The 55,404-nt window shown below is 41.1% G+C and overlaps 2 protein-coding genes and 1 long non-coding RNA gene across 4 annotated transcripts; 1 reads left to right on the top strand and 2 right to left on the bottom strand.

The window, feature by feature from the left end:
• Window positions 1-24,851: 24,851 nt before the first annotated feature.
• LOC138877729 (uncharacterized) lies at window positions 24,852-25,214 on the bottom strand. The gene has a single exon (XM_070157360.1). It carries the CDS (start codon window positions 25,212-25,214, stop codon window positions 24,852-24,854), a length of 363 nt encoding a protein of 120 aa, XP_070013461.1.
• A 1,092-nt stretch (window positions 25,215-26,306) lies between these two features.
• On the top strand, window positions 26,307-29,575 carry LOC104247582 (uncharacterized). Of its 2 annotated transcripts, XR_716255.2 has the most exons (4): window positions 26,439-26,528; window positions 28,032-28,124; window positions 28,738-28,838; window positions 29,302-29,575. It is a non-coding gene; the product is annotated as an uncharacterized lncRNA (long non-coding RNA). The 2 variants fall into 2 exon arrangements; XR_011402295.1 differs by lacking the exon at window positions 28,738-28,838 and having other exon boundaries at window positions 26,307-26,528.
• A 2,475-nt stretch (window positions 29,576-32,050) lies between these two features.
• Window positions 32,051-32,572, bottom strand: LOC138877728 (uncharacterized). Its single transcript, XM_070157359.1, has 2 exons — window positions 32,341-32,572; window positions 32,051-32,250 (listed from the first exon to the last, which is right to left on the bottom strand). The coding sequence occupies exons 1-2, from the start codon at window positions 32,570-32,572 to the stop codon at window positions 32,051-32,053; spliced, it is 432 nt and encodes a 143-aa protein (XP_070013460.1).
• Window positions 32,573-55,404: the final 22,832 nt, after the last annotated feature.

Genomic DNA, 55,404 nt, shown 5'->3' with positions numbered 1-55,404 from the left:
CTAGGGTCCTGCTCCTCCAGTGTGAGCACTGCTTAGGAGTCTATGAGACTCCTCTGAACTCTGACACACTAGGGCTGGCCATTCCACACTACACAAATCTGTTGCTTTTAAGGAGGATCTTGGTGTGAGCATTGCCCGGGGTCCCTAAGGCCCTTGGGAACTTTGACACATTAGGATACCTTCTCTCGTATACTATGGGATATGGTACTTTGGACTGTTTTAAGGCCTGGTTTTTCCCAGGTTTACTTTGGGCCTATCCAGACTCCCTATAGTATAGTATCATTTATTTCTATAATTCATTTATGATTGGTTTGTAATAGTAATTTCCTTGTAAACAGATATTAGGATATTAGTAAACTGGGAGGGATTCTTATACATATTTTGTTGGCAACGGGTAGGTACCATGCCTATAGGGTTTAATCAGTTCCTACACTTAGAACCCATGCCTATAAGTTATTGTGACGTTTGTCTGATTATGTGCATTTAGATACCATGCCTATAAGGTTCTAAAAATTAGTCCTGCATTTAGATGCCATGCCTATAGGTGCTAAAATCAATCCCGCATTTTTAGATACCATGTCTATAAGTTTTAAATCAATTTCTGCACTTATAATTCATGCTAATAGGATTTCAGCACATTTCAGCACTTAGAAATCATGCCTACAGGGTTTAAGATAAAATCTGGCTCTAAAATCAGCAGTCAGTTCACAATTTAGACATCTAGTCTATAAAATCTTGTCCGTTCATCATTTAGGCAAATCTGGTAGGTTCAAAATGGTTATTTCTTGCTACCTGAAACTGCCCAGATTCAAGAAGTAATAAAATTAGTAGGCAAACTGATTAGGTACTTGTTGCCCTGCTTTAATAAACATTGCATATGTTCTACTTTGTGCTCACCTAGATATCCTGCTTTAGGATCCTTTGAAATATCTGAAATCTTACTATTTGGAGATATGCTATTGTCTGCTTGTGTGAGGAGGTAAAAATGAGCCTTTAATTGCCCCTTTATGTGAATGTCCTATTTGTTTTTGCTTGTCGCTTAAATTTTCTCCTTTTAAGCACTTTAGGAGAGTCTAGAACTGCCTTAATTAGAGGTCCTAAACACCTCCAGGGCCACAAGGAGGGGACGGGTAATGCACGCATAGAGTATGTTTCATTAGCATTGCTTACATAACCACTAAGAGGAGGGAAATTGGGTAGTAAAGGATATGATGACCTGTGCACTAATGCTATGTGTAGCACCCCAACTTGGGGACGATTAACAAGTATTGTACATAATTGATTCTGTAAGCTAAAAAACCTAGGACCCCCCCTTTTACTCCCTGTTTTAAATATAATATCAAGTTGTCTAATTTGCTTTATCTGTTTATAAGACTAATTCACATTATTTGAGTTCGGTCGGGACCCACCGTTGTGGACCGCGAGGGGTGTCTAACACCTTCCCCTCAAGGTTATTTCGAGCCCTTACTCAATCTCTGGTAATACAAACCGATTTTTATGAGTTACTTGCTTTAGGTGCCCTAACGCACCTTAAATATGTTAGGTGGCGACTCTTCAAATCTCATACCCAATTCCCAAAAGGAAATGAGTTGTTCCCAATGAATGTCGAAACCTGGACTCCGCGAGAAAAAAATGGGGCGCGATAGCGATTATGGCCCTCGAGCTAGATTGCCCTCGAACCAATTGAGTATGCTATTGAGCTGTATGAATTGAACAACATAGCTTAAGAGAAAATGTAATGTATTGCTTTGTTATGCGTGAATATAATGATTACAAAATTATTAGGACCCCCTTTATATAGTAGAGGAATTCTACTTATGGTACAATTCTAAATACGAAGGAAAATCCCATGATTGGCTAAATAACCGGTCCTGACTCGATACGTGCCAAGAATTCCGCCACGATCCTTGCCCGATCACAAATTTCTCGGCTTTTTGTTATTCGACTTAGCTGGCTTCCTTCGATCTCGCTCGATCTCTTTTCCGCTTTGGTCTCGATTACGACTGTTTTCGATCTTGATCAGTCATTGATTCACGAGCTTAGCAATCCATCTCCGTACCATGGTTTGATATAATGCGAGGACAGGCCTTGGTCTGCCACCCCAATTTCGGTTAGCCATACAAAATTAGAGAAGCCCGATTTTGACCGTATACAGATATTCCCCTCATTTTTTGGAGTGTAATGACAAGAAACGAATTGAGTCTTCGAACTTCCCCTCGGTTTACCATGATGTAAGAATTATGACGCAAACGGCGAAGGTAATCGAAACGTCTCGTCGGTACAGTTTCCCAGGCATTTAATGCGAGCCAGTTGACGGTCGGCCACTACTGGACTTGAACCGTCATCTTAAATGTATAAGTATATCTTTCTTCATTTTTCAAACTTTACTTACAAATCTTCTTCTCCAAAATCCTTTGCCTTCCTTAGAGTTTTGTGTTTTCAAATATTTGAGTTTCTTTACTTGTTTCATCGCAAGATACTAAACGTTCCTCCTGTATTTCATTCTTCCCCATTTGCAAAAATAGCCAAGACTTTAAAAACCGTCCATCACAAAGAAACTGCTTCTTCATCAAGACCTACCGGCGCCGGAGCCTCCCCTAAAGGACTTCGTTCTGACAAAGTGCCTCACTACTGCCAATTTTAAGGTGGAGAATACACCCTTGACACAGGGTCGATGTGAACCAATATTGAAATACATATGTACTATTACCGATGATCTCCTCAAGAAGGTGAAAGAGGAGTTCAACTGGGTAGGCAAAGATGTAGTAGTTCCTACCCCTGAAGATTCTATCACCACTCATGTGAAGAGGTATATAAGTGTCTATACTTACCCCTTCACGATAGGTCCCTTATACCCAATCATCGTCGCCTTCTACAAGAGGTACGATGTTAATCTTGGCCAAATCCAACCATCATTCTGGAGGATCATGATCCTCCTCCAATTTTTTGAAAATAAGATCGAGGGACATCCTTTTAGCCTCGATCATCTTATGCATCTCTATAGCCCCCGACTTTATCGAGGAGGCTTGATCAAGATTTACCATCGAGCCACCAAACCCCCATTCTCGAGCATAGATGAGACTCGAGACTAAGGTTGGATGGGTCGATTTGTTCGAATAAAGGCTTCGGACCTAATCCTTGCCGAGGACATGCCGTTTCCTGAAAAATGGAACATGAATCGTAAGTGTTGCTTCACCTTGAATACATAATCTTGACGTTTTGCTTCCCATCTTCTTTCCTTTTTTTTGTTGCAGTTGTGGCCTACGTGCTGGAAGTAATTCCCAATCTTAGGCAATGGGTCGAGGGCTTAGTGTCGCAGAAGTCTTACTTCGAGTACGCTTGGATGGAGTTATCAAAGGGTCAATGGGAGGCCCATAAACATGGTAATATTCTTTGCCTAGTACGGTTTCCATTCATGCTTTGCATTGAGCTTACTAGTCTTTTTCCTTTTATAAGTCTCAGAAAGGATGTAGCGATGAGGCCTCCATCTATTGAAGAAGAGGCTCTCCTCTCATCATCTGCCCCGAAGCATACCAAAGAGAATAAAAAAAAAAGAGGCTCCAAGCTCTCCAGGCCCGAAAAATAAAAGACCGGCTAGAAGGACCCGTAAGCCTAAGGGGAACGTCATCCGTGTAACTTTGGAGTTTGTTCAATAGCTAAGGGATGAGGCCGAAGATGATAAAAAAGAAGACTCTGGACTGGTGACTCGTACGCTGGTACCGAGATTCAAGGAACCCCGAACTAGCGGGAGCCGAAACTACTTTGCCCCGACCTGATGAGCCCGAGCCAAAAAAAAACTGAAGATGCTCCACCTCGAGGTGGGAAGGCTACCGAGGAGGCATTCAATGTTGGTGTAGAAATCGGGCTCGAGGCTTTCGAAAATGGAGGCGATGCCTCGAAAGACCCACTTGGGGCAATAGAAATCGGGGACTCCCCTTCGTTCCCTTTAGTTTTCGATTTGATGATACGCGACGCTCAGGCCGCGGAGACTTGTCACGGGGAAGGAGCCTATGGAAAGGAAGATATTTTCGTGGTTATTTACAGAGGTAGAATATGTCACCGGTCTGAGTGACCTAGAGGTTTCGAAGAAAAGCTCGGGCAAGTCTTCCTCGAGTCTTAAACTGACCGATCAATTCTTGGCCCCTAGTGTCAACCTGGGGCATAAGCGGTCAATCATCATTTCGGTCCCGGAGGATGCTAAGGTATTTTCCTCCCCCGCGGGAGTGACTAGCTATCTCTGATGCTTGGTCACCAAGGAATACCAAGCCAAGATGGATGAAGTGGAGGTTGCTTGTTTGTTCAACGAGGCCCAACATGCTCTGAATCGGGTAAGTTCGAGGGCAATCCTATTATCTCTTTAAAACATTGACTTGTAGATAGTCTTTACATTTTCTTTTTCACTTGCAGGCTTTGGTGTTGCATCACGAGGCCTTTCTTTGAGTCCGAGAGGAGCACAAGGCAAAGGTTCAGGGCCTCACTGAGAAATGTGATACCTACAAGCTCCTCAATGAGAAGCTTCAGGCAGATCGAGATGAGCATACCGAGATGAGACCGAGCAGTTATTCTGAGTGCTTCATGATAGCGAAGATGAGTTGGAGATAACAACTAATAATCTGATTGTGTAGGTTCGATAGAGGCTTGAACAGATCAAAGACCTCCAGAGACAAATAGATGCAATAGGAGCCGAGGCCAAGAGGTTCAAATAGTGCATGGACATATTAGCTTCACAAAAGGAGGTCGTCCAAGCAGAGCTGGAGTCAGCCAAGTCTCAGCTTCGGGCTGTAAGGGAGAATGCCTCGGTTCAAGCAAAGAAAATCAAGGAGCTTTAGTCCAACTTAGCCAATTTGGCCAAAGAGCTCGAGGTGGCCAACTCAGAGGCGGCCGCGACTAATAATAAGGCCCAGGCTAGTGTGACTTAATTCAAGTTCGATGTTGAAGCCACCCTAGCGTTGGCCAAAGACATGCTGGATCATGCGAAGTGTCAAGCTCGAAGGGAGGCCCTCGAGGGAGCCCAAGATCAAAGCTTCGATATATCTGCTAAAATCGAGATTGCCAGCAGAGGAAACGAAGGCTCGAGAAGAAGCCTTTTCTTGAGGAGGAATCCGAGAGTTTGAGAAGACTCTGAGGTCGAAGACGCTTCCTCCGACAAGGATCATGCTTCTTAGGCTTAGTGATTATTTTTTTTCCATTGAGGCCGACCGACCTTTGTAAAAAATTCTTGATCGGTCCGTATGGCCCTTGTAAAAAGATTTTGATGAATATATGAAACTTCTTCCCTTCCATGGCTTATGAATCTGTTGTCTTTTTTGTTATTTCATGTAAGGGACAAAATGCCTTAGCATAAAATCATGAATTTATGTTTGAGGGTCCAAGGTTTGGGGATGGTAAGGGCCGATAATAAGCCTTGCCTTCGACCTTTTCTAATCGATGGACCCCGAATGATAGGTCAAACTTGAGTTTATGTAGCCCTTAAGCGTAATGATCGGACATGCTTGAACACGGAATTAGTAGCCCTTAGGCTTTCTAGTCGAGTGAAAAGGATCTCTCGAACTCGAAGTGGAAGTAGCCCTTAGGCCTTTGTATATTTTGTATTTGGCCAATATGGACTTTGTAAAATGAACGTTTAATCTACACACACACACACACACACACACACACACACACATATATATATATATATATATATATATAAGGCTTTTCTACCCTTTTCGACTTTCAAAGTTTTCCCTTTGTTTATCATTTATGTTCACAAAAGTTGTAATGCCTTAGCATGAAGTAAGGAACTGTTCGAGAGTTCAAACAATTTTGTACTCATTAGAGTTTTTGAGGCTTGATATTATCGAAGCTTTTTATGATTTTGCCCGGGGCAGCCCTTTTGACCGGTTTATGAAAGAATTTGAAGGCCTCTTTTGTTACGGAATTCGGACATCTCCGAACTGTGTTAATTTGACCGTAGCCTCCTTAGTTCGGGATTTTCCCCTTGGGCTTATTTTCCCGTTTTACTTCGAGCTTGCCCGAAGTGTCAGTCCCCGAGTGGGGTGGCCATTGCCTATAAAGATAGAGAGTTGCCTAAAAGATCTTATGATCTCAAAGTTTTAATAATTTGATCTCGTTTATTTTTCGGATGATAGTTCCCGAGCGTGAAGTTAATTATCTGAACTCTGGTTATGATGGACCCTTAAGCATGTTTACATAATAGATCGAGAGTGTGAAATTGTAAAGCATAAATTTTTTTCTAAGGTGTGAGATGTTGGCAAGAAAAATACTTCTCTTTATAATTGACTATACACGCGTACATGTTCTGTGCCAGGGATCGAGCAAACTACGCGGGCGCGGTTCGCTTGACCGTTTGGCCGAATTTTCCTATCGAGACCCTAATTCCATGAAGTAATTTCCTCGCAACAAAGTTGACATTCAAGGGTAATGCCCCCAGTATTTGAGGTTGATTGTAAAGAAGCCTCGGATACTATTGAATTGTTCTAAGTTAGCACGATCAATGGTTGCCTCATTAAAAACCTCATCGAAAAACCCATTTGGGACAAAATCGGTCTAAGGGAAAAAAGTGTAATGCGTGATTTCAGACCTAAAGACTTCGTGTTGAGGAGTCAATTGTTATTTCAGATTGAACACCTGCAAGAGTTAGTTTAAAATAACAAAAAAATGGAAGGGGTCGTACCTTAGCAGTAGAACCATTTTAGATGCAATACATTCCAATTTTCCGATAGCTGTTCGCCGTTCATTGTGCCAAGCTTGTAAGATTCTTTTCCGATGATTTCGAGAACCTGGTATGGTCCTTCCCAGTTCAGACCCAATTTCCCTTCATTTAGATTTCGGGTGTTGAGGGTGACTTTTCTTAGCACCAAGTCCTCGATGTTAAAATGTCAAAGATTGGGTCTTCGATTGTAGTACCTTTCGATCCGCTGTTTTTGGGTGGCTAATCGGATGAGGGCATCTTCACGTCTTTCGTCCAACAATTCTAGGCTCGTATTCATGGCCTCGTTATTTGACTCATTTGTTGCATACCAAAATCTGATGCTAGGTTCTCCGACTTCAACTGGGATTAGAGCTTCGATGCCATAAACTAATGAGAACGGTGTTGCTCCGCTACTGGATTTTGATGTTGTGCGGTACGCCCATAGAACCTTGGGTAGTATCTCTCTCCACTTACCTTTGGCATCAGTCAATATCTTCTTAAGGTTCTGAATGATGGTTTTATTGGTCGATTCGGCTTGTCCATTCCCGTTAGGAAGATACAGTGTCAATAGGATTCTTTTGATCTTGTGATCCTCGAGAAATTTAGTCACTTTGCCACCGATGAATTGCTTTCCACTATCACATACGATATCGAAGGACATCCCCAATCAACGTATGATGTGGATCCCAAATGAAGTCTATGACTTCTTTTTCTCTAACTTTCTCGAAAGCCTGTGCTTCAACCCACTTAGAAAAGTAGTCAGTTATAAATAAAATAAATTGAGCTTTACCTGGTCCCGATAGAAGAGGACCGGCGATGTCCATTCCCCATTTCATAAACGGCCACGGGGATAAGACCGAATGGAGCTACTCTTCGGGCTGGTGAATCATTGGCGCATAACTTTGGCATTTGTCGCATTTTCGAACGAACTCCTTTGTGTCCTTATCCATATCGGTCCAGTAGTACCCCACCCTGATTACCATGTGGACTAACAATTCGGCACTGGGATGATTTCCACACGTACCTTTGTGAGCTTCCCGTAGGATGTAGTCGGTATCTCCTGGTCCCAAACATATTTCCAACGGTCTATCGAACATTATTCTAAATAGCGTTCCGTCTTCAGACAAAGTGAACTGTGCTGCCTTTGTGTGCAGAGCTCTCGACTCCTTTAGATCTGATGGGAGCTTCCCGTTCTTTAAGTACTCTATGTACTTGTTTCTCCAATTCCAAGTTTAACTCATGGAGTTTATTTCGGCGTGGCCTTCTTCGATCACCGATCTCATGAGTTGTACGATAGTCCCCGAGTTGAGCTTGCCGTCTTCGACCGATGAACCTAGATTAGCAAGAGCATCGTCCTCATTGTTCTATTCTCGAGGTACATGTTGCAAGGTCCATTCCTTAAATCGATGTAGAGTCATCTGTAGTTTATCCAAGTACCTCTGCATTCGGTCTTCTCGGACTTCAGAAGTCCTGTTAACTTGGTTTACCACGAGAAGGGAATCATACTTGGCCTCTATGACCTTCGCTCCCAAACTTTTAGCTAGTTCGAGACCTGCAATCATGGCCTCATATTCAGCCTCATTGTAAGTCAATTTTGTAGTGCTGATAGACTGTCCAACTATATTACCCGTGGGCGATTTCTGCACGATGCCTAGTCCGGACCCTTTCACATTTGAAGCACCGTCCGTAAAGAGGGTCCAAACTCTCGAAGATGTACCCCATTTCATCAGTAGTTTTTTTTCAACCTCGGGTACAAGGACCGACGCGAAGTCAGCCACGAAGTTTGCCAAGATTTGAGACTTGATGGCGGTTCGGGGTCGATACTCAATATCGTACCCACTGATTTTGACGGCCCATTTGGCCAATCGACCCGAAAGTTTGGTTTGTGCAAAATATTTCGAAGAGGATAAGTTATCACAACACATATTGGATGGCATTGGAAATATGATTTTAGTTTCCTAGAGCTGCTTATTAAAGCAAGCGTTAATTTTTCTAAGTGCGGATATCTAGTTTCGGCCTCACCTAAGGTCCGACCTAGACAGGGAATTGCTAACCTTGTTCCTCTCGGGCCAGGACTCCACTTACCGCTATCTCCGAGACTTCCAAGTACAAGTAAAGTTGTTCGGCCGCTTTCAGGGTATCAAGTAGCGACGGGCTTGATAAATACTGCTGCAGTTCCTCCAAGGCCTGCTGGCATTCCAGAGCTCTTCTTCTTAAGCAGTGAGAAAAATTGGTAACTCCTATCTGAGGATCTCGAAATGAATTGCCCTAGGGCGGCTATGCGCCCTGTTAGCCTCCACACGGCCTTTACATTGTCTACGACTGTGATATCCTCGATAGCTTTAATTTTATCGTGGTTGATCTCGATCCCCTAATTAGACACCATGAAGCCAAGAAACTTGCCCGAGCTAACTTCGAACGTGCACTTTTCTGGGTTGAGCTTCATATTGTACTTCCTTAATATATCGAAAGTCTCTTGCAAATGCTTTAAATGGTCCTCTGTTCGCAGGGACTTAACTAGCATGTTATCAATATAAACTTCCATATATTCCCCTATTTGTTCTTAGTGTTGATACCCAATTTTTCCCTCATATATTTTATAAATATGCACACACACTTTTAAAATATTGTACATGGATTTGCAAACATACACAAGTATTTTTACAATTTTTCAAAATTCTTTAAAGGCCCTAAATCCATTTATTTCTGTATTTTTAATTACATAAATGTTCAAAACTATTCCTTATATTATTTTATGATGATTTAATCCTGTAAATTCATCATTTATATTCATATGAGTGTTCAAACACTTTAATTGCATTTTTTGTAATTACATTTTGCATGTTTAAGACTATAATTGAATATTTTTCAAATATAGCCCCTACATAGGCATAACTACATTATCTATACAGAAATTGACCTTTTATAATTTAATAATATTGAATAACTATTCTAAACCACCGTCATGCTTGAAGACCATTTTTTATCATTCTATTAGCTATTTTTGAAATTATTGTAATTATAAAATGAGTATTTAAATAACAACCCCTAATTTACCTCCAAAATCGGACCCCCCCAATCCAATTTATTAAACCCAAGCCCAATTTAAAATAACCCCAACCCAATTAAACCTACCTGACTCAGTAACTCCGTTTAATCGTGATCGTTGATCTTTTAGATCAACGGTCCACGATTAAACTTACCATATTAATCCCAAACAACCCCCTAAACCCCCTCATTTCTTTTATTTCCGCCGCCCTTCGTTCCCTCATCTCTCAACCCTCTCTCAACCTAACCCTAAAACCTAGCCGCCGTCACTTGCAAAACTCCCCGTCCATGGGGTTTCTCTATATTTTCCGGCACTCGCCGACCTGCTACATCTTTTGATTGTTCGACTTCGTTGATCTATGAGAGAATCTCAAAGAGATTCAACCTGGTTTTGCTTGAAACTTTTTCACAGGCCTGTCTATGGCCATTTTCGTTTGTGAGTGTTGTTTTCTTCCTATTTTTGGTTCGAATCTATGGGTTTAGACTGATTTCTTTTCATCTCTGTCATTTCCAAAAACCCTAGTCTTATGACTACTTGGGTCTATTCAGATCCTTGTAGATCTGAAATGTTCTGAGTATTATTTGATATTTTTCTACGAAAAAACTTTCTATTTCTCTTATCATTATTTGATTTAAGTGATTTCTAAGAACTAGGGTTCGTCCTAAGTTCTCTTCAAATGATTTTCAAACTTTCAAGTGTTGAATCTAACTATTCTTTACTGGTTTGATTAGTTTTTGTGTATATGCTTAAACTCTAGGTCTTTCTATTTCCGGCACTAGTTATTTTAGTGATTTTTCCCGTTATTTGTTTATTTCTGTCAATCCAATATACCGATTGATTTTTATTTGGGATTCGAATCATATTTTTCTGTTAAGATCAGTATCTCTCTGTGATTTTTACCTATTTCCTTATTTGTAACTTTAATTAGTAATACTTGCCTTATTTGAAACTATAATTCTGACTTAGGGATTTGATTGATTCCTACATGGTATGAGAATGATTTCTTGCCTTATTTGAGCCTTAGTTTTGTATCGTTAATTGGCTCTTCTCATTCTAAGGGGTTTCTTCCGGATTCTTCTATAAGAATTGACTCGCTAATTGGCTGATTGATTTATTTGATTACCCTTATTTTATGAACTATGATTCACTCTTTACCTTATTTGTTTTTACCTCACTAAGTGCTATATATACTTTCATTCTGATTCTTCTAAGGACACGAGCACAGCTCAGACACACACACACACAAAAACTTTGCTCTCACTAAAACCTTTCTGCTACTTGTGTTCACTACATTGTCTAGCCGGCTGAAAGCCAAGGCTAGATCACTGAATTATGCACACTTTCACCTTCTGTTTTGCTATCTTTTACTGGTATGTTTCCATTCTTAATGCCATTCATTATGTTATGAAGCTTAAACCTATGTGTTTTCTTGTCTGTTGCTTTAATTCTGTTGAATCCATGACTTTTCTGTATTTCAATTAGCATGACTACTTTTGCCTTTCCTATTTATGGACATCAATTAGTCTGGCTACTTTTGTGTAATTGAACCTATGTCTTCCTTGATCCCAGTCAATATGACTACTTCTGTATTTAGCTCTGTGTCTTTCCTGTCTATTGCTTTAAATCAGCATGATTACTTCTGTTGTTATGTCCTATCCAGTATTGAGTAAGCTGGTTGTTAAGTTTATGTGCTTTCTATTTTTTTGGCTTCTGATCAGCATGTCTATCCCCTATTGAGTGTTATGGAATCTGGCTGTCAAGCTGCTTTGTATTAACTGGCATGCTTTCCTTCCTGACCTATTTCATGTGTTCCTGACTAATGACTTCTATATTCCCAATCCTTACTACTCTTCTTTGTATAGCTTTCTATTTATTATTGTTCTATTCCCAGCATGCTATGTGCCCCACCTAATGATAACTAATGGATTGAGTTGAATCTAGGCAATCTGAAGCTTGTTTGAAATGGTTGTGAGCCTGTTTTGTCCTTTGTTTGATTGTTTCAATGCAGAGGGCTGCAATGACTCTGTTTACTCCTGTTTCACTTTCACTCCTGTTTCACTTCTACTCTTGTTTCACTTCTAAACTATTTTACTTCCAAATTGTTTTCTTAAAACTATTTCTATTTTTCAAGCACTATTTTCAACTCCTACTCTTAGAATATCTAGGGTCCTGCCCCTCCAGTGTGAGCACTGGCTAGGAGTCTATGAGACTCCTCCGAACTCTGACACACTGGGGCTGGATCTTCCACACTTATGTACAAAACTATTTTCTTTAAATGGTTTCTGGTGTGAGCATTGCCCGGGGTCTTTGAGGCCCTTGGGAACTTTGACACACCAGAATACCATGTGGTATACTATGAGATGCTGACATAATTTAGATTTGGTCGAAGGCCTGGTCTCCCAGGTTTTTATTTGGCCTATCTAGGCTCCCTATAGTATAGTGATTTCATTTCTTATTATTTACATTTGGCGTGTAATAATAACTCTTGTACAAAAGATATTGGGGATGTTAGTAAAACAGGGGGGACTTTTATATATCTTTTGTGGGAATCAGCTAGAAACCATGCTCCTAGGACCGTTATGATTGTCTACAGGCATTAGAAACCATGCTCATAGGACTTTATGATTATCTACATGAATTAGAAGCCATGCTTACATGATTCTTATGTGCATTAGAAAACATGTTTATAGGCTCATTATATTATTTGTTCTAAATTTCCATTCTAAAAGAATTCTACATTCTCACACTTGCATTAAAAATCTGGTACTTAGGTCATTTATCAATAGTGCCTTAATAATCATGTTCACAAACTTTTCTATGTGCATTAGAGATCATGTTTCTAGGATTTTTACTGCACTCGCTTAAATACCACGCCTATAGTTTAATCACATAAAAATCAGTTTTGTCACCTAACCATCATGCCTATAAGGAATAAGCATAAAAACAATCTCAACACTTAGACATTATACTCGTAGAGATAAAATGTAAAACCAGTTTTGTAACGCCTGTTATCATTCTTCAGCACCTAGACAACATATAGGTCCAATAAATAAAAATCTGTCTGCCAATTACTGATTCAGAATTAAGGTCTTTATTAATGTCTAGATGACATGTTACTATTGATTCACGCCGAGGCAAGTCTATAGGTAATCAAAGTCTAATAAACTGTGAAACTATGCTTTACTTACTTATGACTGCCCAGATTTAACAGGTTTTAAAATCGTAGGCAAACTGATCAGGTCTTTAACGCTTTGCCTTAACTCAATGCTGCATATTTTCTGTTTGTCATGCTTACCTAGATACCTGTTTTAGGACCTCTCTGAAATATCTGAAATCTGTTGTTTGAGACATGAACTTGCTTGCTTTATTTGTGGAGGTAAAATGTGAGCCTTTTAACTGTTCTATCCTTGGTTCAGTCCTACGTGTTTTGTTTGTCGCCTAGACTTTTCTCCTTTTAATTACTATAGGAGAGTCTAGATCCACCTTAACTAGAAGTCCTAAATACCTCCGGGACTATATAAGTAAAAGGACGGGTAGTACACGCGTAGGATACATATTAAGGTTGCTAGAACGCTTTAGGCTATGACCAAGGGGAGAGAAATTGGGTAGTAAAGGATATGATGACCAGTGCATTAATTCCATGTGTAACCCCTCTAGTGGAGGAAGACTTACCGGGTATTGTACAGATGTGATCCTATAGGCTAACAAACCTAGGACTTCCCTCACCTTATTTACATATGTGTGCTTAGACTGCCTATCTGTTAAATTTCCTTTATTTCATATGTGTGCTTAGACTGCCTATCTGTTAAATGACTAAATCACATAATTTGAGTTCGGTCGGTGTTTGACCAAAAAATATTGAAACCTTTTTTATTAAATCAATTAATGAAGATGAAGAGGTAAATCTCAGCCAAGTATAATAAAATCTAGATTAAATGATGCAAGAGTTGTTTTTTTGTATTCACTTTCCGATCCCCTTCTACCAAATATTCTGCCCCTATTTATAAGGGACAATCCCCTTTTAAACCCTAAAAAGGCATAAAATGAAGAATATTCGAATAGTATATTCCTAATGACTCCTACTACGCTTACTCTACTGCAGATGTCGTACGTTCGCTAACCACTGTCGTTCGTCACTCTTTATAACGACCAAAAGACGTGACATCGTAAGGCTCTCATTCCTCGCTGTACTCGGTAGTGGTCGTGGTCATCCAAATTTGGACCTATACAGTTAGTCCCTCTGTTTGTCGAGGTTGCGGATCGATGCGTCCTTGATAAGCGGACATCGCCTATACCTGCGAAGAAATTTCGCTTGTGAATCGTAGCGGTTTGGCCAACAACTGAAGAGTAGTGCACTTTATGATACCCTGGATGGTGTGTCTTATTGGGAAATGATTTCACTTCCACGTGCATCATCATTACGCGTCTTCCCGAGACAGAGACTGATGGTTTTGTCACTCCAATTTTGGTGCCATTGGTAGCCTTCCGCTTCGATTTTGTGCTACCCACCCCTATAAAGAGGTGAAGGGTTTGTTTTTTCAAAAATTCTTGGCTATTTATTCTTTGGTTATTCCTTCTCGTATCCTCAGCTTTTGTTCTTGCGATTTCTTTGCTTCCTCTCTTCCATTCGCCGTTCTTGATTTTTTTTATTATTAACATGACTTTTGCCATAGATATGCCTAGAACACATCGGTCACGTGAGGGGATTTCTGATGCCAACCCGTTGTCCATGGCTCTTCTTTCTGGTGGAGAGGACATGACGGTGGAGGAATGGGACAGTTTTCCCACCGTGGACGAGCTACTACTGAGACATCCCATATCTTGAAGTGACTTCCTTAAAGAACTTGCTCCTACTCCCGCTCCGAAAGTATCTGAAACTGAGCAGGCCCATTTAGATGCCCTCCATACTAAGTACAACATTCCCCCCTCATGTGGAGATGATTCCGGCGGGGAGGGACTTCGTGGAGGTCCGTAGACCGGGGTATTGTGCTTTTTATGAATACTCTTTTATGATTGATCATTCCTTCCCCCTTCTCCCGTTAGCAGAAGAATTCTGTCGGTTTTATCAGGTTTTCCCGGTGCAGCTTTCTCTGTACACGTACAAAATATTTTTGGTGTTGACAAAATATGTGGAGTTGGTGAGTTGCGAAGTTGACATTCACCGCCTTTTGCACTTGTTTTCCCTAGTTTTCACAGGGGTACTGTGGTGCATTTGAGGCACCATGGGACCAAAGGGCTGGTGGTTGGAACTGATGACCGGGCGAGCTATTAATTTTGGCACAAGTATTTCTTTGTCATAACTGAACACATCGTGTCGGACCCCGCTGGATTCCCAAAGCAGTGGAATGATAATCGTAGGTGTCGTAACATGTTTACTCTCCCTTTTTTGTTCAATTTAGTATTTATCTGCGGCTTTCTTTTGCAGCTGTGGGGCGTACACCCCGTCCCATTGCCGGTATAAGGGACTGCGTAGCCCATTTACTGCATCACACAGTGGAGACTCGAGACTGGCCCGCTTTTGTGAAATGTTTTGGGCTGAAGGTCTCATCTGGTAAGTGTTTTCCTCTGTACCGCTCTTCGGCTATCTTCCATTGTCTATTGATACGACTCTTTGTGATAACAGGTCGTGGAGCTTTTAGGTGGAGGGACCCAGTCTCTATATTTCGCCAGGCCATCGCCTCGGTGGGAATGCAGTTTACTTTGGAGGAGTCCATCTGAGAGGGTCGTGCTTATCCAGTACAGGTGAGAGACCCCTCTCGAGATATGGTTGTGAGGGAAGAGATCTCCTATTTACCGGTCTATCACTTTGTGGATGAGTCCTCTAATGGGGATGAACCTTCATTAAGAAAAAAAAGGCGGGTAGAGCTCGGGAAAGACGTGGGTGTTGATACTAGTAAGAGTGGGACAGGGTGCGTCGGAGATGGAACCTGTGCCCGCATTTATGGTGGACGCCATCTTGGTGGGGAGGTCTCCCTAAATAGAAAGAGTATACCAAGGAGGGGAGTCTGTGCGCTCCGCTGAAGGTGGCACATTATCTGCTGTCGGAGGGGGCTTACGCGCCGAGGGTGACGACTCGGGTTTGAATATCGACCCAGGGGATGTTCACGAATTTTTGGAGCGTCACACTCGAGTAGAGGTCAGAATAGAGGGTTCTGATCGACACATAGTTGTCCTTGGGGACTACGACTTACTGTCGGACTGTGATAAGGTGGCATCTGTTTTTGCCCCTTTGTGTGCTCCCGAGAACGAGGAACTTAGAGCGATGAGTGATCGTAGTTTTCACGGAGCATTTTCGGCATGGCTCTATAGGTAAATGCCTCTATTTTCTTTTCGTTTTTGGATCTGTTTTACTATTCTTGGCCCATCCTTTTGTTTAACTTTGTTTTTCATATTAGACCCTCATTATGGAGATTGAGCGTGAGCGTCGGGAAAGGAGGAGAATGACCGTCTATGGGAAGATGCCCTCCAAGTATCAAGAATACCGCACCAAGCATCGTGCGATGGCCGACATTTTCACTAAGGATCACTACTTTCAGTTGTTCCGCGATGTGCTTAAGCAGAGGGAGGATCAATTAGTGCGTAAGGTCGAAGAACTGAAAGAGCGATACGAGGACCTTATGAAGGCCATTGCCTATTGTAGTGAGCTTGAGGCAACCCTTAAGGTCAGGGAAGATGAGCTTGAGCTAAATAAGGGAGTGATGGCCGAAAATGCCAACCTCCAAGCAAAGGTAGCCAATTTAACTACCAAACTGAACATGAAGGTAGTAGAGGTCGTTGACCTTAAGGGTGAATTGAGGGTAACTGCTGATGGATTGACCCACACCGAAAGGGATAGGGAAACAACCCCCTCTGAGGTAGTAGCTTTAGAAGACGCCCTCCATGTTTGTAGCGGGACAAGGAGTTGGAGGCGTCTGCGCATAAGGTAGCGGGACTTGAGGGGCGTATTCAAGGTTTAGAGGCGGAATTGTCCGCGTTAAATGAGCAGGTAGCTTCTTTGAAAATGGAGGACGTGCGACGTTAGTCGTAGCCCTCTACATCCCATGCTTCGGTTGATCCTGTCGTGCCTCGCCATTTGTATGAGTTGTAGGTTCATGATGAAGCCCGACTCGATGTGTATAAGGATCTTTATACTGACGGGAGGGCGTCTGAGACAGATCTCCGGGATATGCGTGCCAAGGCCCGTGCAGCTCGTGAGGCATGTGGGTATGACCCCATCACGCTTGGCGGGGATGATATTGAATCTGGTGATGCGAACAAACTTGCCTCCGATTCTTGGTACGAGGAGGTGTATGCCACAAGGAATGATGCAACATAGTATTCGGTTGTATTTACTTTTGCTTCGCCATTTTTGTGAGGGCATATTTGAGCCCTTTGTAAAAACAAATACTTGTAATATATTTGTTGTAATGAAAATTGTTTTGGTCGTGTACCTCTGAGTTGCTGTTTCTTTTTTCCGGTTGTTCTGACGATGGCTTCTACCGCAGTCATGTTATTCCGAATCTTTGTTGAAATGTTAAACCTGTTGTGTTGAGTTTAATTGAACTCTTTTCGTTAGCGATGACCTTGGTCATAGGGGTATTACTTTCAAGCTAGTGCCAAAGTAGTATCCCGTTGTAGTTTACCAATGTCAAACTCTTTCCTTCGATGATGGCCTTAGCCATTGGGATGTTACTTTCGAGCTGGTGCCGAAGTAGTATCCCGTCATGGTTCGAATGAAGTTGAACTCTTTTCTTTAATGATAGCCTTAGTCATTGGGATGTTACTTTCGAGATGGTGCTGAAGTAGTATCCCGTCGTGGTTCGAGTGAAGTCAAACTCTTTTCTTTGACGATGGCCTTAGCCATTGGGATGTTACTTTCGAGCTGGTGCCGAAGTAGTATCTCATCGTGGTTCGAGTGAAGTCGAACTCTTTTCTTTGACGATAGACTTAGCCATTGGGATGTTCTTTCGAGCTGGTGCCGAACTAGTATCCCGTCTTGGTTCGAGTGAAGTCGAACTATTTTCTTTGACGATGGCCTTAGCCATTTGGATGTTACTTTCGAGACTGGTGCCGAAGTAGTATCCCGTCATGAGGGTGGCATTCTATTTTATTCATTGGGGTGTTGTATATGTCGGTTTTATTCATACATTGTGTCACACCTCCTTTTTCACCTACACCCCCGTAAAGGGGCGTAAAGGGAGTTTTTTCAATTAAAGGACAATCGAAATGAGATTTATTTATTTAATTAAGAGTCGCCACTTGGGAGATTTATGGTGTCCCAAGTCACCGGTTGAATCCCGAATCGAGGAAAAGATTGACTTTGTATTACAGTCCGCGAACCAGAAATCCGGATAAGGAACTCTGTTAACCCGGGAGAAGGTGTTAGGCATTCCGAGTTCCGTGGTTCTAGCATGGTCGCTCAACTGTCATATTCGGCTTATCTATCTGATTTTAATACATGTTGAACCTATGTGCAAATTTTAACTTCAACCGCTTTTTATCTATTTTTTAAGGAAAATTGCAACGTCATTAAAACAAGTCTTGAACCATGTCATATAAATGCACCCGTGGTTTTTGACATATTTTAACATCGTTAAGATTTGGATTTGGGTCACATAAATGCTCACCCGAGTTTAGGAAGGTAGCATTATTAAAATACGCGCCTAAAGAGACTAGCGTGTTATTACTTTGGGGAAAAACCGTGAAATTCGCTAAACGGCCCGTCCCGAAATCTAAGTATTTTTATATATACATTTAATGAGGGCCCCGTAGTTTATTTGTTTGTTTAGCGAGGCTCATCTCATTTTTATTATTCAAAAGGCAAACCTAAAAGCTATGGTGATTTTCCTATTTCTACTTGTCTCTAATAATAAAAATAAAACCTAACTAATTATTATCTTTTAAGAAATACTACATCTAGATCTGCAAACTCCAAACAGTCTACGTGAAGGAATCATAATCCAGGCCCAGCACAAACTGGACCAATCGCAGACATGGGTCCAGGCCCCAAATGGATATGCATGTCAGACCCAGGCTTGGGCCATTTATTTCGGCCCTGAAACTTACACTTTATGCAAATGAGTTGTCGAGCCCCAGCCGTTAAATTAAACAATGCTTCAGTTCAATGTGCACACGTGTTCACTGAAAGTTTTAAACCATCAAGTTTAATGAACTAGCTCAACGAAACGAACAATTATTCTGATTCTTTACTCCAGCCCTTATGCTAACCAAAATTACCAACTCGAGTTCACGTATCTATCAGATTTAAAGCCGTTGTTCATGCTAGGAATTAACACGGACAATCATGGAAAAGCTTAACTTATTGAGGTGATAAGATATTATACCATGTTATTCGTACAATTAGTCATGTCTAATTTTATACCCGTTTGTGATCCCAGCACCCTAAATATGGAAGCTATAGTAATCGGCTATTACGATCCAGATTCACCTTCACATTAACGTCACAGTTAACTAAATTAACTATAGCAAATCTGAGTAACTCATACAGTCCAGTACAGATTCGTGGTCATATAATCAATAATCCAAAGTCTCTCTAGTTTAATTACAAGACAAGTTTCAGAAATTCTAATCGATACTAATGCGTGTTTTGAAATCTATAACTATATGCTATACTAATAGTGAAATACAGAAGCAAATTCATATGATAGCAATGCCTCGTCATTTGATTTCATAATCGTTTCAGATACATCGAATGAAACTTCAAGGCATTAGAGACAACAAGGTACCTGGAAATATAATCGAGTAGAAGGAAAAGTTAGCAACAGAAGAGCAGACAGCAGCAACCATCACAGTTCAAGACCAATTTTTTACCCAGAATCAACTCGACCACAGCCCAGAACAAGTTGTAAAACCAATAGCAACAACAAATACCAAAACTAACAGGCTCAATAGAGTTTAAATTAAACCAAAACTTAATTAGTAGACTACTGAACCACTTCAGCAATGAGAATCACTGTCCAGAATTCGAATTACACCTATGGATGCAATGAAACAATATATTTTTGGTTTTCTGTTCTTAAACTCTCCAGAACTCTAAACAAAACTGATTGCCTTGGCCTTTAAAATGCTGTCTAAGACTGCTTTTTTAAAAGAACTCTCAAAACTCCCTGAACTGATCCAAGACCCCTGAACAGTACTCACAGCTCACCGAGTGGTCAAGATTTCTAGGGGGAGGATTTGGCATTTTAGGCTCAATTGGATTCAATATGCCCAACTGCCTCAATCTGTGGAAAAGACTGGTATATGATTCCCCCAGTGGAGTAAAAGTCTTTTGCTTCTGTGACCTCTCATTCTTGAGGGCTTGGTTTGGTCGGAAACCTGTCCCGGGGGGATTTCTATAGGCCCTTGGGGGTGGATATGTGTTTTGTGAAGCTGGGTATGGATTTTGTAGAACCGGCGTACACCATTGTGCGTGTGCCGGGGTTTGGGTATAGGCTTGTGCATGATGGACGGAAAAATGGGGATCTGGCAGTGAGTAGTAGTGCTGTGGAGGGCTATATGAAGTGTGGGGGTAATTTTGGTGGTAGGATCGTGATTGGCTATAGTAGGGTGACGGGCCTCTAGATCCGAACCAGGCTCCGGACTCAACAGTCGTGACATCTTCTTTCTTTTTTTTCCCAAGCACACCCCCAGTGCCGCTTTGAATAGCCTGGGTGGTTGCCTTGATCGCTGAATAACTCATGATCTTGTTGGACTTAAGCCTCTCCTCGACCATGCCTCCCATTTTTACAACCTCATTAAAAGACTTGCCAATTGCGGACAACAAATGACCAAAGTAATTTGGCTCCAGAGCCTGCAAAAAGTAATCGACCATCTCACTCTCTTTCATTGGGTGATCTACCCTTGCTGCTTGCTTCCTCTAAAGCTTTCACTGTGCTTATTTTCCAGTTTGGTCAGGGACAGTCGGTCCGGAATGATCTCAAGATTATATTGAAAGTGACAAGAGAATGCTTGGGCCAAATCGTCCCATGTGTACCACCTGTTGTGATCTTGGTGGGTGTACTATTCCAATGCTGCTCCGCTCAAACTCTGACTGAAGTAAGCCATTAGAAATTCATCCTTTCCTTCGGCTCCCCTCATCTTACTGCAAAAACCTCTCAAATGAGCCACCGGATCACGTGTCCGTTGTACAAGTCGAATTTGGGCATTTTGAACCCTGCCGGTAGTTGTACATTTGGGAATAAACACAGATCTTTGTAAGCCACGCTTACTTGACCTCCTAGCCCTCTCATATCCCTGAAGGATTGTTCTATGCTTTTCATTTTTCTGAACATCTCTTCATGTTCGAGATTTTTGGCTGGTCTCTCAGCTTCTCTCGGGAGATCAGAACGTGGATCGTAGGGGTAGGTTTCAGGAGCTTTGAAGGTGGGTTCCGGGGGATAATACTGGTTATCCTGAGCTTGGAACACGGGTTCACTCAGGGATCTATGGAGTGTAGCTGGTGGAGATGTCACAAAGATAGGGGTGGCTGGCGAAGGAGGGCATGGAAACGATTTTGGTGGTGGAGCTTGCGACATATGAGAAGTAGTGCCATGGTAGTGTTGATAAATGGGAAAACCTGGATTGGTTGCGGGATGATCCTGAGACTGAGCTAATGGTGGGGTAAAAGCCGGGTTGGCTGGGTAAGACGGTGGTGATTGCCTTTGGGACCAGGTCTGGTACATTTCGGCCATCTGTTGCTTAAGCTTGAACATATCCTCTTTCATTTTATTGACGTCCAACTCCTCTACCTCAACACTAGTGTCGACCTCCGGTATGGACATGATTTCTGGTATTGGTCTCTTTGATCTGGTTTGGTAATGATAATGTACCAGTATCCTCTAAATAAACTAACTGCTTGAATTCTCTGGAAGTTGAAATACGAGTAAGAAGGAAAGGAATAGTCACCAGCAGCAGATAACACAACAACAACAAACAGTCATCCACGAACAACCCATTAACATATACAACAAACCCAGGTAAATTTGAAACCAGTCAAAACCAGGACACTCAAACTCAAACAGCTCCAACCACCTCGGAAATGAAATCAGAAAAAACACACTACTGACACTACACCCAAACTCATCTCAAGCTGTCTCAAAACCTTTGAAATCTTGATAGCAACAAGACTCAATCGAAAATCTACTCAAACTTTGACCAAAATTACTCAGCATGAAACTCTAGACCAATGTAACAGCATTTTTTATATGGAATAGTAGATCCTTTTAGGGTTAAATGCTATAACTTTTAAGAATATTATCTAAGACCTGGCCTGAATGGAACAGTAGAACCCAAGTGTGTATGCCTATATTCTCAGCCTGTTTTCAGCCTCAGAGACTCTGTTAACAATGCTCTTACAATAGTCTCCAAAAAAATATCCTCCCTCATTCTAAGGTCTGCCCTGTTTTTTATACCCTAAGACAGACCCCTTTTCCAGCCTGTTTTAACACTTAATTCATTAAGAAATGTGTTTCTTCCATCACATTCCCTGACAGCCACTACGAAGTGTCTAATTTCATTGTTTAATTCAAAGGTGTATGGGCAATGCTATATTTTAATCAATTCCTTTTAAACCTCCACATACCATTATGTTTTGTTTCCCACTAACTATTAGATTAATGGTTAATTAAGTACTTTACTGACAACCCACTAGCAAGACCATTTGCCAAACTTTTAAACCCCAAATTACCCCTGAAATTACTGTCCTAGTCCAATCCCCTGTACCTCATCAGCTATAACCAATTTCCTTAATCAAAATCAAACAGCAACTCAAACTACACAGATTAGATCAAATAGCAAACTGATATTAAACTGCTAAGATGCACATGTATATGGGAATAACTGACTACATTCACAATTCTAAACCAAACCTAGACAAAAATGAATGGAAACATTGTAATATCACGAATTCATATGCAACAAACTGATTGGCAACGGAGAGGAAAGAATCAAACATAACATAATAAGACAATTTGAACCAACAGTAATATCAAACGATCACAGTTTTATACAATCACTTACTGAATTTGCCTAACTCGAAATACTCAACAATGTAAAGAAGAAACTAATCCAAAGTGAAACCAAACAGACAGGGGTTCGAGCGATTTCAACTAAATCCAATTAACTATAAAATCCAATGAATACAGTGATGAAAATTTGGACCAGAAAAAGGTCCGAAAGAGGAGGGAAGAAGTAATTGACAAACATAGCAATGAAACCTAATTAGGCAAACAACAAACAACAATCAAAAAAGAAAAAGGAAAAGAGGAGAAATACCTCAAAATCAGAAACCAAATGAACTCCGTTCTCATTGACACTTCATCTTGAAATTTTGAAGCCAAAACGGACCTTAATCGAGTGTTATCGACTGAGAACACTCGACTAAAGTCGGTTAAGACCTAAAATTTTTAACTTCGTACACAGTCTGAAGTTTGGTTCTTCTAGGGTTTGCCTTCGATTTGAAATTCGAAAGGCTCTAACAAGATTCGGACAGAACCGGGGTGGGATTTGGGACGGGGGTAGCTAGGTGGTTCAATGGTGTAACTTTGGGACTGATTGGGTAGGTTTGAGGTTTGAGGTCTTGACTTCAATCTAAGATTCGAAGCAGTCGTCCACGATTCGAGGGTGATGGTTAGAGGGGTTAGGTTGGGGAGGTCGAGGGGAAGCTAGGGTGTGAACTGGTGGTCATTGGACGGATTAGGGTTTGGTTTGATTCTTCGATCTATGATTCGAAACGTCTGGTACTGATTCGAGGAAAACTGATTCGGGATTTGGAAAGAGGACGTCGTGGGGAGGCTGTGGTGTAATTTTGGGGCTGTTTGGACCACCGGAATCGCTGTGAGGCGATTTTCGGTGGGCGGAGGGCAGTGGTTGAAGGCGGAGGGTGTTGGGGCCTGTCTCTAGGTTAGAGATGAAGGCGAAGGAGAAGGGGGGTATGGCTTAGGGGGCGTGGGGTGAGGTTTTAAGAATATATAGTGGGGTGGGGATTTGATCTTGGCCGTTGGATCATTCACGATCAACGGCCTGAATTACTTCACTAATGAGAAACGACGTCGTTTGGTTTTGTGAGGGGATCGGGTTAGACCGGGTATAGGGAATGAGTCAAAAACGGGTTATGGGAGGGGTGATCTGGACCGTTCGATCAAAACAAATCAATGGCTTGGATCTATTGGCCAGATACGACGTCGTTTGGATATATCTGGAGACGGACTGGACCGTTTGATCGTATGAGATTGACGGTCCAGATTCACAATGCCCAAACGATGTCGTTCTGGGTTGGTCGTAGGTGGACTGGATTTGGGGTGGGTATTGGGCTGATTTTTTGGGTAAAAACTGGGCTGTGGCTAATTTGGCCCAATCCGGTTTCCATTTTGTTCCTTTTCCTTCTTTTCTTTTATTTCCTAATTAATAAAACTAAAATTCTAAATTTAATTATAAACCAAATTAAAAAATACTAATTAATTCCTAATAACATTTATCACACCATTAAATACCAACTAAAATAAAATCACACAATTGGAGATTAAATGCTAAAAAATGCCAAGTACATATTTTTTGTGATTTTCATTCTCGCAAATTCAAATATTGTTTAATTAATTCCTAATTGTAAAATTAACTCCTAAATGCACATGCAACACATATTTTTGTATTTTTCTTAATTAAAGTAAAAATAAACATGCACAGAGAAGTACAAATAAATCACAAGCAACACAAAACTATTTTATTTTGAATTTTTGGGAGTAGTTCTTATAGGGCAAAAATCACGTGCTCACATATTGGAGGCGCGTGTTGATTTCGTATACATAATGGAGTGATTTTATTCATATGTCGAAGATACATGTCGACTTTGCTCGTACATACAATGGAGATTCTTTATATCTAGTCCTTTCATTGCTCGGCCTGGAGATGTAATTAGTAGGTAGGGCAATGAACAATAATTTGAACCTCAAGATGTCCCCCTCGCCGCCTCATTAAAAACCTCATGAGAAAACCCGATTGGGACAAAACCTGGGTGGGGGAAAAAGAGTACGACTTTGGCGGCATCTCTTTTCAGGAGTGGAAGTACTTGAGGTGGGCGACATTCCAGTTATTTTGTAGTAGTTTTCCTTCCATTGTTTCTAATTGGAACGCTCATTTGCTTGCTACTGCTGTGATTTTATATGGCCCATCCCAGTTTTTTCCCAATTTCCCTTCATTCGGGTCTTTCGCTGCTTGTGTTTTGGATTTTAGAATGTAGTCCCCGACTCTGAGTGGTCGTACTTTGGCCTTCTTGTTATAGTAGCTTTCTGCTTGTTGTTTTTGGGCTATCATCCTTATGTGTGCCATATCCCTTCGTTCTTCGACCTCATCCAGGTCTTGTAATCTGCTTTCGTCGTTGCTTGGTCCAATCTCATTAGAGTATCTCAGGCTAGGTTCCCCGACTTCAACGGGTATAACTGCATCAGTGCCATAGACCAGTGAATACGGCGTCTCACCTGTGCTGGTTTTCGGCATTGTGCGGTAGGCCCATAACACCTCTAGTAGCAGTTCTGGCCATAGCCCTTTGGCGTCCTCGAGCTTTTTCTTTAATATGTTCAATATTGTTTTATTGGAGGATTCCGCTTGACCGTTGCCGGCAGGGTGATATGACATGGAGAGTATCCGCTTGATGTGCCATTTTTTGAAGAACTCAGTCGTCTTTTTTCCAATAAACTGGGGTCCGTTGTCACAACTGATTTCGTTGTGGATGCTGAAGCGACATATGATGTTTTTCCAGATGAACGCGATGACTTCTTGTTCGCGTATTTGAACGAACGCACCTGCTTCCACCCATCTGGAAAAGTAATCAGTTAAAACCAAAAGGAAGCATATCTTACCTCGCCCTGCTGGGAGGGGTCCGACGATATCCATCCCCTATTTTATAAATGGCCATGGAGAAGTGACGGAATGCAGGAGTTCCCCCGCCTGGTGTATCATATGGGCGTATTTTTGGCATTGCTTACATTTCTTGATGTAATCCGCGGCCTCTTTTTTCATAGTGTGCCAGTAGTATCCTGCACGAATAAGACATCTAACGAGGGCCTGGTTGCCTGTATGGGCACCGCAATGGCCTTCGTGTACCTCTTCGAGCACACGCCTTGTCTGATTTGGTCCAAGACATTTGGCCAAAGGACCGTCGAACGTCCTTTTGTAAAAGGTCGCGGTTTATGAGGCTGTACCTGGCCGCTTGTATTCGGAGCTTTTTGGCTTCTTTTTTATCTTGTGGGAGTGCTCCCTCCTGCAGATATGATATAACGTGATTGCGCCAGTCCCAAGTTAAATTTATAGAATGTACCTCGACTTGGTCTATTGATGAGTGGAGGAGGGTGACCACGTTCTCCTTGGTGATATTTTTAGTTGCTGCTGCCAGCTTGGCGAGACCATCTGCTTCGATGTTTTGTGCTTGCATTACAAGAAAAAGTTTTTTTTAGGGGAAATTATTTAGGGGCAATAAGTTAATTATTACTAATATATTCTCTAGAATGACATATTACCGACAAATTATGATTAGCTAGGAAAGATACCTTTTTGCAGACAATAAAAAGCAATGGTCATGAAAGAAGTAAAGATTGAAAATAATGTGAATTATTTTATATTTCCCTCCAATGCTGCTATATTTCGAACAGATTCAAGCACCTAAGGTAATGGTCAAGGAAAAGCAAAAAGGGTTTCATCTAAAAAAAAATTGTGACCTACCCGTTGCAACCCTAAAGACTTGGATCTAATTCTCCTTTGTTGTCGAACCAATTAGTTTTTTACAGTCGCCGGCCACCATGGCGCCATCCACAGGTAACACGGTTCATCTCTATATATATATGTGCGCGCGCGCGCGCGCTTATCGCTGATGATGGATACCCTATCCCCAAAGACTTGAGAAGTGTTCCCTCGAGATCTTAGTCTAATTGAAAGCATACAAGCAAATAGAGGTGCTTCTAATCATTTAACATATGAGTGTTAACCCTAGGATGTTGCGAAAATTTCAAAACCTAACTGATTTTATTTCTTCTAGTCATTCACCGAATGAGTGTGGTCCACTGTAACATCTAGGCGAGTCTTGAAAGTTAACACAAGTAACAAAAGCTTGAAATTTTTTTAACAATTGTTCTGTAGTTACATATGGCAATTTATACTTGGATAATATAGATAACAATAATTGTAGATTCATAGTGCTAAAGAAGGCATACTGCTGCAAATCTTTTGAATTCCATTATACACTTGATTCTGTTGTTCTATCTTGCATCAATTGAAAATTTATAGCCTTTATTTGCCATAAAAGTAATGTGGTGCCTTCTTGGATCTAATTCCCCATAATGTATTCAAGAGTTGCTATTTTTATTTGATCAGTTGCATTCAAAAGTGTTATTGTAACAAATTATCAATTCCAGCAATGAAAACTTAGGTCTTATGAGTTGGTCTGGAGTTCCTTGTGACATACGAACTATTTTAATTTAAGTCTCTAGTTCACTATTCCCCAAATATTTTTTAAGCTTCTACTTTGTATTTATTTGAATATATGTATTAAAAAGATGGTGTTATGGGGTAGTAATAGATGTTAATACACCTTCTACAACTCCTCCAAATGAAGGTGAAGTTATTTTGATGGAGGAAATGACATTAAATTTTTATTAAAGTAGTTGTCATTTTTATTTTAAATTTTATCTTATCTCCATATTTTACTTACTCTTTACTTTAGTCCTTTATGTTTTATTAACTTAAAGAATGAATACTTTATTAAGTTTTTGCTTATGTAGTGATGGACACTTCGGCAACGCAATATTCTTTGAGTTATGTAGGTTGCAAGGCTCATCGGTCGTAACAAAGTCTTCCTTCGCGTTATTGCCTCCCAAAACCTTTGTTATAAGTACTATTGTAGTTTTTTTATCTATCAGTGTAGTAACACAATCATGCATAAATATATATTTTTTATCAAAATTATAGGATGTCTGTTAAAGGTAGAAGGGCTTCGTCTTCTTCTTCTTCTCTATTTTTGTATATTTTCTTATATCTCTGGTTCGAAAGATCTCTAAGGAAAGTGATGCAGCTACTCTGACTCGATCTCGACGAATTTTTATTACAGAACATTTTTTGAAGTTAAGAAGTTGCTGATTATAAAGTGATTTTCAGTAGTGGACCTCGTGGTTGTTATAGCCATTAAAGGGTGTAATTTCTAATTATTTCCAAATCTCTCATTTTTTTGGAGCGCTTAACCAGACATGGGAACACTAGAATTGTTCATATTCATGAAAATTTTGAGTTGGCAGTTAATTAGCATATAATATGTTTGCATTGTAGGCCTTGTGGAGGGCTAGCATACTTGTTCCATATGTTGGGATTAGAACAGCTTGAATGATGTGGATTCCAAGGAAGTGTGTTCCTTTTTCAGATGTAAGATGCCTTTCACTAGTTTTTTGATTTTTTATGGATTATCCATCAGCGTAGTTCTATGAATTTAGTCACAGGCGTGATAAAACAGATGCTTTAGAAATTATAAGAGTGTTATGTGATAAAGTGTCCTGTCAAAGTTGTGCCAGTCTTCATTATTCCACATTTTAGTTCTTAAACTTCCTATTTTAAAATGATAGAACCTACCTTGTTCTATATAAGTAATCTCAGTGAGAGCATTTTCATAAATGTCTCAAGGATATAAAAGATTTCAATTAAACTATTAAAATATATTTCTTAAATTTTTGTTAATTGAACCATGAAGAAATGAAAAATATAGGAATTTCAGGTTGATGCTTTTCCTTTCATGATAAGTATTTTCTATGGTTCATCACTTTTTTCAGTTATCATTTGCCTTTGCAGCCTTTCCATATGACCATTGAATACCTTTTGAATTAAGTTTTAGGTATTCTTTCTTTACAGTGATGTAGAGAGTTTCATTCCTCTAGTTACATATCGATGAGCTATTTGTCAAAAGATCTCTCATTTAATGATTTTTGAATTTATTCGATTATTCATAGTCATCTTCTTTCTTTTTAAATTTTTCTTTACCAAGGAAGAGAGCTTGGATTAGCAGTTGTTCTTAACTTTGGCTTCATTGCTTGACTACACATCTAACTATGTCTTAAGTCTGCACTCAAGCTACTTCTACCCCTTGTAAGTTGAAAATAAGTCTATTTTAACAGTTCTTTAATTTCGATTAATGTCTTTTGATGCAGCATAATCTTAGAGCTATTTGCCTTGCTATAGAGGTGTCTTGCTCAGTTTTTCAACGTATCTGTAATATCTAAGAAACATTGCTTCCTTTTTAACTAGAACATTGACCCTACCAGAAATAAATCGACCAAACTGTAGTAGAAACTTTGCAACATAAAGTGGGTTCCTTTATGTTGTTGGAATAGTTGTCGTAAAGTAGGTTCACTCATTTGGTGTACAACCGATATCTGGTTCCAAATTTTTTCTTTTAGGATAGTTTTACTCCTCTATATTTTGGAAAACTCTAGACATTAACTAGAAGTGTTACAGTTGGAAGCTACTTTCAAAAAATATTCACATGTAGGCTTATAATTTTTTTACATTAAATTTCATCTTTTGACGTTCACTTATTTTTTTATTTCAGGTCATGCAATATGATGTTCAAAGACTAAGCATGTTGAAGATTTCAATAAAATGAAGAGTTGCTGAAGTTGTTTGAGAGCTTTGTATTTATTGTTTTATTTGTGTTGATATTCAAGTAGGATTAATTATAATGATATTAGTTATTTAGTTTAAATAATATATTTTATCATTTATGTTGTTGATACTTTAATATTATGAATTAGTACTTGGTTTTGTTACTCAAGATTTAGTGAAATATACGATGTTGTTATGAATATAGATAAGTTTTCTTACAATATGCCAATTGGAAGATAGTTTTACAGCAATAAATTGTACTTTAATTTGCCCCTAGAAGAATGATTTTATTGATAATTTAATTGGATTTAGCAACAATCATTTTTGAGATGGATTTAGTAGCCATTATAATTGCGGTAAAATAATTGTCGTTAAATTTTGTAATTTTAGCGGTAATTAATTGGATTTACCAGCAATAAAGATTGACACTAAAGTGTATACTAACCTTTTCCTGGAATGGATTTAGTAGACATTTTAATTGCCACTAAACAATTGTCATTAAAACATGTGACCTTTAGCGGCAACAAATGATACCTTTACTAGCACTTTGGTGAATGGCCGCTAAAGGCTTTAGTGACCCCAGTTACAACGGCTAAAAGATTATGTCCGGTAAATATTTTAGTGGCAATAACTATTACCGCTAAAGGGTTTTTCTATTGCCTCTAAAGACCCTTTTTCTTGTAGTGCTCGTGGTATTTGGTCGAGTCGGCATTCGTTGAATTCTGGCAGCAGCTTGTGGATTTCGGTATGGTATTTCTGCAACATCTGCTCCTTAACCTGGAAAGTCCCAGTGACTTGGTTTACGACAAGTTAAGAGTCGCAACGGAGGATGACTCGTCGAGCACCATACTTGAGGACCAATTTCAGTCCTCCAATTATGGCCTCATACTCGGCCTTATTGTTAGTCATTTCAGGGCATTGTATAGATTGGCGAATTACTTCGCTCGTTGGGACTTCGAGTACGAGTCCCAGCCTGGATCCCGACGCATTGGACGCTCCATCGGTGTAGAGGACCCAGAGGTCAGGTGCGAAGCGTTTCTTGCTAGACTTCAGGCAATATTTCTGCACTGAAGTCGGCGATGAAATCGGCGAGCACTTGTGACTTTATTGCAATTCGCGGTTGATATGTTATGTCGTGCTCGCTCAATTCTATGGCCCATTTGGCCAACCTACTCGATAATTGGGGTTTGTGCAGGATGCTCCTGAGAGGAAAGATTGTCACCACCTTTATGGGGTGGCACTGAAAATATGGTCTAAGTTTTCGTGAAGCTATGACTAATGCTAGAGCCAGTTTTTCAAGGTGGGGGTACCTTGTTTCGGCGTCGATTAAGGTTTTGTTGATATAGTAAATTGGAGATTGGGTATTTTTATTTTCTCGGACTAGAACTACAGTTACCGCGACTTCGTATATAGCTAGGTATACTAGGAGGCACTCGCCTGGATCTGCCTTGGCGAGTAAGGGTGGTGAGGACAAGTATGCTTTCAGTTTTCTTAGGGCATCGACACATTTTGAATTCCACTGAAGTCAGTTGTTCTTTCTTAATACATTAAAAAACTTATGACATTTATTCGATGACCGTGAGATGAACCTCGATAGGGCGGCTATTCGTCCTATCAATTTTTGTACCTACTTTTTGTAGGTCAATGTTTCGGGTATTCCATCGATGGCCTTAATCTGATCTAAGTTGACCTCGATACCTCTTTGTGATACCAAGAAACCGAGGAACTTACCCGAGGTCATGCCGAAGGCTCATTTTTTGAGGTTTAGTTTCATGTCGTACCGTTTTAATATGTCGAAGGCTTCCTTTAGATGATCGATATGATCTTCTTTCCTTTTTGACTTAACCAGCATGTCGTCAATGTAGACTTCCATTGTTCTACCAAGTTGGTCTTTGAACATCTTGGTGACCAACCTCTGGTATGTCGCCCCTGCATTATTTAGTCCGAACGATATGACCTTATAGCAGTATGTTCCTTGGTGAGTGATGAAAGTGGGTTTCTCCTAGTCTTCTTCTTCCATGAGGATCTGGTTGTAACCTGAGTAGGCATCGAAGAAGCTTAGCAACTCGTGTCCTGCTATTGCGTCGATGAGCTGGTCGATGTGTGGCAATAGAAAGGAGTCTTTTGGGCATGCCTTGTTTAGGTCTGTAAAATCTACACACATCCGTCACGTTCCATTTTTTTCTTTACCATGACCATATAAGCGACCACTGAGGATATTTTGACTCTCGGACGGAGCCATTTGCGAGCAACTTATCGACTTCTTCGCTGACGGCTTCGTTTATTGCGGCATTGAACTTCCTTCGTATTTGCCGTACTGGCGGGTATAGAGGGCTGACTTTTAGATTGTGTGTGGCGATATCCTTTGGGATACCTGGCATGTCTGTATGGAAGAAGGCAAACAGATCGGCATTGTCAGTCAATAATTTATGGAATTTACCTGGCTCCGAGAGGTTCTGCCCGCTATAAGCCTTTTTTGTGCTGTCGCTGCTGTCTAGCAGGACGGGATCAAGATCCTCTATCGTCGACTCAGATGCTTCCACGATGTCGGGGTCCTTGATAATGTCTGTCCGTTCGTCAAGTCTGGCTCCCGACATCGCTGATTTCTATGCCTCCGCATTTTCCCCTTTTAGTTGTTGGGTATGGGCGCAATCCTGGGCGATGCGATAACTTTCTTGTGGGGTGTGTTGTGCACCTCAGATGTTGAATACCCCCCATGGAGTAGGAAACTTGATCACTTGATAGAGACTGGACTGGACCGCTCGCATGGCATGTATCCACAGACTCTCTATGATGGCGTTGTAGGCTATTTCTTGGTTCATGCCGTGAAACATCATTTCTAAGGTGACTCTTCCGGCTAGGACGGGTAGCACTACCTCTCCAGAAATCCGCTTGACTGCATTATTAAAACATGTTAGCGTTATACAATGCAGTATTATTTTGTCTTTGAGTCTCATCTATACGAGGACACGAGGATGGATAATACACGCGCCGCTCCCGTCATCTACCATTATTCTTTTTACATCAGTATCTGCAATATGTAAAGTGATAACAAGAGCATCATAATGAGGGAAAGACAAACCGTTGACATCTGACTTATCGAAGACGATACTATCTTCGAGGTCATCATACTGTTCATGGGTGATCGACCGTTTGAGTTTATGTGTGGTGGTGAACTTGACATGATTGATTGCTGAATCACCCCCGCCGATGATCATCTATATAGTGCGAGTGGGAGAGGGCATTTTTGGAGGTCCCTGGGGTTGTTCACGTCCGAGGGCGAAGTTAGCCTGTCCTCGTTCACTCAACAATTCTTTCAGGTGTCCCTAACTTAGCATTCGCACTACCTCCTGTCGCAGTCCTATGCAAACTTTGGTTCGTGGCCCTTTTCTTGGTGAAATTCGCATAAAGCATTTGACTTCCGAGTGCTGGGGTCGGACCTCATCTTTTGCGGCCATTGCACCTTTGTATAGAGTTTGTCTAGTGCGTACACTATTTTTGAAGTAGAAACACAAAAAGCTATGAGCAGATAAGAGTGGAGGCATACCTTTCTCATGTCGATATAGTGATGCATGTCGAGAAGGAGCATCCTTGTGCCGCGGTAGAGGCAAGACAGACGTCCTAACGTAGGGCTGATGCCTTTCTCGGCCGAGACGGGGCCCTGACTGATCTTTTCGACCATCGTTGTGATGATCTTTCCTTGCTTCAGTTTGAACTAACGTCAACTGTTGGGTTGGATCGTTGAGGTCGTCGTCGTCAGCTCTTACTTCCGCAGTAGGCGTTATGGATTTCTTCCCAAGTGGTTGGAGGGTATTTCATGAGCCTGCTTAGCAATTTCCTGGTCGCTCTCGACCTGTTCCTGTTTAATCCATTCTGGAAGGCTGATACTGCCATTCCCTCTAACACATCCGGTAAGCTCATTCTCACCCTATTGAACCGAGCTAAGAAGTCCCTAAGTCCCTCGCCGTGTATCTATCTTACGGCAAATATGTCGTTTATCCTGGCTTCGCCTTTTTGGCTCCTGCATGGGCGGTGACAAATTTGTTTGCCATTTCCTCGAATGTTGCTATCGAACGTGCTGGTAGTTGAGAGTACCATATCAGAGCTCCCCCTGTTAGGGTTTCGCCAAACTTTTTCAATAGCACCGATGGTACCCGCTTTTTTGAAAGATTGTCACCTTTTACGGCTGTGACTTAGTGGATGATATGATCTTCTGGATCGGTAGTACCATCATATATCTTTAGGTAGGGTGGCATTTTGAAGGTCTTTGGAATGGTGTATGGGGCGCTTCTTCATTGTATGGTTGCTCGATGAATCGGCCAACATCCCATTTTGGCAACAACTTTGGGGCGCCTGGTATTTTGTCAACCCTCTCTTGGTGTTCCTTTATCTGGTCACGGAGTGCCTTATTCTCGTTTTCCATTTCCTTCATTTTCTTTAACACGAATGCAAGCGTATCGTTACCTGTATCATCAGCAACATGAGTGCTACCTGTACGGGGGGCTCCTTGCTCATCAGCGTTTGTCATAACATCTGCATGTGCCACATTCCTGTTATCCCTTTGGGCGGGTTTATCAAGTATGTTGTTCAGAGTACTTGTTAGCCATTCTTCTAGCAGCCTTCTTGCCTCTCCTGTTACAGATGTGGAGGATTCCTTCTCGTGCGAAGTAGTTACGCTTTCGTGTGGGAGGTGAAGCGTCTCCCTTGGGTGTGGCGTTTGGTGTCCCATTTTCGTTATCTTCCCCGCTGTCTTCATTGATAGTGTTCAGGAGGTTGGTTGTGACGCCTACTATTGCTTTTTGCCTTGCATCTCCTTTCCCTACCATTGTTAATTTGTGCAAAGCTAGTAAGAGGTGATTATCCCCTTCAAGGGTCTAGATGAGACTAAGATCTTAGCTAAAGAAATCCCCACAGACGACACCAAATTGTTTGATCAAAAGATATTGAAACCTTTTTGATTAAATCAATTAATGAAGATGAAGAGGTAAATCTCATCCAAGTATAATAAAATCTAGATTAAATGATGCAAGAGATGAACAAAGTGAATAATGCTTCCTAGTATGTCGGAACCAAATGATTAAGCGTAAATGTCATAACTTCAAATGTAGAAAAAATATTGCAATGAATGCGATTAGCCAAGGTACAAGATGATGTATGGATCTCAGAACTATAGTAAGCAAAATTGTTTTTTTTGTATTCACTTTCCGATCCCCTTCTACCAAATGTTCTGCCCCTTTTTATAAGGGACAATCCCCTTTTAAACCCTAAAAAGGTATAAAATGAAGAATATTCGAAAAGCATATTCCTAATGTCTCCTACTACGCTTACACTACTGCAGACCTCGTGCGTTCGCTAACCACTGTTGGTCGTCACCCTTTATAACGACCAAAAGACGCGACATCATAAGGCTCTCATTCCTCGTCGTACTCGGTAGTGGTCATCCAAATTTGGACCTATATAGCCGGAACCCACCGTTGTGACCGCGAGGGGTGCCTAACACCTTCCCCTCAAGGTTATTTCGAGCTCTTACCCAAGTCTCTAGTAATGCAAACCGGTTTATGAGTTACTTGCTTTAGGTGCCCTAAGGCACCTTAAATCCGTTAGGTGGCGACTCTTCAAATTCAAATACCCAATTCCCAAAAGGAAATGAGTTGTTCCCAATAAATGTCGAAACCCGGACTCAGCGAGGAAAAAGGGGGGCGCGACAGCATGGCGACTCTGCTGGAGATATTTTAGGCTCTTACCATAACGAACTTATTTTTATGAATTAGTCTTAAGCATGTTTATTTCTGTCAACACATGTGCACCCTTTACCCCCCCCCCTACTTGGATTTAATTGCTTATTTTCAAGCATTTATGATTTACCTTTATTTCCCCAAACTGACTTGTTTCCTTGTTTTCTTTTTGTAACTGTCTTTCAATTATTTATCATTTGTTTTAAAACATTGAAATACTTGACAACATGCTATTTATTGTTGCATAAATCATGCTCAACATCATATTCCACTTGTGCGTAATCAATCCTATAGCAACGCTCGATAAGTGTTTGCGCTTTTCCTATATATCACTCTTTTAAATTCGAAAAGGCGTATTTGCGGTAAAACTAGTCGATCAACGGTGCGTTCAACGGTTCCGTGCCTTTTTCCCTCAAGTTGTGCGCTTGAGGGTCCCATTCTAGACCTCTATAGCAACCTTACTCTAATCAATTGTGCATGCATCATGGTGAAACCTAGCCGGATTAATATGTTGTCCACATAATAACCCTTTAAGACAAGCCTCACCCAAAAGTCCATTGGGTTTTTCATAATCCCAACGGACGCAACTACGATTGTGTGGATTAATTTTGGAGAAATAAGTGCCAATATGCTAATCATTGTTGTATAAATAGACGAGCCTGGAGGGGAAAATGGCCTAACCTATATTTGTTTTGCAGAAAATGAGGCACAAAGTCCCTAGGTTCAACATGGTCGGTAGCATACCTTCACTTTTTCTAGATTGGTGGAGGGATCTTCCTTCAAGTGACCAAAATTATGTGAAACGAGTCTTAGAAAATTTACCTTCTCTGTTGAATCTTCAGCCAAATAAAATGTTGATCGAGGCTGCTACCATGTTTTGGGACAAAGAAAGGGCTGTGTTCCGCTTTGGAGACATAGAAATGACCCCCCCCCCCACCTCTTGGAAGAAATAGGGGGATTTGTTGGGCTACCTTGGGATAGCCCTGGTTTATTAGCACTAGAAAATCGCACCACTGGAGGGTTTCTGAAGATGATGGGGTTAAAAAAGAATGATGACTTGGAGTGCTTAAAGAACTCCTACATACCTTTAGACTTCCCCTATGAACGATACGGTCACAATAGCCCATATTTTTTATGATGAATTTTCCATCACCTCCTTGGGTTGGATTCATCGCAGGGCCTTTGTGTTCATTGTGTGTTTCTTGGGCATGCTGGTGTTCCCGATCCAAGGGGACAGAATCCATACCAGGCTGGCCATGGTGGCCAAAACTTTGATGGATGGAATCGAGGGGCAGACATATACCATTATCCCTATGATCATTGCAGATATGTACTGGGCCTTGGAATGCTGTCAGAAGGGGTTCAGATTCTTCGAGGGTTGCAATTTTCTGCTACAAGTTTGGTTGCTAGAACATCTCCAAAAGGGTCAATACCGTCAGGAATTTCCGCGAAGGTCATGGAATGATCACATAGCATTTCATCATCCCAAGAGAATGACTTATATTCCAGACATGTTTGCTCAACCTAAGGATGTTGTAGGATGGGTGTTGTTTTTCAACAAGTTAACTGAGGACCAGGTTCAATGGATGTTAGAGCGGTTCCCTACCGACGAGTTCATCATCTGATCCAGGGATGTTCCACACTTGGTGTTGATTGGGTTAAATGGCATATACCCTTATGCTCCCCTTAGGGTTTTAAGATAGGCAGACAAGAGACAGGTCATACCGCGAGTCACTAAAATAAGTTACTTCATAGCCGATTTTCAGGGTGACGCCATCCCATATAAGAATGAATCACAACACATGTGGAACTTAAAGATTATCATGGAAAAGGATACCATCGAGCTGGACCGATATCATGCAGATCACACATACTTCTACCCCTCATGGTTAGATGATAACATAGCAGGAATCTTCGAGCCAAGGGTTGGTCCAGGAAATAGGGTCATAGACGAGGTTGCCGAAGCACAGGTGAAGTATAACAAGCTGCGCAAACGAATTCGTGAATCCGAAACTGAGCATATGGAGCAACATAAGGCTGACATAGAAATTATCAATGAGTGGAAAGAGAGAGATGTTAAATCCAATGAGAGGCTGGAATATCTGGAGTACAATCTAATGGAATTGGAAGGAAAAATGAGAAAGAGAGTCACCGATTGCCAGAACGCTGAAGGAAACGAAGGAGGACACTTGGCAAGGGCATTCTTACTGTTGAACCTGCGTGAACTGGGGGAACTGATCGACAAGAGCATCCAGTCTGGAGAGGGTCCTTCTAGGGCCAAGTAGATTAGGTTTACTCGCCTTTTAAAATGTAATAAGGCCAGGTGCCATTAGTAACATTATCTTATCTGGTGTCGTTTTGGGGTTATCTATTTTTACATTAATGAAATGAGGCAATTATTGGCACTGAATTTCTCTAAATATATTTGTCGCTAGGCCTACCTCGGGCACGATGAGGCTCCCAAATTAGGACGTGAATTTACATTCCCACAATATGTGTTTAAATATCGCAAACTTTTCAGAACCCTTACTGACTTGTTTACCTTTTGTTTTTCTTTATGCTTTATTATTCCCATCCCCAAGGTTGGTTCGCACATACTGGCATCATCAGTATATCACACCAAATCTAGAGGCCCTCCACCACCTCCTCCTCCAAGTAATACGAGAAACAGAGGAAAAGCTAAGATGGATGACTTAGGTGGTATTCGAAAGAAAAATGCGGAGAATGCGGAAACTTCAAACGGTCGGAGTACTCCGGCACCAAATGACTTAGTTTGGCGGTTGGAACAAAAGATACTAGAGTTACAGGGGGAACTTGAGTAGGTCCACAACTTAGAAAACCTATCCCTCACCCTGAACGTCCCCGATATCAAACAACAAAATACCAAAAACCTAGCGCCTCCCCAAAATACACCAAACCAGCATCCACAAAACCCTCCCGCACCACATCAATATGCCAACTCCACCTCAAAAATTCAATCCCTTACCGATACCAACTCCACCACAACACCATCATCAACCAATCCAATACCCATAAGCCACCACCTATCACACTCCTCAGAACACACCACAACCCGTTCCCGATACTCAAAACTCAACCAACGATCACCACTACACCCAAGTCCCTAGCACTCACCAAAACAACCCTATATATGTGGAAACCGTATCTTACTCTACTAAACCAATATCCTTTACACCAGAATCCGCTGAGAAAGACCTTCTCATCAAGAACATGGCCTAAGAACTCAAGAAACTGACAAGTCGAGTTCAGGATGTCGAAAGAGGCAAAGGGATAGAAGGTCTGAATTATGAGGATCTATGCATACAACCGGATGTGGAACTGCCGGAGGGTTACAAACCTCCCAAGTTTGAAATGTTTGACAGAACAGGTGATCCCAAGGTTCATTTGAGAACTTACTACGATAAGCTCATAGGGGTAGGGAAAGATAAAAGAATCCAAATGAAGCTCTTCATGAGAAGTCTTACCGGAGATGCCCTGTCTTGGTACATAAGCCAGAACCCTAAGAAGTGGGTCAACTGGGTAAGTATGGCATCAGAATTTATGGACCAGTTCAGGTTCAATACGGAGAATGCACCGGATGTCTTATACATCCAGAATTTAAAGAAGAATCCAACTGAGACCTTCCAAGAGTACGCTACTCGGTGGAGGTCAGAAGCAGCCAAGGTCAGACCAATACTAGAAGAAGAACAAATGAACAAGTTCTTTGTCAGGGCACAGGACCCACAGTATTATGAAAGGCTAATGGTCATTGAGAATCACAAATTCTCCGATATCATCAAACTCGGAGAAAGGATTGAATAAGGTATCAAAAGCGGGATAGTGACAAATTTTGAGGCACTATAGGCCACAAACAAAGCATTGCAATCAGGCGGCATATCAAAGAAGAAAGATGTGGGGGCAGTAATGGTGGCTCAAGGCCCAAAATCTCCACTCACATACCAAACACCTCCACCCACATACCAAACACCTCCACCTACATACCAAACACCTCCACCTACATATCAACCCTCATCTCCCAAATATTCTCAACCCACCACCGCCTATCATACTTATAACACCCAGTCAACCTACTACCATTCACCTCCAACTCGTCCAAATTACCAGAAATCCCGACCTAACTTTGATCTCAAATCACCTAGACAATACACCGATATTGCCGAACTCATCAACTGGCTGTACGGAAGGTTAAAGGTTGCTGGTTATGTCACTCATATTCCTGTTGTGGTAGTGGAGAACTCATCTCAATGGATCAACCCAAACAAAACTTGTGCATATCATTTCAGTATGAAGGGGCACACCATTGATGAGTGCCTAACATTGAAAGATAAAATCTAGACATTGATTGACAACAAGGTCATACAGGCAAAAGAAGTCGCGCCCAACGTCCGCAACAATCCTCTCCCAGATCATAGGGGTGATGGGGTGCATGTGATAGAGATAGATGAAGAATGGGATCCTGAGGGGTCAATCGGGCTAATTCGGGAAGACGATGATTTTAAACCCACAGTCACACTCACTCCTTTTGTGGTGCAGACGCAGCCGCCAGTCAAGGTTGAGGTAACCACATCAGTTCCATTTGAGGTTGAGGTAGCTTCACCTGTAGCCACACTAGTTCCATTCAAATTAGAAGTTAAGCCACACCTTTAACAATGATAGTATCAACCACACCTCCTTTTAATTCCAAATCTATACCTTGGGATTACGTTGCCAAAGCTAGGCAAAAGGGAAAGGCAAAGATGGAAGAATCTGATGCTGTACAAGGAATGACTAGAACGGGAAGGATCTATACACCTGAACACCTGGGAGGATCAAGCAAGGATGCTGCTACTAAGCAACCTGTTATTGAAATGGCACCACATGATCTTTGGAGGAAAGTGCAGGCGAGGGAATACTCTGTTGTCGATCACTTGAACAAAACCCCCGCTTAGATATCCATCTTGTCACTATTGCAAAATTTAAAGGCGCACAAGAATGCTTTTGATGAAGGTGTTGAATGAAGCTTATGTGCCTAACAATATCACATGCGGAGAAATGGCCAACATGGTAGGTCAAGTACTGAAAAGTCATAAGATTACCTTTCACGAGGATGAATTACCACCTGAAGGTTTAAGTCACAACCGGGCATTGCACATCACGGTGCAGTTTGAAGATAAATTCGTTGCCAGGGTCCTGATAGATGGAGGTTCAAGCCTCAGCATTTGCCCATTGTCTACTCTAAAAAGATTGGGCAAAGTTTTTCATGAGATATGGGCAAGAAGTATTAACGTGAAAGCCTTTGATGGGTCTCAAAGGGCCACGATTGGGGAGATTAATATTTGTCTACAGATGGGGCCAACTTGGTTCGATGTTGAATTCTAGGTGCTTAACATATCAGCTACACACAATCTTCTATTGGGTCGACCTTGGATACATGCCACTGGGGATGTGGCTTCCACACTACACCAGGTCGTGAAGTTCGAATGGAATCATCAGGAGGTGATCATTCATGGAGATGGGAGTAACCCCATCTACACCAGTCAAACCATCCCGGTTATCGGGAACGGAAGAAGGCTAGAAGGGGAAACATATCACCACATCGAACATGTCAATGCTGTTGAGAAAGACAAATGGTAGATTAATAAAATAGAAAGCATACTAGCATGGTCTGGGTATGACCCGGTAAAGGGCTTGGAAAGAATCTCCAGGGCATTACTAAAACTATACAACTGAAACGTCATGGTACAACCTTCGGGCTCGGATACTAGTATGCATGGAAAGAGTATGATGATTGGTTGCCTCCATGGCGTGGTCCTTATTACCCTCTCGAGAAACCAGTGCCACATCTGGGTCAGACTTTTCACTAGGCTGATACAATATGGGAAACGATAGAGGAAGAAGCTTTAGCTGGGTTGAGGAATTTGTTCCTAACGGATGAGGACATGGATTGTAGTGCGATAATTGAGCAGGAGGAGGAATAAGGCCTCACCATTCAAACCGTGGAAAGGAGTCGTTCTTAAGAATTGGACTGCCACACCATCCCGGGCCCGCCGAGTTTCTAGGTAGCTTGGCAATTAACCTGATTTGTTTCTATAGCAATGCTAGGCATTTAAGATATTTTCAGTAATTTTGTTTTAAAGACTCACTTGTTTAAAAATAATTGCTCGATTCATCGAGCCGTACTTGTTTTGGATGTTTTTGATTTCTAATCAATGCATTGTTATTTAATATTCATTATTATCTTTCACACTTTTCTTTCTACAACGTTATTATTACTTTTCATGATGAACCAATGACTGTGACATGTAATGAGATAATGCAACATAAGGATAGTGACTCGGAGTAAGAAGATGAAATACCTGAGGAAATTGTCCGAGAGGTGGAGGACTTTGAGAATAAGCCTAAGTCCAACCTGGACGAAACTGAATCAGTAAATTTGGGAGACGCCGAAACCGTCAAGGAGACTTGCATAAGCATTCACTTATCACCAACAGAAAAGGAGGAGTACATTTGTTTCTTGAGGGAATATGAGGATATCTTTGCATGGTCATATGATGACATGACCAGTCTAAGCACATCCATAGTGGCTCACAAGTTGCCTACCAATCCAATATGTCCGCCGATGAAGCAGAAACTTAGAAAGTTCAAACCAGATATGAGCTTGAAAATCAAGGAGGAAGTCACTAAGCAAATCAAGGCCAAAGTCCTCAGGTTAGTCGAGTACCCAACCTGGCGAGCCAACATTGTACCAGTTCCGAAGAAAGATGGGAAAGTCAGAGTATGTGTTGACTATCAAGACTTAAACACAGCAAGTCCCAAGGATGACTTTCCACTGCCAAATATATACATCCTAATCGACAATTTCACCAAGCATGAGCTCTAATCCTTTGTAGATTTCTTCGTAGGTTATCACCAGATCTAGATGGATGAAGAAGACGTACAGAAAATAGCTTTCATTACACCATGGGGGGTGTACTGCTATAAGATGATTCCATTTGGTCTAAAGGACGCTAGGGCTACATACATGAGAGCCATGACAACCATCTTCTATGATATGATACACAAAGAAATAGAGGTGTATGTTGACGACGTCATTATCAAATCCGAGAGGCTCGCAGATCACATAGCGGATTTGAGAAAGTTTTTGACAGGCTAAGGAGGTACAACCTAAAACTAAACCCTGCAAAATGTGCATTCAGGGTTCCCGTAGGAAAGCTGTTGGGATTCATCGTCAGCCGTCGAGGGATCGAGTTGGACCCGTCTGAAGTTAAGGTTATTCAAGAGTTACCGCCACCAAAGAGCAAGAAGGATGTGATGAGCTTCCTAGGACATCTCAACTATATCAGTCGCTTCATAGCACAGTCCACAGTCATATGTGAACCCATCTTCAAGATGTTGAGGAAAGATGCTGAAACAAGTTGGACCGAAGATTGTTAGAAGGCTTTCGACAAAATCAAGGAGTACCTATCCACACCACCAGTCCTAGTCCCGCCAGAACCTGGGAGACCTTTGCTACTCTATCTATCTATATTAAATGGAGCTTTCGGATGTGTTTTGGGACAACATGACGAGACAGGGAGAAAGGGCCAAGCCATATACTACTTGAGTAAGAAGTTCACACCTTATGAAGTCTGATACTCTCTGCTGGAGCGTAGTTGTTGTGCTTTGACCTGGATAGCTCAGAAATTAAGGCATTACTTCTGTGCCTATACCACATACCTCATATCCAGGATGGACTCTCTAAAGTACATCTTTTAGAAGCCCATGGCGACAGGAAAATTAGCCAAATGGCAGATACTGTTAAGTGAGTTCGACATCATCTATATAACTTAGAAGGCGGTCAAAGGACAAGCATTGGAAGACTACATTGTTGAAAATCCGGTGGGAGGAGAATACAAACCTTTGAAAACATATTTTCCCGTCGAAGAAGTATCATTCATAGGAGAGGACATTATCGAAGCTTACGACGGTTGGAGGATGTTCTTCGATGGCGCCGCAAACTTCAAAGGAGTGGGCATTGGAGCAGTTTTTGTATCGCAAACAGGTCAACACTACCCTATATCTGTGAAGCTTAGGTTTCCATGCACCAACAATATGGTGGAATATAAGGCTTGCATCATGGGGCTCAATCTAGCCATCGATATAAATATACAAGAGTTAGTGGTGATTGGATATTCGGATCTTCTGGTACATCAGGTTCAAGGAGAATGGGTTACAAAGAACACCAAGATACTATCATACTTGTATCACGTGCAAGAATTGATGAAAAGATTCACAAAGATAGAATTCAAACATGTACCCAGAATTCAAAATGAGTTCGCAGATGCACTGGCCACTCTGGCATCAATGATACAACATCCAGACACGAATTTCATTGATCCCGTCCCATTGAGCATCCATAATCGACTGGCTTACTATGCTCATATTGAAGAGGAGATAGATGGAAAGCCTTGGTTCCACGACATCAAAGAATACTTGACAAGAGGAGAATATCCGGGGCAGACAAACTACGCTCAGAAACGCACACTACGGAGGCTATCCAATCACTTCTTCCAAAGCGGAGGGACCTATATAGAAGAACCCCTAATCTAGGGTTGTTAAGGTGCGTTGATGCAAAGGAGGGTTCTAGATTGCTCGAAGAAATACATGCTGGAACATGTGGACCACATATGAACGGTTTTGTTCTAGCCAAGAAGATACTTAGAGCTGGATATTTTTGGATGACCATGGAAACGGATTGCATCCGGTACATATAGAAATTCCACCAATGTCAGGTACATGCAGACATGATAAGGGTACCACCTAATGAGCTCAATGCAATAAGTGCACCTTGGCCTTTGCTGCCTGGGGAATGGATGTCATCGGTCCGATCGAGCCCACTACTTCAAACGAGCACATGTTTATTTTAGTGGCGATAGATTATTTCACAAAATGGGTAGAGGCTACATCCTACAAAGCTGTAACCAATAAAGTCGTCGCAGACTTTGTTAAGGATAGTATTGTTTGCCGATTCAGAGTTCCCGAATCCATTATCACTAATAATGTCGCCAATCTCAATAGTGACTTGATAAAAGCCATGTGCAAAACCTTCAAAATCAAGCACAAAAACTCTACAGCATACAGACCTCAAATGAACGGAGCCGTAGAAACCGCCAACAAGAATAGCAAGAAGATACTAACGAAGATGGTAGAAGACCACAAACAATGGCATGAGAAGTTACCCTTTGCCCTATTGGGGTACCACATTACAGTCCGCACGTCAACATGAGAAACTCCCTATTTATTGGTTTATGGTACCAAAGCTGTCATTCTAGCCAAGGTAGAATTCCCTTCTTTAAGAATCATACAGGAAGCCGAACTCAGCGACGTAGAATGGATAAGGAGTCGCTATGAGCAATTGGCCCTCATAGATGGAAAAAGAATGAAAGCAGTATGTCATGGCCAGCTTTATCAGAATAGAATGTCCAGAGCTTTCAACAAAAGGGTTAAACCAAGATAGTTTTCACCAGTACAGTTGGTATTGAAAAAGATCTTCCCACATCAAAATGAAGCCAAAGGGAAATTCTCTCCCAACTGGCAAGGTCCCTACATGGTTTATAGGGTGCTAACAGGAGGAGCACTCTCATACTTGCAGAAATGGACGGAGAAGTCTGGCCAAAACCAATCAATTCTGACGCAGTCAAGAGATACTATATTCAGACCGTTTACATTTCTTCATCTGATGTGACTGAACTACGCTTGACCTGATTCCCGTTTAAGAGGGGATATGTAGGCAGCTCTGTGGGTTCGATTTCATTTTCCCTCAAAACCAGGAACTAGGGCAAAATTTTGAGGAGGACCCTCAAAATTCCGAAGCAAGTCCAGCTGATGCCATCATATGCCAGAAAGTCAAAAATTGGTTAAGAAACTGGGGCAGGATTTTCAAAAGGATTCTCAAAATTTCGGAGAAGGTTCAGCAAGTTTCGTCGCACGCAAACGACCGAAGGATTATTTACGAGAAAGCTGCAATATCTCTGAAATGTGTTACAGGCACTAGTTTATCTAAAATTACTTGATATTTCACTATGTTTTCTAAAATAACTCTACTTTTATCAATAAGTGCATATTTTTGAAAACTCTATTTCCGTGACAGCCAAGTGTTATCCAGGGCAACTCAAACAAGGCCTCCAGAACAGAGCGGAGCAAAGCCAGCATACGGAGGCATGAACCAACCTTCCCTTACAAAACTCACAATTTTTCTTTGGATGCAGGCATGGTGAGCATAACAGAAGTATTTGCAAACATACAAATATCAAAGTCACTATCAATCAAGCTAGCAGATGCAAATATATCTCTAGCTAAGAAAATACTCTACTCCTATTTGCTACATGTTCACTGCATAAGGTTAAGCACTGCCTTCTCTTTGCATGAGACTAAGCCCTGTCTCAAATCTTGCATGACGCTAAGCCCTGCCTCCATATTTTCATAAGGCTAAGCCTTCTCTTTGCATGAGACTAAGCCCTGTCTCAAATCTTGCATGAGGCTAAGCCCCGCCTCTATATTTGCATAAGGCTAAGCACTGCCTTCTCTTTGCATGAGACTAAGCCCTGTCTCAAAATTTTGCATGAAGCTCAGCCCTGCCTCCACACTTGCATAAGGCTAAACACTGCTTTCTATTTGCATGAGACTAAGCTCTGTCTCAAATTTTGCATGAGGCTAAGCTCTGCCTCCACACTTGCATAAGGCTAAGCACTGTCTTCTCTTTGCATGAGACTAAGCCCTGTCTCAAATCTTTCATGAGGCTAAGACCTGCCTCCACATTTGCATAAGTCTAAGCTCTGCCTTCTCTTTGCATGAGACTAAGCCCTGTCTCAAATCTTGCATGAGGCTAAGTCCTGCCTCCGCATTTGCATAAGGCTAAGCATTGCCTTCTCTTTGCATGAGACTAAGCCTTGTCTCAAATCTTGCATGGGGCTAAGCCCCGCATCCACATTTGCATAAGGCTAAGCACTGCCTTCTCTTTTCATGAGACTAAGCCCTGTCTCAAATCTTGCATGAGGCTAAGCCCTTACCTCCGCATTTGCATAAGGCTAAGCACTGCCTTCTCTTTGCATGAGACTAAGCCCTGTCTCAAATCTTGCATGAGGCTAAGCCCTGCCTCCGTATTTGCATAAGGCTAAGCATTGCCTTCTCCTTGCATGATGCTAAGCACTGCCTCCATATTTGCATAAGGCTAAGCATTGCCTTCTCTGTGCATGAGACAAAGCTCTGTCTCAAATCTTGCATGAGGCTAAGCCCAGCCTCCATATTTGCATAAGGCTAAGTATTGCCTTCTCTTTGCATGAGACTAATCTCTGTCTCAAATCTTGCATGAGGCTAAACCCTGCCTCCATATTTGCATAAGGCTAAGCATTGCCTTCTCACGGGACTAAGCATTGTCCTTTCCTGTATAAATGTTGCTCTATTCTTGGCACTATTTTCTTTTCCCGGGCTAAGCTCTGCCCACAAGCTCCGTGCAAGACTAAGCTTTGTCTTGCTATTATTTTATCATATCTCTGCACTTCATGGGCCGACATATAGCCAACCTATCCAAAGGCGCCATAGTCCAAAGGAGTCATCCTCACAGCCTGAAGACACCATGTCATGGCCTGAGGATCTTTCGATACTTGCACATCATTATTCAAAGGCGTCATGGTTCAGAGGCACCATCGTCATGGCCCGAGAACATCATTTCATGGCCTGCGAATCTTCTACCTCGCAATTCAAGGCCCAGGACATCATAGTCTGAGGATGTCATCCGCACGGTCCAAAGACAATCTTTTATAGTCCAAAAGGAATTTGCATCATCTATATACTCGCATGCATCATATTTTGAGTTTTGCAGGTAATCCAGGAGGTAATCGTTCTTCAAACAGGAGCAACCTTCGCTATGGTTTTCGCTCATACCATTTTCGCTTTGCCATTATAACCGATTCCCATCAATTGCCCACCTTACTCTGTAACCATTCAGATATCCGCCCTATAATACATCTGTCGCACTCCAAACTCACAAATCATAACTCCATCACATATTGCCCTTCACAAAAGAACCTTTTCCATCGGCTTCATTAATCATTGGGTCCAAAACTACACATGGCCTAATTCCTGTAAAACCAGGGATATGTAGGCAACTCAAAGACCAGAGCTCGGCCTCCATTTTTTCAAAACACCCATTCGGTCAAAATCGATCATCATTTCTTAACCCGAAAACTCTTTGATCCTTCCCGGGTAAAGAGGGGTAGCTGTTAATACCCAATTTTTCCCCATATATTTTATAAATGTGCACACACACTTTCAAAATACTGTACATGCATTTGCAAACAAGCACAAATATTTTTATAATTTTTCTACGATTTTTAAAGGCCTTAAATCCATTTATTTCTGCATTTTTAATTACATAAATGTTCAAAACTATTCCTTATATTATTTTATGATGATTTAATCATCTAAATTCACTATTTATGTTCATATGAGTATTCAAACACTTTAATTGCATTTTTATAATTACATTTTGCATGTTTAAGACTATAATTGCATATTTTATAAATATAGCCCATACATAGGCATAACTACATTATCTATACAGAAATTGACCTTTTATATTTTTATAATATTGAATAACTATTTTAAACCACCTTCATGCTTGAAAACTATTTTTTATCATTTTATTAGATATTTGTAAAATTATTGTAATTAGTAAAATGGGTATTTAAATAACAGTCCCTAATTTACACCCAAAATCAGAACCCCCCCCCCCCCGAATCCAATTTATTAAACCTAAGCCCAATTTAAAATAACCTTAACCCAATTAAACCTACCCGACCCAGTAACTCCGTTTAATCGTGGCCGTTGATCTTTTAGATCAACGGTCTACGATTAAACTTACCATATTAATCCCAAACGACCCCTAAACCCCCTCATTTCTTTCATTTTCGCCGCCCTTTGTTCTCTCCTCTCTCAACCTAACCCTAAAAGCTAGCCGCCGTCACCTACAAAACTCCCCGTCTATGGGGTTTCTCTGTATTTTTCGGCCCTCGCCGGCCTGCTACATCTTCTGGTTGTTCAACTTCGTTGATCTATGAGAGAATCTCAAAGAGATTCAACCTGGTTTTGCTTGGAACTTTTTCACATGCCTGTCTATGGCCATTTTCGTTTGTTAGTGCTGTTTTCTTCCTATTTTTGGTTCGAATCTATGGGTTTAGACTGATTTCCTTTCATCTCTGTCATTTCCAAAAACCCTAGTCTTATGACTACCTGGGTCTGTTCAGATCCTTGTAGATCTGAAACGTTCTAAGTATTATTTTGGTATTTCTGTGATTTCTAAGAACTAGGGTTTGTCCTAAGTTCTCTTAAAACGATTTTCAAACTTCCAAGTGTTGAATATGACTATTCTTTACTAGTTTGATTAATTTTTGTGTATATGCTTAAACCCTAGGTCTTTCTATTCTGGCACTAGTTATTTCATTGATTGTTCCCCTGATTTATTTATTTCTGTCAATCCAATATACTGATTGATTTTTATTTGGGATTCGAATCATATTTTCCTGTTAAGATCAGTATCTCTCTGTGATTTTTACCTATTTCCTTATTTGTGACTTTAATTAGTAATTATTTGAAACTATCAGTCTGACTTAGGGATTTGATTGATTCCTACATGGTATGAGAATGATTTCTTGCCTTATTTGAGCCCTAGTTTTGTACCATTAATTGACTTTCCTCATTCTAAGGGGTCTCTTCCGGATTCTTCTATATGAATTGACTCGCTAATTGGCTGATTGATTTATTTGATTACCTTATTTTATGAATTATGATTCACTCTTTACCTTATTTGTTTTTACCTCACTAAGTGCTATATATACTCTCATTCTGATTCTTCTAAGGACATGAGCACAGCTCAGAAACACACACACAGAGATACACAAACTTTGCTCTCACTAAAACCTTTCTGCTACTTGTGTTCACTACATTGTCTAGCCGGCTGAAAGCCAAGGCTAGATCATTGAGTTCTGCACACTTTCACCTTCTGTTTTGCTATCTTTTACTAGTATGTTTCCATTCCTAATGCCATTCATTATGTTATGAAGCTTAAACCTAGTGCTTTCTTGTCCGTTGCTTTATTTCTATTGAATCCATGACTTTTCTGTATTTCAACTAGCATGACTACTTTTGCCTTTCCTATTTATGGACTTCAATTCGTATGGCTACTTCTGTGTAATTGAACCTATGTCTTCCTTGATCCCAGTCAACATGACTACTTCTATATGTAGGTCTATGTCTTACTACTTTAAATCAACATGACTACTTCTATATTTAGCTCTGTGTCTTTCCTGTCTATTGCTTTAAATCAGCATGATTACTTCTGTTGTTATGTCCTATCCAGTATTGAGTAATCTGGTTGTTAAGTTTATGTGGTTCCTATTTTTTTGGCTTATGATCAGCATGTCTATCCCCCTATTGAGTTTTATGGAATCTGGCTGCCAACCTGCTTTGTGTTAACTGGCATGCTTTCCTTCCTGACCTGTTTTATGTGTTCTTGACTAATGACTTCTATGTTCCCAACCCTTACTACCCTTTTTTGTATGGCTTTCTATTTATTATTGTTCTATTCGCAGCATGCTATGTGCCCCACCTAGTGATAACTAATTGATTGAGTTGAATCTAGGCAATCTGAATCTTGTTTGAAATAGTTGTGAGCCTGTTTTGTCCTTTGTTTGATTGTTTAAACGCAAAGGGCTGAAATGACTCCATTTACTCCTGTTTCACTTCTAAACTGTTTTACTTCCAAACTATTTTCTTAAAACTATTTCTATTTTTCAAGCACTATTTTCAACTCCTACTCTTAGAATATCTAGAGTCCTGCCCCTCCAGTGTGAGCACTACCTAGGAGTCCATGAGACTCCTCCGAACTCTGACACACTGGGGCTGGCTCTTCCATATTTATGTACCAAACTATTTTCTTTAAATGGTTTCTGGTGTGAGCATTGCCCAGGGTCTTTGAGGCCCTTGGGAACTTTGACACACCGGAATACCATTTGATGTACTATGAGATGCTGGCATAATTTAGATTTGGTCGAAGGCCTGGTTTCCCAGGTTTTTATTTGGCCTATCTAGGCTCCTTATAATATAGTGATTTCATTTCTATAATTTATTTACATTTGGCCTGTAATAATAACTCTTATACAAACAAATATTGGGGATATTAGTAAAACGGGAGGGACTTTTATATATCTTTTATGGGAATCGGGTAGAAACCATGCTCATAGGACGTTATGATTGTCTACATGCATTAGAAACCATGCTCATAGGACTGTAATGATTATCTACATGAATTAGAAGCCATGCTTACAGGATTGTTATGTGCATTAGAAAACATGTTTATAGGCTCATTATACCATTTGTTCTAAATTTCCATTCTAAAAAAGTTCTGCATTCTCACACTTGTATTAAAAATCTGGTTCTTAGGTCATTTATCAATAGTGCCTTAATAATCATGTTCACAAACTTCCCTATATACATTAGAGATCATGTTTCTAGGATTTTTACTGCACTCGCTTAAATACCACGCCTATAGTTTAAACGCATAAAAATCAGTTTTGTCACCTAGCCATCATGCCTATAAGGAATAAGCATAAAAACAATCTCAACACTTAGACATCATGCTCGTAGAGATAAAATGTAAAACCAGTTCTGTAACGCCTATGATCATTCTTCAGCACCTAGACAACATATAGGTTCAATAAATAAAAATTTGTCTGCCAATTACTGATTCAGAATTATGGTCTTTATTAATGTCTAGATGACATGTTACTGTTGATCCACGCCTAGGCAAGCTTATAGGTAATCAAGGTCTAATAAACTGTGAAACTATGCTTTGCTTACTTATGACTGCCCACATTCAACAAGTTTTAAAATCAGTAGGCAAACTGAGGTCTTTAACGCTTTGCCATAACTCAATGCTGCATATTCTCTGCTTGTCATGCTCACCTAGATATCATGTTCTAGGACCTCTCTGAAATATCTGAAATCTATTGTTTGAAACGTGCACTTGCTTGCTCTATTTGTGGAGGTAAAATGTGAGCCTTTTAACTGTTCTATCCTTTGTCCAGTCCTACGTGTTTTATTTATTGCCTAGAGTTTTCTCCTTTTAATTACTGCAGGAGAGTCTAGATCCACCTTAACTAGAAGTCCTAAATACCTCGGGGACTATAAGTAAAGGGACGGGTAGTGCACGCATAGGATACATCTTAAGGTTGCTGGAACGCTTTAGGCTATGACCAAGGGGAGGGAAATTAGGTAGTAAAGGATATGATAAACATGTGTGTTACAACGTGTAACCCCTCTAGTTGAGGAAGGGTTACCGGGTATTGTACAGATGTGATCCTATAGGCTAACAAACCTAGAACTTCCCTCACCTTATTTACATATGTGTGCTTAGACTGCCTATATGTTAAATTTCCTTTATTTCATATGTGTGCTTAGACTGCCTATCTGTTAAATGACTAAATCACATAATTTGAGTTCGACCGGGACCCACCGTTGTGGACCGCGAGGGGTGCCTAACACCTTCCTCTCAAGGTTATTTCGAGCCTTTACCCAAGTCTCTGGTAATGCAAATCAATTTTATGAGTTACTTGCTTTAGGTTCCCTAACTCACCTTAAATCCGTTAGGTGGCGACTCTTCAAATTCAAATACCCAATTCCTAAAAGGAAATGAGTTGTTCCCAATGAATGTCGAAACCCGGACTCCGCGAGGAAAAAGAGGGGCACGACACTTCGAACATTGGATTTACTAGGAGTTGATAAGTTGCACCAGCATTTTTTACTCTGAATGGCATTACATTATAACAGTAGGTGTCATACTTAGTGATGAACAAAGTCTTTTCCTGGTCTTCCGGGTTCATTTGTATTTTGTTGTACCCGAAATAGGCGTCGAGAAAACTGAGAGTCTCGTGGCCGGTCGTGGCATCGATCATAAGATCGATGTTAGCAAAGGAAAAGAATCCTTGGGGCATGCTTTATTTAGGTTTTTATAATCTACACATATTCTAAGTTTGTTTCCCTATTTAGGGACGACCACTAGATTTGCTTGCCATTCCGGATACTTTACTTCCCGAATAGATCCTATTTTGAGAAGTTCGGTTATCTCTTCCTTGATAAAGGCATGCTTAATCTCGGATTGGGGCCTTCTTTTTTGCTTTACCCGGCGGAATTTAGGGTCCAGGCTCAATTTGCGAGTGGTAATTTTCGGCGGGATCCCTGTCATATCGAGGTGGTACCAAGCAAAGCAATTCATGTTAGCTTTAAGTAAATGAATAAGTTTTTCATCTCGGGGGTTAGCCCCGTACCCAGGTATACCTTTCGTTCGAGCTGATGTTCGGCTAGTGTGACTTGTTCCAGCTCTTCGACCGTTGATTTGATGGCGTCGGAGATCATCGGGAATTATGAAAGATCAAGGTATCCAATAGTCGTTGTCCTCATCGATTCCCCGCTTCTCTGGTTGGGTCGAGGCTGGTGTCTGTGGTTACTATTTGGCCTCTTGTTTTCCCTTTGAATCCAATCCCTTTGTTGAAGAAAGTGCCATAACCGGTATCATTTCATCGATTGCAAATATCTCCTTGGCGGCGGGCTGCTCCCCGTACACTATTTTTACTCCCTCAAATGTCGGGAACTTCAGAACTTGGTGAAGCGTACTACCCTCATGTCATGGATCTAAGGCCTTCAGAGCAGGGCGTTGTACCTCATGTCACCCTCAATCACATGGAACTTTATTTCTTGGATGGTCCCAACCACGTTCACTAGCAAGATAATCTCACCTTTGGTGGTTTTACTTGCCATGTTGAAGCCGTTAAGTACTCGGGCTACGAGCACAATTTGATATTGTAGGCTGAGCTGTTTTACGACCCTCGATCGAATAATGTTGGCCAAGATACCTGGTTCAATCAAAACAAGTTTAACTTGAATTTTACTCATAAGGATAGATATTATCAGTGCGTCATTGTGAGGTTGTTCGATCCCTTCTACATCCTCATCGTTGAAAGACAAGGTCTCTTCCAGTAAGTAGTCTTGTGTTTGCTTTTCCCTTGTGATCGTCACCTTGGCATTTAAATACCGGTCCTTGAGGAATATCAACCCCTCCAACGATCATATGGATCATGTGTTGTGGATCTTCTTGCTCGTTCTGTCTATTTGAATCTCTATTTTTGAAATGGTTCTTGGCCCGATCACTGAAGAATTCCTGAAGGTGCCCCTCGTTGAACAATCGGGCTACTTCCTCCCTTAGCTGTCTGTAATCTTCTGTTTTATGGTCATGGGTACCATGATACCTGCATATTTGGTTTGGATTTCTCTGGGTCGGATCGGTCTACAAAGGTCGAGGCCATCTGGTATCTTTGATATGTCCGATGGCCGATACGATGGCGCAAGCAACTATGTTGAAGTTATATTCTGACAATCAAGGTGCTTCTTTGGACTCGGTATCCCTGTCAAAACCACTCTTGCTCATGAGTCCTCGGGAGCTCTGTCCTCGATCATTCCTTCTATCATCGCGAATGGGGTTGTGTCCAGGCACGTTGTTTCTCTGATCTCCACCGTATGACTGATATCGATCTATGTTCGACCATGGTTCTCGATCAATATCCCTTTTAACTCTATCCACGAGCATGTTAGGATAAACTGACCCGATGGGAGCCCCTAGTTGATCATCCTCGACCCTGATCTTCGACTGATACCGATTATGTACATCGGTCCAAGTGACAACTGGATATTTGATCAAATTCTTCTTCAATTGCTGTGAAGCTATGGAACTCCGAGCGTTGAGACCTTGAGTAAAAGCTTGAACAGCCCAATCGTCGGTGACCAGTGGCAAATTTATTCGTTCCATTTGGAATCAAGATACGAATTCCCTGAGCATCTCTTTGTCTTTCTGCCTTACCTTGAAAAGGTCCGACTTTCTTGTAGCAACCTTAGTAGCTCTGGCATGTACCTTTATAAAAGAATCTGCAAGCATAGCAAATGAGTCAATAGAATTAAGTGGTAAATTATGGTACCATATCATAACACCCTTCGATAGAGTCTCCCCGAATTTCCTCAGTAATATGGATTCAATTTCGTCATCTTCCAAGTTATTTCCCTTGAGATGTATGTGTATGAGGTACCGTGTTCGTTCGAATGTGTCGTCCCGTTATACTTCAGAATCTCGGGCATACGAAACTTCTTAGGGATTGGCTTCAGAGCCGCACTCGGGGGGAAAGGTTTTTGGACAAATTTTTTAGAATCTAGTCCTTTCAATATCGATAGTGCCCCCGGTATTTGGTCGACCCTAGAGTTATAAGTTTCCACCTTCTTATCGTTTTCCTCGATCTTCTTTTCCCCTGTCTTTATTCACTTTGTTAGTTTTTCAAGATCTTTATGATAACAGGATTGGTCTCTGATTCTCCTCCATTCGATCTCTTTGGCACCGATTCGGCCCTATGAGCAATTTCCTGCGATGGCTCGAGCTCGATCCTGCTTGGTGCACGGTTCTGATTTTGGAATTGTTATTACAACTTGTAAGTCTGCAACATTTCAAATATCAATCGAAGGTTGATCCCGCCTTCTTCACCGCCCTGTACGTTCTGATCGGCTGGTCGAACATCTCTGCGGATGCTGCTTTCAGGATCGACGGCCAAATTCCCATTAGTGGCAATATGGGAACTGACGTCAATTGGGTCTACGACCGGGGCTCCATCGGGGTTGACTGGAGGTACTCCATTTCCTGGGGCGGCTATGTTGTCGTTCTTTCCATGGAGACCATGCCATTGTCTGTGTGTGGGTGCTGCTTGAGAGTTTGACATGTTGATCCTAGAATCAAAGATACTTAAAAGAACAAGCATAAATATTGTGTGTTACGAAAATTGTACTAGGAAATCACTATTATCCTTGGCCTCACGGTGGGCCCCAAATTGTTTACATTTAAAATTGGATAACAATTAAACTTATAAGTGCATTTAAGGATATGTGATTTTACTTGGCACAAACTGAGAAATATGAGAATTAATGTTAGAAATTAACTGTAAAATAAAGCAAACCAATATAATGAGCGATTATGGCCCTCGAGCTAGATCGCCCTCGAATCAACTAAGTATGCTATTGAGCTATATGAACTGAACAATAGAGCTTAAGAGAAAATGTAATGTATTGCTTTGTTATGCGTGAATATGATGATTACAAAATGATTAGGATCCCCTTTATATAGCAGATGAATTTTACTTATGGTACAATTCTAAATACGGAAGGAAATCCCATGATTGGTCAAATAACCG

The sequence above is a fragment of the Nicotiana sylvestris genome, chromosome 9 (genome assembly GCF_000393655.2).
Source record: "Nicotiana sylvestris chromosome 9, ASM39365v2, whole genome shotgun sequence".
Classification (NCBI taxonomy): domain Eukaryota; kingdom Viridiplantae; phylum Streptophyta; class Magnoliopsida; order Solanales; family Solanaceae; genus Nicotiana; species Nicotiana sylvestris.
The sequence above is the reverse complement of the archived record's forward strand: the minus strand, read 5'-3'. Positions and strand labels throughout refer to the sequence as shown.

What these genes read in the sequence shown, in the direction of transcription:
- LOC138877728 (XM_070157359.1), bottom strand. Translation starts at nt 32,572, where the DNA reads ATGATCATCGGCGGGGGTGATTCAGCAATCAATCATGTCAAGTTCACC. An exon ending in AGATGACGGGAGCGGCGCGT is followed by an intron (nt 32,251 to 32,340) that starts GTATTATCCATC and finishes TTAATAATGCAG; the next exon opens with TCAAGCGGATTTCTGGAGAG.
- LOC138877729 (XM_070157360.1), bottom strand. Translation starts at nt 25,214, where the DNA reads ATGCCGAAAACCAGCACAGGTGAGACGCCGTATTCACTGGTCTATGGC.